Genomic DNA, 72,089 nt, shown 5'->3' with positions numbered 1-72,089 from the left:
ACCCGAACAAAATGAACGAATGCATTCCACTTGAAATGGTCACATATCCATAAATTGAGAAGCCACTTAGAATTTAGGTAGAGGAATAAATCAACAAGGTACGGAACAAGAACGAATACTCGGTAAGAAATCCCAATCTCAAACCAAATATCCATGGAAGAAGAGCTAGAGCTACAAGAATTCTCACCTATGAAACTCCCGAACCTTTCCGGTTATGCAATCAGGTGTTGGGGATACAGGGGAAGCATAATATCTCACCCAAATCTAGCAAATCCTACATCCAGCTGTATCCATCCTTCAACACATAACCGAGAAAAACTTCGGAGACCATCTACCTCAACCTTTGAAAATCATCTGTTATACAAGTTATGGCAATACTCCCGAACTCCCGCCCCAGTACTGGGTGGCGTCGAGGTTATCTCACCAACAACTGCATAAAAGAGATTTTCGATGTCGGCGAACTAAACTCAGGTATTCCAGAACTGCAACGATAAAATTGTGACGACAACACCTCGGAGCTCAACTCTCCGGGACACTGCCACAACCCCTAAATGACAGGAGGCACCAAGAACAATGTTCTTGTCACAAATCCATCGAAACGATTCCAAGATACCCGCGTGATCCTAAAAAAATTTAGTGAAATTTGAGAAGAGAAGAGTCAAAACTCTACGTCAGGATGCCTTACCAGAGCGAAGAAGGGACTGGGGAGTAAAAAGAATTCTTAAGCTCTCCGATATATAATTCCTAAATGACTCAAAACATTTTTCTATACTCAACAACGGCTGCTAAAAACGAACAAGCAGTGGGGGCTCCTAAGGTCGGGGAAGGCTCTGATTACCAACTTATAACGCCCTCGATGCGGCTATATCTCCTACGTGTCGAAGTACGACTTAGAGGCATAACCGCATTGAAAGCAATGTCGCAAGTTAGGCAATCTTCACAACATCCCATGTAATATAAATAAAAAAAGGGGAAGGAACATAGTTGGCTTACACTCGCCATGTCAAACAAAGTACATAAATAGCATTACATCATCCAATCACTCATGGCCCGACTACGGTGCCAAAATAAAAGACCAACCCAACATGCGACACGGTCCCGATCGCCCCAACTGGGCACCACTACTGATCATCAGGGAAAGACATGTAGTGTCAGCGTGAGTCCTCGTCGAACTCCCACTTGATCTCGAGCGCGTCATCTGGAACGGAGTCGGCAGGCCCTGCATCTGGTTTGGAAATAATCTGTGAGCCACAGGGACAAAGCAATCTCGCACCCTCGCGATCAAGACTATTTAAGCTTATAGGTAAGGCAAGGTAATATGTGGAGCTGGAGCAAGCGACTAGCATAAATGGTGGTTAACCTGTTCGCAAAAGAGAGCGAGAAGAGAAGGCAAAGCGCGAACGGATAACTAGAGAACAACCTGCGGCAAGCATTACTACAACACCGTGTTCACTTCCCGGACCCCGCCGAGAAGAGACCATCACGGTAACTCACACAGTTGATTCATTTTAATTAAGTTAATGTTCAAGTTATCTACAACCGGACATTAACAAATTCCAATCTGCCCATAACCGCGGGCACGGCTTTCGAAAGTTCAAATCCCTGCAGGGGAGTCCCAACTTAGCCCATGACAAGCTCTCACGGTCAACAAAGGATATACCTTCTCCCGAGACGTTCCGATCAGACTCGGTATCCCGGTTCTACAAGACACTTCGACAAGTTAAAACAAATCCAGCAACACCGCCCGAATGTGCTGACAAATCCCGATAGGAGCTGCACATATCTCGTTCTCAGGGCACACTCAGATGATACTAGCTACGAGTAAAACCAAACCTCAAGTTGCCCCGAGGTGGCCCCGCAGGCAGCTCAGTCGTACCAACACTCAGAGGAGCACTGGCCTAGGGGGGTTTAAATAGGATGACCCTCGTGCTCCGGAAACCCAAGGAAAAAAGAGGCTAGGTGGCAAATGGTAAAACCAAGGTTGGGCATTGCTGGAAGAGCTTTATTCAAGGCGAACTATCAAGGGGTTCACATTATCACCCAACCGCGTAAGCAACGCAAAATCCGGGAAATAACACCAATATGATGGAAACTAGGGCGGCAAGAATGGAACAAAACACTAGGCTAAAAGGCCGAGCCTTCCACCCTTTACCAAATATATAGATGCATTAATATAACAAGATAATATAATTATATCCCAACAAGTAAATAATGTTCCAACAAGGAACGGTCTCCAATCTTCACCTGCAACTAGCAACGCTATAAGAGGGGCTGAGCAAAGCGGTAACATAGCCAATCAACCGTTTGCTAGGCATGGTGGTTAGAGGTTTGACATGGCAATTTGGGAGGCATGATAAGCAAGTGGTAGGCATCGTAGCATAGGCATCGCAAAAGAGCGAGCATCTAGCAAAGCAAAGATAGAAGTGATTTCGAGGGTATGATCATCTTGCCTGCAAAGTTGTCAGAGTTGACTGGATTCTCGAAAGCAAACTCAACGGGCTCCTCGTTAGCGAACTCGTCTCCCGGCTCTACCCAAGCAAGACAAACAAGCAAAAGGAACGCAATCAACCACGTCCACAACTCAAACAACATGATGCAAACATGGGATGCTATGTGGGATGCGATATGTGATGCATATGCAAGATTTGACAAGGAATGAAAGAACCTGGCCTCAACATGGAAATCCAAGTGTGCCACTGGAAAGGTGAGGTGATTTCGCTTGGAAACGATATAAAGAACACCGAAATCGGAGACACGGTTTGGAAATGGCAAGCAATACAAATATGGCAACGGTCTGCGATAAACAGCAAGTAGCCATCTAAATGCAACAAGATGAACATGCTACAGCACCCAAACATGACAACAAAATACATGGTAGGGATCCATTCATGATGCTTAACAAAAGATGAACACTGAGCTACGCCCAATTCATCCATTAACAGGTTCAAACAAGCATGGCAAAAGTGCAATTGGTAAACAGATTTCAGACTTAGTGAAATTAACACTTGTCTGGAATTTCAGATCAGGTAGCGTACTTTGGAGCATGAAAACTAGATGCTACAGGAACTGAACATGGCAAAGCAAAGCATGGCATGGAGCTACTCAAATAGCTTAACAAAAGTCCCTTAGTGACCTTAAGCCAAAAGGGATTAAAAAATACAATTGCAAGCATGTGAACATGGCAAAAACATAATCAGATTACAGACTTAGTGAAAAACTGGAACATGCAAATCAGATATCAAGTAGGCATGTTTACGAGCTCGATGCACTCATTACAGAGCATATCATGAAAATCTAAGCATACACCCATCAAGAATACACATTATACGAGTTAGACATGGCAAGAACAATAACATAGCATGCACGGATCAACTACAACATCCTCGGCAAAATCGCTAACAAGTTGACAATCTGCCCAGATTCACGAAATAGCAAAAGTAGAGCTCGATTGACTCAAGCTAGGGTGCTCTATAATTGCAAACAAAGACATGGATGGATAGAGCACTACAGGATTAACAAATCATCCTTAGTGATCATCCTCAAAAGAGGCACGGATCACTAGAAAACAACATGAACATATGGCATATTGATAAAAACAGTCCAAGGACTATGGAATTGCTAAGTCTCTGAAATCAGCATTAACGAATGCACCACTTTGCAAGCTTGTGCTAGTCACCACACACATCACAAAAATACATGGATGGCACCTCTGGAAAGATGACAAAGCATATAACAAAACATATGTAGAGCTCAGGGGCATATCACGCACACAATAATCATGGCAAAAATGACAAATAGCTATTTGGAGCAGCAGATCTGACAATTAACTCAAATAGCACTCTTCCAACAGCATTTCGGGCATCAAGATGAACTCAAATGAAAATTATACAATGAGATGAAATGATGTGCTCTCTGAGATGAACATTTTGATATATAATATACCCAAAACGAATCTATGGATGCAAAGTTACGACATGATGAACATAGCAATAAAATTAGGGTTTCAGGCAATAGTCAACCGAGGGATAGTTTTAGATCTGAGATTCAGATCGCACGGAAAACGAGGCCGCCGGAGTACTGTAGCTGGAGGTCGCCGGAGATGGCCGGAGTCGTCGGGGGCGGCCGGATCCGTGGGAGTGGGAGGCGAAGGCGAGGTCGGCCGGCACCGGGGCGCTCGCCGGCGTCGAGGGGCGGCGTCCCCCGGCGGAAACGGCGTGGCCGGAGTGGAGGAGGCGATGGCCGGCGATGGTCTCGACGGTGATGAGCTCCGGCCGGCGCGGGCGTCGGCGCGGCGGAGGAAGAGGCCTCGGGCGGCGGCGCTCCCAGGCGCGCGGGCGGCGAACGGCGGGAGGAGGCGGCTGGGCCGCGGGGGCCCCGCACGGGCTTGGCGGGCCGGCGGCGGGAGGCGGTGGCTGGGGCCACGTGGCGCGCGCGGGTTGGTGCGGAGGCGGCGGCGGACGCGTCCGGCGCCGTCCGGACGTGTCCGGTGGCGGCGGAGATGATCTTTTAGGGTTTCGGACGAGGGGAACCGCGAATTTCGGAAGGGTGGTGTATTTATAGGCATAGAGGGAGCTAGGAGTGTCCAAATGAGGTGCGGTTTTCGGCCACGCGATCGTGATCGAATGCTCTAGATGATGGAGAGAGTTTTGGTGGGTTTTGGGCCAAATTGGAAGGGTGTTGGGCTGCAACACACACGAGGCCTTTTCTAGTCCTCGGTTAAACGTTGGAGCATCAAACGAAGTCCAAATGGTACGAAACTTGACAAGCGGTATACCGGTAGTAAACCAAGGCCGCTTGACAAGTCTCGGTCCAATCCAGAAATGTTAAACCCCCACACATGAAAGAAAGGTAGAAATGACCACCGGAGGAGAACGGAGCGCCGGAATGCAAAACGGACAACGGGGAAAATGCTCGGATGCATGAGATGAACACGTATACAAATGCAATGCACATGATGACATGATATGAGATGCATGATAACGATAACAACACACGGAGACAAAAACCCGAACCCGAGAAAATAAAATAACTTAACGCCGGAAACGGCAAGAGTTGGATTACATATTAGGTAAAACATATCCAGGGTGTTACAAGCCGTATGTATGTTTCTAGTCTGCTTCTCTTCTCTCTATTCTTCTCTCTCCTCCAGCTAGACACAAATTTAATGTGACATTTCTTATAGTCTGTCTACAACATTTTATTATACTTGCTCTAAGTCAGAACAGAGTAGTAGCTAATGCGGCTTCCCAGAATTTGATACATGCATGCGTGTGTACGGGTAGGCGACGATGCAAGTTGCCGTAACATATCACAGCTATCTTTATTAATTTAAAATATAGTTACATTGATGATGGTTTTCGAGATTAAACAAAAGGAATCTAAAGGATTCATCGACTCAATTACAAAAACTTCTTTGCTCGTAGAAATCTCAGGACATATGCCGTCTCATTTCTTCTTCTTCAATGTATGAATTGGACCTTTCCGATCTTCAAGCCAACTTAATAATATACTAACGATGCAAGTTACTCATGGTAGTGTATATTGAACTTAGTTTGTATTTTGAATTGTTGTTCCCTATGAAATATAGTGGAACTCGGCTCCCTTTAGAGAGGCGTGTGAAAATATATCTATGATCATACTATTATCACTTCATCACGAGTGTACCCTTTTGAGCACTTACTTTGGTATTTCAGTATAGTAAGTTCGTAGTACTACTACGTGATGAGAAACGAGAATTAGGCAACCCCCTAGCAAAGCTAGGCATGTGCATGTATGCTCTCTCAGATCCCAAGAAGATCTTGCTGCTGCTAGCTGCAATGCAAAGAGTATAACTTAATTTGCATTCGTTGTTTCAGATCCCTATGGTAGCTAGCTAGGACAATAGAATATTTTACCAATACTCCCTCCATCCGGGTTTATTATGTCCTTCCTATTTTAGGTTAAAATTTGACCTATAAATTGAATACCTACATGCCACAAAAGTTATATGTCGGAAACGTCATGGAATAGAAATCTAACGGTATATATTTTTTATAATATATACGTTATACTATTTTTTAGGGTAATATATGTTATACTACATTAGCCGTATAGATGATCACAATCTGGCTTAAAATTCAAGGGCGGGGGGGGGGGAGGGGTAATAAACCCGAGCGGAGTTTGTACTACTGATGTACTGCTATGATGTGCTTGTATCAGCACTTCTTTTCCGATTTTCCTCAAGGGACTTGCAGCACCCGTAGTAACAGTAATGGTTTGATCAAGAGAAGGCTAGAGGATTTCTTCTACGTACTCTCGCCGTCTCACGTCAAGATCCCTGGCCACGTACAGAGGTAGAGATCTGATAGATCCTCTGTGATCGGGTAGGCTAGATCAATCGATAATTTACCTTCTCCTTCTGCTCGACGAGCAGAACCAGCAGCCATGGTGTTGTTGTGGCGGCGTGATTACAGTGATATGGCGAGGTGGTGGCGGTGCTTCCCGTCAGCACTGCACTAACCCTAGATCGATAGGGGGTGTAGGTGGGGGTGTACGGCGTCGTGACGAACCTCGTGATGCGAGCCGCCGGCCCCCACCTCTTTATATAGTGCAGGTGACAGGGGGCCGTCAACCATAGTGGGTTGAGCGCCCCCGATCAGGGCGCGGATCTTAGGGCCCGGTGGGCCGTTGGGCCCACACGGTGGAGATCATCGTAACATTCTCCTCCTTGATCTTAACTTTTACTTTTGACCTTATACTTTTACTTTACTCATTTCATAACAGATCAATACATAGAACATGTTTCATCGTCACAGCTCAATTGCCGATAGAATCAGACAGCCACAACGTACCTCTCTGTTTTAAAACAAATTCTTTAACCTTGGGCCCTTTTATTGTCCTGAAATTTTAAACTATACCATAAAACCCATGTCGATTGTGTGTTATCCGAACACACTGGGCGGTAAGCCTTTAATAAGCAGATCTGCAAACACTTGTCTGTTGCTTTTATGCTTCAAGCATTCCTACATAATTCCGGACTTTTTCCTTTACAACGGATAACTCTGTGTCAGTGTGTTTTGCATCAACACTTGACTCGTTGTCATAGGAGCGGAAGACTTAAAATAGTTATCGCTGTTGTCAACCATTATCAACTTCGGGTACATGTCTTCATAACCATTTTGCCTGTCCCTCAGCCTCATATCAAGCTATAACATATCTTTGCATCACATTGATGATAATCGTTTCATTCTTTGGAGTTTTTCCATACAAAAACCTCCAAGTATGAAAGTTAGCGACAATTGTGGATTTCGCTATCCATTTCACAAGTCATGTCTTTGTACTCGCAATATTTTGAGAGCACTTATTTCTTTCAGCTTGAGGCCGATATCTTTGACTCCATTCTAGTTATCCATATATGGACTGGACATTGCCAAAACAATCCGGATATGTGAACTGTGTCAGGGTAATGTATTGAGCTTCCAACAACTGAAGCATATGGTACCATATCTGTTTTCAATCTTTTCTCATCAACTTTTGGAACACCATAGTTTCCAGTTCTATTACCCTTGACTATAAGAACAGGGGTAGGTTTTCTCGCATGCATACTTTAGAGACCTTTCTTAGCATGTCCATTCGACATCCCTAATACCCCTTTTATTATTTTCTTGGTGAATCTCGATAATTATAACGAGAGACACTCTACCGAGAACATTCTTTTGAACTTTGAGGACAAGAACTTCTTTTCTCCTCCTGCAGTAGATTGACATGACCACTAGCAAGTAGGACACCATCCACATGCACAGGATTAGGAAATGAATTTCTCATTCTATAACTTTGCATGAGTACAATTGTCCTCTCATTTTCTTTAACCCAAAACAACATTTGATTGCTTTAGTCCATAAAAGACTTCTTCAGGCAGTATCCCCTGTGTTCTTTACTTTCATCTGATGTAACTCGGATCATAATATCTTTCATCTGATGTAACTCAGATCATGATGTGCTACCAACACTCATTGTAATCTATTTAGTGCAAAACACGCAAAAACCTTTCGATTTAAGTCGTGTTTTACACCTTTAAATATTTCCTTTGGAGTCATATTGACCTTGTAGACCCTTTACAGCCTACTGTTTATACTCCATTGAAAATTACTTATGAGTCCCAAACATCATTGGGATTCACCAATTTTATTTCATCTCACAAGTCTCTTATCATTTAGATAAGCAGACACTTCTCAAAGCTCGAATGAGCACTTTAAATGAGGTGGGATCAACCTCCATTTGAATTTCACTAACATAGACTTTATAGTAATCAGAAGTATCTGATTTTTCTCATTCCTTGAGACCATCTGTGTCTCAGGTACTGGCACTTCTTTCATATGGGGTTGTTGTTGTTCTGTCATTGCCAAGAGGCAAATTAATTGTATAGTCTTTCATTTCCAAGAGGCAATGGGTTTTATAGGGACCTTTGTCACAAGATCCATGTTTACTCATTCCTCCTTTATAGGGATAACAACAGGTGTTGTATAGGTCATACAACATGCTCCCCCAGATTACTCCATCTTCACTAAAAATAGCGTATCTTTAAACTTTATTATTTTGGTTTATTCTGTTAAAACTTTCTTCCTTATGGCACTTTAAGCGTTGTCGTAGTATTCCTTAGTCTGTTTTCGGAACTGTAAAAGATCCAGGAATACAACTATTTCTTTTCTTTAGGGGTATTAATATGACCGTCGTACTCCCCCAGACGATCACATTCTTCATTAATGGATATCTCATATTTCTTTCTCCCCCTTGAAATGTGGCAAGAACTTTTCTGCCACAATTTCGAAAAACCATTCACAACTCTTGTGAATTGAGGAAACTTTGAGTATCTACTTCATTTACCTGATTACTTCATATGTAATGAAGTTATCTGTTAACTGGTATGGGAGTACTTTTTCCTTATTCCTCATTCCATTTCGGAAACTCAAAAGAGTTCTTTATCATTAGTACTTTTGCAAGTCACACTTGCATATCGTTCTTATCTTTAGGTTCGTCTGTAACTTTTATTCTCTTTGGATTTATTGAGTGCTTAATGACCATTACACATAAGGTGTACAATCGATACTAGGAAAGCATAATAGCTACTCCATACTTTTCTTCCAGAGTGGGACACATTAAACGCACATGAGTCATCATATCTTTCAAGATAAGTCCTTTGCCTACATTTCTCCTGCCATACAGGATTTTTGACATAATACTATGTCAACTTTACCCAGTTACGCAGGTATTTTTCCAGACTTTTCCTGCCATGCGGGTTTTATCATAATCCTCTTTTCCCGCTATGCGGGTAATTCCCTGTAAGGAACATAATTGCTAGAATTGGCTCTTTTGACTGCATACGCAATCATCAAATTCAGAAATAAATTCGAACGCTCTTTGACACACATGCTTAATCCGACGTTGGTTAAACATGCATGTTGCTTGTCTCATCTCAAATCATGTTGACTGAAAAAACTTCTTCATATAGAATACATGAAAGCCATTCGTCAACCAAGACTCTCAATGATTTATCTCTTTTCTTTTGAAGCCATTCTTTGGAGAGAACATATTCTCTCATGTTATGACCTTTCTTGGTCATCTTTCGGGTCACAAGTACCCAGACATTCGCTTTCACGAATGAAAGCATGGAAAACTTTTAGTCTGAGAAAACTTAGCCAATAATCAACAATAATGAGCATAAAAAATAACCCTATGTTGGTCTGGTTAAAAAAATATGCACATTAAACTTTTTAAAACTTTCTTTTTATATTCTAAATCATCGTTGTGGCAGAATTAGAATAAAACACCATCCTTCTACATTAATTCCATATCACCGTTGGGCGGAAATGAAAATAATGCATATAACTCATAAACAATGTGATGATAGTATTTCTATTAAACAACTTTGCTAAGAAATAATCATCATCATCAACTTTATTGCAACGGGAACAAGAAAAATATACATTTCTCTAGCTCAAGAGCATTTCTTGATCTTTATCTGTTCTCTGAAAATTGATTACTTTGATACAAAAATTATCAGAGATTTAAGATTTGAACATAAGACTCATAGAATTATAGTACTGTTATCATCAACGTTGGTTAGAAAATAACAATACCATATTTTAACTTCAAAACAAATATCTTTCTTTTATCATAGGGAAACTATCTGCATCTTATTTCACCCACAAGGGGAAAAACATTGCTAAGAACAATTCTTCCAATTAAATTTTCCCGTTGGTTCCAATTTAACTGGAGGATAAAACTTTTACTTTGCAGCGAAAACTTTATAATATTCTATTCAGAAACAATTCCGTACTCTTTTACTCTCTCTAAGCAATTTTAACCGGTTGGTTCAAAATGCATTAGAGAAGCAACAATTTAATCTTTTACTTTAGTTCTATTCACTTTTAAAAGAGCACTTTTATTTTCAATAATAAAACATGATCATGTTATTAGCAAAGTTGGTCATAAAAATAACATAATCATTTCATTTCAATAATTACTTTAATATGATCTTTAAATATAATTCTATCTAAACTTTTATTTTCTTTGTAAATAGCACTATTAATTATTTACGCAGCGGAAAAACATGAATAAAAATCCATGAACTCTTTATTCTTTACAGAAACTTTTCTGTTTACTTTTCGGTTCTAAACTGGACTAAAACTATTAAAACGAAATAAAACGTCAGCTCCAGCCGGCTTTGGCCTGGCGCGGGAGGCCCGCAGCGGCCCACGGCCTGCGCCCCCGCGTGCTCGCGCGAGCCGAGCCTGGCCTCGGCCTTGGTCGCTGGCCTTGGCCCAGCGCAACCTCCTCTTTTGGCCCAAAAGGCCTGCTGCCGCCCGCCCTACTCTCTCCTGGCCGTTGGATGAGATCTGACGGTCCAGCGCGCCTGTAGCCCGAGCAAAACGGTGCCCAGCGCCTGCGGGGGAAAACCTAATCCATTCTCCCCCCGCGCGCCGCTCTTCTCTTGCTCTGAGCCGTGGCGCTCGACGCCGGCCGGTCGGTCACCGCGCTGCGCCGGTCGCCGGCGACGGCAGCGAAAAGCCACCGCGCGCCACCGCGCCGCGCTTCGCCTTCCTTCCTTTCCTGCAAAAGAGAGACAGGGTCGGATTTGTGCCCTCCTCTTCTCACCTTCAAGCCCGCCTTTGTTTCTCTCTGTGATGCAGCGGGGTTGGGGCTCCGCCGGCCGCCGGCGGTGACGGCGCACCGCCGCGCTGCGCGAGCACCCTTTCCCCTTCCCCTTCTTTTCTTTCTCCTTCCACCTACAGCTCCCACACGAGAGAGACAGGCGGCTGCGCCCCCTCTCACCCCCTGTTTTTTTTTTGTGGTCGTCGGCGTCGGAGCAGCCGGTGGTTTCGCCGTTGCCATTCCCTTCGCCGGCTACGCGTTCCCCTCTGTGGTGAGCGCGCCGCCGTCGAACGGATCGGCCGCGGTACACTTTGCCCCATTCAGGGGTTGGTTCTTCGTCCCTGCACCTCGGCTTGCCGATGCGTGCGGGGATCAAGAGGAACAGGCGCGGCCGGAGTGGCGGCGCTACTTTTTCCGTTGAGGATTCATTATTTGCCCTTCTAGGGTTCTTTTGGGGAGGGATCTTTTTTCTTTCTCTGTTTATACTTTGCACCGAAAATCATAGCCTAGCATGGACTGATACCATTGATAGATCCTCTGTGATCGGGTAGGCTAGATCAATCGGTAATTTACCTTCTCCTTCTGCTCGACGAGCAGAACCAGCAGCCATGGTGTTGTTGTGGCGGCGTGATTGCAGTGATATGGCGAGGTGGTGGCGGTGCTTCCCGTCAGCACTACACTAACCCTAGATCGGTAGGGGGTGTAAGTGGGGGTGTACGGCGTCGTGACGAACCTCGTGATGCGAGCCGTCGGCCCCCACCTCTTTATATAGTGCAGGTGACAGGGGCCCGTCAACCATAGTGGGTTGAACGCCCCCGATCAGGACGCCGATCTAAGGGCCCGGTGGGCCGTTGGGCTCACACGATGGAGATCTTTATATAGTGCAGGTGATAAGGGCCCGTCAACCATAGTAGGTTGAGCGCCCCCGATCAGGACGCAGATCTAAGGGCCCGGTGGGTCGTTGGGCCCACACGGTGGAGATCATCCTAACAAGATCATCCTGCATTCATGCAGTACATAGAAGGAACTGAGGACATGTGCAGTCACTGGTGCACACTACTTGCGTGCACGTTTTGTCCCTTGAAATGAGCTCACGAGGGCTAAACTTCTCAAGTGAAGCAATCAATTAACTAATCCTGTACAAAGTTCTCAAGCGTACGTGTGATCTGTCCCGCCGCAATTAACTTCCAAGTACGTGCTGCTGGCTCTTTGTTTCAAAAGTACATGTGCACGAGCCTAATGTGTAGATCGTTCATCATGGCAATTACTGGATGACATTATACCACGAGGACAGTGTAGTTAATTCCTTCTGATATGGTTCAACTTGTTTACGGGATAGTACACAAGGGACCGACTAGTACAGTAGTTGATTCTGCAGGAAGTTGGATCTGCATCCAAGTATCCAACAATTCTTTTTACGTTAACATGAAACTGCATCCTCCCGGCAAAAAAAAAACATGAAACTGCATCCTCATATATGTTAATGATCAAAATTACACACATACATTTTGCACAAAGAGTTCATATATATTAATGATATGTTAAAAAATGCTAATGCATATTCTACTTCATTCAATGAAGTCGACTTCATTGTGAGATGAGAAAAACCAATTATGTCCTAGTTCCACTATGCCTAGTACTCCCTCCGGATGGGAATGTTTGGTCTGCCACAAGAATTTACCTAGCAAAACGTTATATAGTATGTCATGAAAAATATATGTTTATAAACTTCATTCTAGGATGATCTAAAAATATTTTTTATGACATACACCTCATTTTCCACTAATCAAACCAAGATCCATGCTTGACTTATATTCTCATCGGGAAGGAGAAGTATAGATTGAAATTTCGGTAAAGCTCGATCATCTCAAATTGCACCGTAGTCAACCTAAAAACCACACTTCATTGTAGCAGCCTCAAATTGCATAAGTATATTTTCTTTAAAAAAAAGCATACTCCGTCCGGTTATTTTTACTCCGCGTATTAGATTTACATTGCAAACTTTGAGCAAATTTATATTAAAAAACATCAACATCTACAATACCATACATATATATGTATATAGGGAAAATACATCCTACCACTAGGTGGTAGTTACCTCTGCTCCCGTTGCCGTCAGATCTAGTCTCGAAGTGGGTATTAATTAACGGGTTTGGACTGTGAAGCTAGTTGGTTGTTTTTCTTTTTTGAAATTAGATTTACTAGTCGTTCCTATTTTTTGTGGCCATCGGGTGCCGATGTAAAACTACCTCCGATATAGAGAGCCCTTCTCAAAAAGCAGTCGTCAACACCATGTTCGATAGGAGATGAGGAGACGTAGGTATTAATGTTAATTCTTGTTGTTTTTCATCCTATCCCACACGTACGCATACATGATTGATCAACCACTGATATGATCTCTCATATTGTAGGTTTGAGCCTCTGTTATGTTGCTTCTACTTGATCGATTCTCCGGCGACATGGACAAAGTACGTGGCCGTCGGCGGCCTAGATCTGAACTGCCAACACGACGCGATGACGACGTTCTACTCCAAGCTCCCTGTTCACGGTATATCGTTTAGATATTTTGCAAGATCTACATCTCTAGATTGTGCTCTGCAGCATCGGCTGGCTGTGCGTCGTCTTCATACTCTCCGACGCCACCGTAAGCTTGAGGAAGATTGGTGCCCAAAACCCTCCGTGAAATTCTCCTTTTCTTGTTGAGTGGATGAAGATCTTGCCGGTGGCTTCAATTGAATAGACACAATCCGGAGGAGGTTCTTCACGGAGATCCTTTTTTCGCGTAGATATGAATGCTAGCACGGCTATGTTCCATGGCTGAAATCATGTATGCATGCAAGATGTACCCACTAGACCGTGTAATGCCTATCAGATGCATGATCAACTGGAAGTATAACATGTACTTTATACTCGTTGGCTGCTACATACTACATACTTTATACTAGCGTTTTGTACTCGCCGGGGGCGGCACACGATCGATATACTACATACTCTCGTTTTATATATCATATAATCCATATTTTTTTACTTGCTTAATAGATACATACTCCCTCCGTTCCAAAATAGATGACCCAACTTTGTACTAAAGTTAGTATAAAGTTGAGTCATCTATTTTGGAATAGAGGGAGTACTTCATACTCCATACTACGGGAACATAGCGTGGACGCCCACGACCTATTGATTCGTCCCTGGTATGGTAGCGACATATGATCAGTAACAAGAATGGGCAACTGCTTCACTCGGCGGCGAAGGCGGTGATGAAAGGTTGTGCCTAGCCCTACGTGCAACTTCTCCGGCAAGGTGGCAGGCCCAACGATGAACAGATGCGCGTAGACGGCTGCTCCAGCACGGTGCACGCCAGGAACGAAGATGGACAGTATCAGGATGGCTGCACGCATCTGCCATCTGCTCCAACATAGCAGATAGCGGCAACAATTTTCTATACATACACCTGCTATGACTTCACGGGCAGCTTGTCATCGGCGTCCATGGGCTGCCTTCTTGCTTTCCTATAAGGCACAGGGACATCTTCTTCCTAACGGTGGACTGGTCGTCACGCTCGGGACAGAAGCTAGTGAGCTGCATGCACAAAATCATAGATCAATGTTAGCTACTCCCTATGATATGCATGTGTGACATCACATCTGCATCATGTACGTACACGTCATGTGTACTTCTTAAGTAATGATGAAATGCATCAGCTAGATGTACGTACATACAGTATTGTTAATTATGTTCACAATATTCATTGTATGTGTATACTACTCCATACTCCTTGCGTATATATATTTCATACTACTACCACTCCTTTTTTAGGATACTACCACTCCTTTTATGGAGTAGTACGAAATATATATACGCATACTATTTTTATTTATTTGAGAGGATATACTCCATACCCTATATACTACATACTCAGTTCCTTAAAAAAAATAGCGCATACTCATTTTGTAGAAACTATATACTCATACTATTTTTTTATTTGGAAGGATATACTCAATACTCTACATACTATATACTTGGTTCCCCAACAAAAAAAACATACTACATACTCATTTTCTATAAACAATATACTCATACTCTTTTCTTATTTGAGAAGATATACACCAAACTCTACATACTAAATATTCGGTTCCTAAAAAGAATACTACATACTCATTTTTTATAAACTACTCCATACTCTTATTTTATTTGAGAGGATATACTCCATACTCTGCATGCCTTTTATAGGAATGTCCCTACTCTGCATGCTCAATGTGCATGAATAATGCGTACTTGATGTATAAGCTACGAACCTATTATCCATCCAACCGGCCGGGTGATTAGGCGAAAGATTATAAGGTTGTTGACGGGAGGTGCGCTACTACCTGACTAATTAATTACTATTTTTAGGATAAGTACCTTCCCACCTAAAAAGCAGGGATTGCTTTCTTCAACTTCAAATTACTACGGCAGCTAGCGGGTTAGAGGGTTCTGCCCACAACCGATACCTGGCGCACCCGGTTGCCTTGACTTTGAACAAAACTTATATGCAAATTAAAAAGGACCAGAGGGAGTACATTTTACGGGAAGTGCAAAAACTCCATTGCTCATGTAGTAAGGGCTTACAACCAACAACCACATATTCAAATATGTTATGTACACTTCTATCCCTGCAAAAAGAAGACTCCACTTTTAGTTGGTTTTTCTCTTACAATCGTGGTCGAACGATTTTTAAGATGAGAATAACAACGAGCTGCATTTAGCAGTAACGCAAATCTAGACATGGCGCTTCATTCGTTCTCATTTTGCTATCTATAAATAGCTTGGAAGTTTGGTAGAACTCAATCATCCCAAATTACGTCTCTTTTCCCCTCCAATGATGCTCATTTTTTTTTAATTCATCTAGTATAGTTTTTCTTTACCCCAAAAAAAGTATAGTTTTTCTTTATCAGATTACAATCTACCTTAATAAATACCTCAAATTCCACACGACTCAGTAGAGTCTGGTGCAACAATTTTAGCACTAGCAAATTATGCAACTTTTTTCACATTTGCCGGCAGATTGTGCTCGTCTCCCAATGAAGAAAACCATGGACGGAGATGAGGGCGCTTGGATCTGGAATCCTGTAATATGGTTGATGTGGCCAGCCCAACAACTGTCGTCTGATCAACAGAGATTCCGGCCACGCGCATGTGCATGCATATCAGCATCCGTGTGCACGTGAAAGGTGACGTTACGTGACGACCACGCGCGCAGCCACCGCCGCTGCGGCCGGCCACCTTGTGCCAGCACCGACCGCTGCCTTCCACTGAATAGCTAGCAGGGGGGCGACTCACCTGGGCATCCTCACAAAACTACTTACATAAACCTTATTTTTTCTCGAGCATGGTGCTACGTCAAATCAAAGACTCGACTAAACAGTTGCCGGGTCATCCACGCTTTCCATATCTAAATGCACACTACTATGCAAAGAAGATTTGATTGGGATTCAGTGTTCAGTGCAGCCTGGAGTAATTAAGCATAATCTCGCGACGCTATTATATCGACTGTTGACTCTTGAGTGGTAGTTTATTTATTTATTTTTGAAACGCGGTTGCCTGATTCATTGAAAAAGGTCAAAGAGAGTTGCCCAGTTGATTAATGAAAACCGTCACAACACGCCCGCAAAAACAAGGCACACAGGGCGGTCTGACAACCCACACAAGAACACACACGCCGCCGAGGAGAAAATCGCCATCAAGGTTGCAACCCAGTGTCATCGTCATCACACCTCCGCGAGAGCGACTCCGAGTCCACCATCAACGACCACCGATGTAGCCCGCGCCGCAAACAAGCGCCGAGGCCTGCGCCGGTCGATGCCAAACAGTCCACCACACGCGCCAACGACCAGGCAGCTCCGACTCTGCCGACGAGCATTGCAGAGGAAAAGCGTTGGGCCTGCGCCGAGCCGGCATCGAGACCGACCACCCGTCCCGTATCATCATCTCCGCGGAAGCACCTCCTCTACAGCTTCGACTTCAGGAAGACAAATGAGGCCCGGCAACCCCTCGAACACGCCGGATGAGACCGACTACCAAAGCTCAGCAGCCGCCCAACTCGGCTCGAAGCCGGCCAACTCTTGAGTGGTAGTGGTGCAGTGTCATTTGGAGCTGATGAAATCCAGCAACATTTGTGGCGGCAAATTAGCTTGGCCCCATTGTTTGTTTAATTTAATTAGCTGGTCCTCATGCTCACTGCTCCAGCGACAAATCGAACGGGCCATATTAAACGAACCATGAATATATGCATGCGTTTACTCCCTGAGATTGACCAACATAAGCAAGCGGATCAAGGTGACAGTGAAAATTTTCTGTCGGTAAGCACGCAAACCATGCCGTCAGTTCATCAGGTACGTGTTTCAGCCTTTCAGGTGGGTGAGAAGTGTGGACCTTAAAGGTAGCACTCCACGAAGGTATGCATGAAACCATGGTTAGATGCATGTTTGGGATCACATGCACTCTTGCATCTTTTGGGGCTTTCTACTATTTTGTTTTGCGTGTACTTTGGATTTGGGATCATCGGGATCCGAGCACTCTCTTGTCTATGTTGACTAGATGCGCCATGGTCATTTTTTGGGGGCTGGGTGAGGTACTGCCTCCTTTCCGGTTTAGAAGGCTCAATTCAAAATTCTCACCAACCAAGATAGATGGTGAATGGTGAAATACTTTTTGTAGTTTGCAAAAGCACCCAATTAATGCTCTTGTTTTTCTCAAAAAAGTACGTTTATCAATGCATTAATTGCAATACATGCATGCATAAATTACATGCATTGGTCAATTTTCTCTTAGTACTTGCATGCAATGATTTAATGCACCTTGAAATCTGAACATGTGATGAAAAACAACCAAATTGAGCCTTATGAAATGAAAAACTAAAATTTTGAGATAAGCCCTATAAACCGAAAAAGAGGGAGTAACAGCCTAGCAGATGTGACAATGGTGTTAGTAACGAACCAGTATACAAATTTATCAGTGCAGCGATAGGCCTTGGTTTCATGATTAATTCATTTTAGTTGCATCAGTGGATAACTGGAGGAGGAGCCACTTATTATTCTGCAACCGACACAACACTCTCTCATGCATGGCAGCATGGATACGAAATTCCAGCGAAAGGCCAAAGCGGCTGGAGTAGGGCGGCAACATGTGCCATCGATGCCTAGTGCAAAGTTGTTCTGCTCCCATGTTCGATTTCAAGCGCGCGTGCATCCCAACACCATATACGTGCGTGGAGCCTCCATACTTGGTCGCTTTTGACAAAGGAAAGACAAAAAAAAGGCGACAGAGAAAAGAATTAGCCCATACATACGTGCAAAGACATATACGTATTTTACCAACTTTTTCGTGCGGCCATCGACCACTTGGTTTTGGATAGTAGTTTCTCCCTGATAAAGATACCGTCCATATTTGTACATATGGTATGCTTTTGTCATTTTGCTACACGTCGAGAGCAACGTCTACGTCTGTCCCCGCGACGTTCTTGGCTCCATCCCAAAGACGTCTGTTACGGTTTGTATATATGGGACGGCTTGTCAACTTTGCATCGTGTGGTCCGTTGTGAGCGGTCGAGACGCTGGCGTGGCCACACAACGACAGTTGAACTCGACACGCACAAGCAAAGTACGTGTGCACACAGGCATACACATACATAATCACATCATGCAATTTTAAACCTATCTCGATGCATGGGATCGTGCCGTCGCCAACCCTAGCTAGCTTTTTGCATGCATGCATGAATGATGTGTCCGTGAACCAACTGCTCATACATGCACGTCACCGCTTATAACTAGGTAGTACTCCTCCGTCCGGAAATACTTGTCCTCGAAATGGATAAAATGAATGTATTTATAATTAAAATAAGTCCAGATACAATCATTTGGAGGACAAGTATTTTCGGATGGAGGGAGTAGTACGTGATAAGCTCGCTCGTGATATTATTACTGCACCACTTAGCTAGGCACTGTACACCGTGCTGCTACGGCTATCTCGGCCTGTGACGGTAGTTTTTTTTTTTTGAGATAGCTTACCAGGCTTGCTGCCTGGTGACAGTAGTTATGCAACTCGCACGGCAGAACCATTATGTGTAGCTATATATGATTATGTAATCATGCGACTCGCACGGCAGAACCATTACGTGTAGCTATATATGTGTACATGCAATGTTGTGCAGGCAGTATATGTGGGCGTACGCACCCACGAGTTCCCGACGCAGAAGGCGACAAATCGAAGTGCACGGTTGCACCATGTGCGCTGTGGCGGAGCTATATAGGAAGAGAATTCTTGATGGCCAGTTGCGTTGCAGTACGAGGACATTGTTGCACCCAAGAAAAACACATACACGAAACATTATTTGTTGAGGGCAGCAAGTCTGGAGAGCCCGGCAAATATTTGAAAGCTCTTCGAAAAAAATTAGTTGGAATTATTGCATTTTATTCAGGGAGTGAAGTGCATCATAGGTTCTCAAACTATTTCAGAGGTGTCACATATGTCCTCAAACTATGAAAATCGCATCCAAATCCTCATAGTGCAATATGTGTGCCATCCTGGTCCTCAAACTATTTCAAAGATGTCACATAGGTCCTTAAACTATTTCAGAGGTGTCATATATATACACACTCATTACACTTCAAGAATTTTTGAGGACCTAGATGACACTTTTCTTAGTTTGAGAACCTACATAACACCTTCAAAATAGTTCGAGGACCTAGGATGCACTTCACTCTTATTCAAATCCCAGGAATCTCCCAAGCTACCACAGAGTCGAGACACTCTGGTGGAATATGGAGCAAAGTTTTACAAAGTTTCTTGGTGCAATCTTCCCTAGCCATTACATACACTGCACTATTCGCAGCAACACACCCAGCTTATCTTAAACTCATCGAGAAAAGCTCTTCTCCTCACGTCGGCGCCGCCGCCGGTCCACCCCATCTTTGATGGCCTCTAGGCCATGGAGGTGCGGAGGATCTCGGCCCCCCGCCGGCGGGAGGGGGGCCATTCTCGTTCTTGTTAGATTCGGCGTCTTGGTTGGGGCTATGTTGCGTCCGCGATGTCCCTTAGTAGAAATAATGTATCCCATGTTTTATCCCCGTCCCGATGATGTGTCTAGCATCATCGGAAGGCGTGTGGAAATTTGTCTCCGTCGGATCTCACGGGATTCGGTTGGTGCTGGTCTTTGATTGATCTGTTTGGATCCAGTCTTCGTTTGGGTGTTTACTGGTTTGATCCTTCTGATTTACGACTTTTTTCATCGTTGTTGGTTGCTACTCTGTTGCGTTGGTCCTATGGGGTCTTAGCACGACGACTTCCCGACTGTCTACTACAATAAGGTTTGCCCGGCTCCGGTAAGGGAGGGACGATGACGGCGGTGCGCCTTCGGCTCGCTCCAGTGCTTGTAGTCATCGCTAGGTGGTCCAGGAACATGATTGTAATTTTTATTACCTCTGTTGTTCTTTGTACTGTCATGATTGAAGAAGAATGGATTAGAAGTTTCTCGCAAAAAAAAAACTCATCGAGAGTTTGAAGTAGTGTTTTGATCTCCTGAACCATATGCCGGTATGTGGACAGATCCTTAGCATGATCATCTTTATTTGTTGAGAGCGGCATCACTATGACAATTCTATGCGGACCAAAAAAATAAAATCGCATTAAGCTACTACCACTAGAAAGCAGAGTTGACGAGCCATGTTTTCTACCGTGATGCAGGCATGCAGCTGGGGCACTAAGACACACTGGAGATGAGTCTTTCAGGTTTGTATGTTTCTGTTCAAGCATAAGGTTACTCGTTTCATTTCGTCTACCGAAAAAAGCTTGCTAATCAACTTGCAAAAAAAAAAAACTTGTTTTTTTAACTAAAAAAAAAGCTTGCTAGTCATTTTAGAATCAGTTAGGTATCTGGTCACATCCACTCTTCAAATATAAGTGCCAGTTTCGTGATTTTTTCCCTAGCATTGTTGGCAAAGCACTTCCAGTTTACCTGTTTATTCCACCTAACAATATGCATCTGCCGACCTCGATATCACCCATTTAAACTCCCCATGTATTGCGAGACCTCGGAAATGGCCACATTTGTATCAGTAGGTGCGGATTTTCTTCTAATACATCCAAATTGACCTATCTTCAACCACCGAAAATCTAGGTGTTCTTGCCATGGAAGCATCCCCCTTTGGTACTTTGACTTCAGTCTTCAGGAATGCCCACCAGAGACAACCAGCGTGTCCATGCTGTAAAGGAAACCTCATCATCCTTCTTTTTTTATTTTTATTTTTGTGGTGGGAGAAAACATCTTCTGCTAGTGCATGTTTCTTTCTCATTTCTCCATTTCTTGTCCAGACTATAGATACTAACATATTCAGCAAATTTGCTAGTGAATTTTGCAGTGACTTCACGAAGACTGCGTGTAGGCTGACCATACTAACGGACACGAGCGGCGATAGGCTACTGAGCTAGGAGGAAGGAAGCCCTTTTGCCACTTGTACGTATGGCTGGAAGGAGCGCAGCGCAGCAGGGTGGCGATTATCAGAGAGCATAGATAGCATGGAGTCGAACGATTGTTTGTGTAATCCATGAGCATAGATACTAGAATAGGAGCTCAGTTCAAACTCCAAAGGCGAATCGCGACGTTTTACTCCGATTGGACAGCTCCCAGAATGAGACCGATTGTTTTTGTAATCCATGTGAACAGATTTCTTTTTTTTCCGTTGTTTTGGCTACCACTCATGAATGATATGAATCCATGGCGATTCCTCGCTGCAAATCATGGGAAGAATGAATGTCTGAATCTTTTTTTCTTCTGCCAAAACATGCGTGTGGTTCGTCAGTGTCGGAACCAAACACAAAGACATAGACATATATGCTGTTGTTCTATATGTTGAGCTGGATCCACGGCGAGGGAGTGGTGGCGGACTGGTGGTGGGAGATGAGGACTTGCCACAGCCATGGGACGAGGGGAGATGGGTGCTGGCCACGGGCTGAGCGTGATGTGAGAGCGTAGTGTCCCCGTCCGTGTCTGTCTGTGTCGTGGCGATCTGGGGGGATGGCAAAGCATGCAAGCGAACAAAGGGGCCTGTGGTCGATGGATCGCGACGTTTGTTGCTACTGCTGTGCTGCTACCAGCATCGGTCCCTTTCCATTGCGACCGCGCTTTCCTAACAGAACATGTGTGTAGGCTGACCTGCGGGGCCTGGGCCTGTGCCGGGCATTGTCATATCTTGTTCCTTGGTTGCTGTCCAAAGTCATTTTTATCTTGAAAAGGGCTAGGGCGTGAAGTGTGAAACCCCTCAATTTTCACCTCTCTCGAGTCGCCTCCTCATCCGTGCATCTCTTTTTTGATCAGTGTGGTGTCGATCTTCTTTGCTCTTTTGTTCTCTGACACATCTCCATCCACCGCAACCCTTTCCCACCCTTGCCGTGTCGATTAGACCAACCATCCAAGGCCGGGGGGTGCCGGTAGCCCGGTACTACCTGTCCGACCGTCGATGAGCATTTTCAAGTTACCGACATCCAAACAGTTCCTTCCTCCCGTTTTTTCCCGACCACTCTCCCCGATTCCTCGCCCCCTTTCTATCCCCATATATAGCCATGAAGCTAAAAATATGGATGAAACCCTTGGCTTATACTAGATAATGACATTTCACATGTGCAGTATACACATCGATGTCTTCACGTAACCACTCTATAGTTACCTTTCCCAGTTTCCACCATGGGGCGGGGGGTTTCTCGCACTATAATTTGTACTACTTTTCATTTTCTATTGAATTCATGCACCAGCCAACTCATCCAAAAGTCCGAACTGATGAAGAAAAACGGACAATATATTTCAACACTCCCTCTCACGCCTAGGCTATTTTAGTCCTTAGACGTGGGATCGATGTAGGGCGCAGAATCATTTTTTTAATATTGCGTTGACAGGGTTTTGAACTCAAGACCTCTTGGCTTAGATACCATATTGAATTCATGCACCAGCCAACTCATTCAAAAGTCCGAACTGATGGAGAAAGGCGGACAATATATTTCAACATCTCCTCTCCTCAAGATCTAAGCATTAGCCCTGTTCTACCGTTCTTTTGCCAACCATCCCCTCTTGGCCTTTTAGCTTCGCGGCTCATTCACCGCTTTAGCTCCAACGGTGGTTGTGTGCTCTCGACAATATGCATCCGCTCCCTGAATCCAATGTTTCCTCCTTCGATTGTGAGACTGGGCCCGAATACGATCTCGCCGGCCTCGATCCTCTGTCTGTCTCATCGATGACTTGGGTAGCTTCAGATAGGGGCTTGTGGGTGCTCGTCTCGAATGAGGCGTCAGGTTTGGTGCTAACCACCAAAGTGGTTGACATTCTTCTTGGCCTTCTTGTCTAGCGACGTTGTGTCTGAACCACAACAAGCTAAGGACAATGGCCCCGTCGTTACTTCTCCAGCTGCATTCATGGTCTCGCCTTTCGTAGCATTTTGTTATAAAGTTTTTTTCTGCAACGCCCTCATGGTGACGATGTGCTTCGTTCTTTCATTCGTTTGTACATCTACATTTGTGCTTCTCGTGGAACATGTGTTGTGGCAAAGTAGCAGCGGAGTTTAAGGTTATAGAGCAACCTAAATTTTCTTTTCGTTTGTATTCACTTTTTTGTGGAATAGTTGTTCACATTGGTCTGGCCGCCCGGGCTGGTGGAGGAGGCCGAATAACCAATCGACAAACAACGGAGGTGCGTGCGCCTACTGCCTAGTAGGTACTCCGGCTGTAAATTAATATAAGACCGTTTAGATCACTGTAATTGTTGTACTGATGATTTAAACAATTTTATATTACTTTACAGAGGGAGTGTGTACGATCTCTGGCTGGTTGCTTGCTGCCTCAACCCGCTAGCTGGCTAGCTGCTCGCTCGGACGTATCCCTGGCTACGCGCGGACGGGTGCGTGCATGCGCCGATTGCAGTTGGCGGTTCAGCCGTTTTGTCCCGTCTCTTCCTTGGCATTGGCGACTTGCTACCCCGGGGAGAACAGGAGAGTGTCCTCACCCTGTACAGAGTCGCATTTCTCTTCGAAAAGGTAGTAGGAGTACTGCGGAGAGGTGCGTACCGGGTGTACGCTACAGGAGTATGAGGGAGGGATAGCAGCGCCAGCGCCACTTTTTCTGTCGTCCCGCCGGCTGCACTGTTGGAAGTTGGAACGCCCAGTTCGGATCACGTGATCGCCGGCGCCGTGCTCCTCTTCGTGCATGCAAAGCGCGCCATGTCAAGTACTCCCTCTGTTCCAAAATAGATGACTCAACTTTGTACTAACTTTAGTACAAAATTAGTACAAAGTTGGATCATCTATTTTGGAACGGAGGGAGTAATTCGGAAGGGAGGGAGTACATCCGTAGTGAGGTCCTCCCGGATGGGGTGGCTCGCCTTGTCCGTGCGCGCACTGTTCACGGGTCAAGCTCAAGCCGATCGCCAGCGGCGGAGGACGGCGAAAGGCCACGACGACCGAAGAAAGAAAGAGAAGGTGTGTCGGCATGGGAAGCTGTATGCCGTCGCTGTCGCGTGGGGCTGGATCGAGATGAGCCGAGTAGATGTCGTGTCGGGAGCAAAGCTTTTGGCTCTAGTTGCTTTCGTCGCGGCTGTGCGCACAGTGATCTCGCTTGGCGGTCACATAGGTACCTGCTGTTCTCCTCCGTGCAAAAGACAAGACAAAGTTAAAACGGGGTGGCGCTGTCACGCTCCAATTTATGCTGCCTAGTGTGTCCTGGAGTATATAATAATTGACTCCTCATGCATGCTACTCCGTAGTTTTTCTGTTCTTTTTTAAGGTATGTCCTGCAGTTGGTCCAGATATTATTTGCTCGAGAAGAAAGTAAGTTTGATCTTTTTAAGTCGGCAAAGATAGAGCATGGTCAATTAATACGTTTTTGCTGTTTTTCAGGCGCCTGAAATTTTATGCTGCATCAATCACTTTTTTCTTCTTCCTTCTTTCTAACCTCACCGGGGAAGAACTATCTCATTATCTATCTTAGGTGTGGGGATGTAGGGATCGCCAAAAGTGCCTTCGTTGTCATGCTCTCTCCAGAGGCCGGAGGGCATCGTTTTGAAACAGGAGCTGGCTGGAGGGGACGAGGAGGAGCGGTGTTTCATCTACCGCAAGGCTGACGAGGCGGCATGGCACTGCGGAGCTTTGGCGATGGACGCGTGTGGATGGATACGTGTGGGGTGGTGGCGGCACTGAAGATGGATTGGTAGCAGGTGGCTGTGGCGGTCTTATACCCGGCAGGTGTCTTGGTTGAGGAGTGCGTCGGACTGGTGGGTGCCCATACCCGGCATGCGTCCTAGTTGGGACCTTAGGTCTTACTCCCTCTGTTCCGAACTACTTGTCTTAGATTTGTCTAGATACGGAGGTATCTAGCACTAAAATAAGTCTAGATACATCCGTATCTAGACAAATCCAAGACAAGTAATTTGGAACGGAGGGAGTAGATGTTAGGTTTGGCTACGAGGTTTATTTGGTATTAGGCCCAGACTGTCAGCATCTCTTCATCAACTAGATAGAAGTAGCAAAAAAGAAAAAAGAAAAAACGCAAGGCAACACAGCTCCATTCCAACAGATGGACGCGGAGAAGGAAGGAAAGACGCTCGTCTAGCTGGCGTGACACGCCGCACGTGTACGCGCTCGCACGCATATGCTGTGCACTCGAACTCGATCCGGATTGCCCGCAAAAGAAAAAAAAAAGAAAAAAAGAACTCGATCCGGATGTCACGGTCTGGGGCCGGACCCCGATCGCTGGCGCGACTCCCATCACTATACTACTGGTTCGTCCGGTCAAGTATGTACGTGCAGGTGCAGCTCACGGCTGCCCATCCCGTCACGCCCCCATCCATCCATCCCTAATAGCGCCAGTAGAGAACATTTTCACCAGGCGATAGGCCTGGTTAGCAATCACATACCTTGAAATATGGAGTAGAGAACATTTTCTGTTGCTGTACTCCAGCGTCCGTGTTGATCGGCCAAGCACGTGGTACGGAGGGAGGAAGCAGTAGCATTTCACATCGGCGTCGTAGTTGGAACGGGTGGCGTGGAACGAGGTCCAGGCAAAGCAAGCGTGCAAACCTAATAAACAACAACGTATGGGGATGGGGTACTTGTGCCAGCAGTGGGAGAACTAAGAATGAGTGGACACGTTCATGAATTCGTGGCATCGTGTCCATACAATACAAGAAGCTCTCTCCTGCACTTGCTTAGCAGAGCAGCTCGGACAACGGATCAATGGCAATGGATTAAGCAAACCCGCGACGTAATGGCCGGTCAATACCTTGATCGAAACCACGGTCGCCCAGCCCATGAAAGAATCAACCAATCCACCCTCCGTTACTTCTTAACTCGAAACTAATCCGGTGCCGGCCTATCTTTCCGTGCGGCGAGGCGACCGGCCCAAAACTAATCCGGCTTCCGCAGATCCAAGACGCACCGCGCGCGGCGCGGGGTGGGACGCCGTTCTTGTCGCTGCACGCACGCACGAGCGTGTGCATTGTTTTTCTACTAGGACCCGATCCCCGGGGACGCGCGCGAGAAGAAACCGCCGAGTCTTGTGCTCCGCTGCTCCCGCCTGCGTGGGATCGGTCGCCATGGCCGGGATCCCGGAAGGAATAAGGCTGGTCATAGTGGCATGACACTAGTCTAAATTATTATTTTCATAGTGCAAAGTAACATAGTACTAGTGTTATATATGGCCTCATTTAATAACTTGTAGACTTATGTTGTCTTGGAAAGTGCTATGTTATAGTAACATATTATGTTACTACTTCTTATTAACTACTTGCCACATAAGCAAAAAATTAAGTTACTCCCACTATGACTAGCCTAATCTACTTGCTGCATGATCTCTCGATCGGGACCAGTGGCCAGACTGGGCAGCCGGATCAATGACCATGCCGCTTGTAACTCAGCAATGGCTAACGCCCTGATCTCAACACAAAGGCTCTCTCCTTCACCTTTTTTTAGGGAAAGGACCCAAAGCTGGAAGGGCCGTAAGCCCAGAGCGCGTTTGGCAATATTTGGAAAAGGGAATGCGACTTTAGAGTGGCGAGGTGTATTGTGATTAGATACGAGATAAGTCGTTTTATTATCAATCTTTTGTTTGGCGCATAACAGGATTACATGTAACATTTGAGGAGAAACTGCATTCGTTTGTTTGGTTTCTACAAACTGAAGATGGACTAGACAAGGGAAATTAACCTAAGCCCTATCTCCAACTCCCACCGTTAATTCCCTAATCCAGGGAACATTTATGGATTTGTGAACATTTATTATATTAAAGACCGTTTTTTAAATTTCATTATTGTTTTGCTATTTTACAAACATATTCTAAATTTATGAGTATACTCAAAGTTCATTACGTAACATTTTTCCAAATTCATGAGTATTTTGAGAACATGATTATTAAAAAATGGACGCTTTTGAAATTCATGAGCATTTCCCAAATTGATAACTTTTTTCAAATTCATAGATTTTTAATTGATATAAAACAGACCGAAATCAAGACGAATTAAGAAAAGAAAAAAGGCGTTCACTCGCTCGCTGGGATGCTCATTTTTTTAGGGGACGCTCAGATACTCATGGTATCGTTCGTTAGGCCGACGCAAGACAAGCTCCATATGCGATGGCCTTCTTATGGGCCAATGACTCCAGTCAATCGATATGACCGACGCAAGCATAATGCTTGCATAAAGCGGGGCGCGAATATACGCAGCACCTATTTCTCATATTCCCCTAAAAAAACCTATTTCTCATATTAAGCGGGTCGAAAAAACCCATTTTCACGCACGCAAATTGAAAAATAGGGAAGAAAAGAACATCGCCCAAGAATAGAACACTAGTCTCCACGGGGAACGCCGGCACAGCTACTCACTCCGCTAGCTTCCAGCTACTAGTTACTATTAGGATCGCGACCTACTAGAGGCGACCGGATCCGGTTTTCTCCCTTTTTCTTTGTTTTTCCGTTATCTTTACTTTTATTTCTTTTTGCATCTCTGATTTTTAATATTTTTTTTATTATTTTTTCTTTGCTTATTTTTGTTTCATTCTACATTCTTATATACATGATTAACATTTTTCTTAAATACTCGTTAAACATTTTTTAAATACTTGTTCAACATTTTTTATATACATGATCAACATTTTTTAAATACTTGTTCAACATTTTTCAAATACTTGTTCAACATATTTATATACATGCTCAATATTTTTTAAATACTTCAATATTTTCATATACATGTTAAACGTTTTTCAAATACCTGTTCAATATTCTTATATATATGATTAACATTTTTCTTAAATATTTCTTTAGAAAATTTAAAATACTTGTTCAAAAGTTTCAAATAGTTGCTCAAAAATTTTATGGATAATTATCAACATTTTTATACAAATGATCAACATTTTTATACAAATGATCAACATTTTTATGCAAATGATCACCATTTTCTTAAATACTTGTTCAACACTTTTGAAGTACTTGTTCAACTCTTTTCAAATTTTATTTTTATACGTGTTTTTTGTTGGCCTGCCCAGCTCGTGCACTCTTATGTGAGAGAAACCTCTCGTCTCTCATAACGCGAGAAATAGGCGCGACTATGTTCAGCCTCGCTTGAAGTGTGCCAGCCCAGCGCATACCACAGGCCTTGAGCGTTTTATCTTTCTTTCTTTTCCAGATTTTGCTTTGTTTTATCTTTATTTATTTATTGAAATATTCTAAATATATCTATTATAAAAATCATATTCACATACATAATTGAAAAATGTTAATCGCTCATATCAAAAAAATTAAGTTTTCTTTTTGCGGGTGTAACGAGTATATGAAAAAAATGTTTATAGAAAAATGTTTCTAATGTATAAAAAATGTACAATATGTATGGAAAAAAGAATACATCCAAACATATATCAGAAAAAAAGTACTCATGCATGAAAAATGTTAAATATTTATAATTTGTTTCCTAACATCTAAAAAATGAACAATTGTTTCTGAAAAAATGTAGACACAACAGATATTTTTTGTAAGAGAATGTCAATCATTTATTTAATATGTATTAAACATGTGTATAAAAATGTTCCTGATGTATACGAAAAATGTACAATGTGTATGCAAAAACAGACATAAAAAATATGGATTAGAAAAAGTTTATTATGTATTTGAATATTTTATATCCATCTATGAAAATTTTCCTGATGCATAAAGACATTGTAGAGTATGTATGGAAAAAATTGGCACCAGAAAATAATATGTCTAAAAATGTTAATCATGTATTTCAAAATTTTAGCATGGACACAAAAATGTATGTATTTTAATAAATGTTAATCGCGTATAATAATTGTTCATGTTCTATGCCGAAAAGAGAAAGAAAAAAATTGATGGAAACAAAAAAATAAAGAGGCCAAAAGGAAACAAAGGGAAGAAAACCCGAAGAAATCAATGCAAAAGAATGGCAAAAGAAGAAAACATAGAAGTAAAGAAAGAAACACAATGAAAACAGATGGAAACAAGATAGAAAAAAAAATGAAAACAAAGAAAAGCTAAAACCCCCAACGAAAACTAAGAAAAATGAATGAAAATCATGAGAGGAATGAATAAAACAGGTAAAAAACAAAGAAATGGAAATTGAAGAAAATCAGTGAAGAAACAGGGAAAACCAAAAAAATAAAAGAAAATAGAAAAGGAAAGAAACCAATACGTCGACCACTGGTGCGAGCTACTTGATCTCAAACAGTGCAAAACAGAAGAAAATTGGGCAGCACAATAGCTACACGTGGTGGAAAGCTGCAAGCAAGGGGAGCATATATCTCGGTTTAAACGAGATATAGCTCCCGCGCATAAAGCGATACATAGCGGTTGGATGGTTTGGAGGAAAGTGGTATTCCCAACCTACCAGGGTTCATGTCCCGGTGCTCATATTTATCTTGGATTTATTTCAGGATTTTTGGCGATACGTGTTCAGTGGGAGGCGATGTTCTGGTCGACTACGAGGCGCCTATGGTGACATCGTAAAATTTCAAGATGATATGCCGGCTCAATCTCTTGGAGGTGTTCATTGGGTAGGGTGTGCGTGTGTGCGTTTAAAGGGGTGAGTGTATGCACGTATATATGAGCACTTGCATTTATGTTGTGTTAAAAAAGTCAACACCCCCCTCCCCGGCGCTAATGTTGCGGCGCTAATTGATGCCACTACTGCATCTTGGCGGGAAGATCTTGTTCGACTGGTGTTCGTCCCTATTTTGACGTAGAAGCTATCTTGAAAATACCAAATTGCACCAGACAAGTTGATGATTTTTGGGCGTGGCATCCTGATGAGAGGGGGTTGTTTTCTGTCCGGTCATTTTATCACATGATCTTGAACATGAAGAGAGCTAGGGAGGACTGGATAGAGCATCAAGGAGGCAGTTCGTTGGGCACCCATGAGAGTTCAAGTTGGTCGGCTATTTGGCAAACTAAAGTTCCCTCTAAAGTACATGTCTTTGCCTGGAGATTAGCGCAAAACTCGATACCAAGCGGTGACGTGTACCATCACAGAAATATGACAGTCAAGGATGTCTGTGCTCTGTGTGGCACGCGTGATAGTTGGAGACATTCCTTGTTGGACTCTAGTATGTCCCGAAGCATTTGGGCATTGCCAAACGAGACGATGGTGGCACACTTGTGTGTAAACCAGGATCCCAGTGCCAAGAATTGGTTGTTCACCACGCATGAGTCTCTGCAAGCCTCTGAATTCACAACAATGATTGTAAACTATGGGCCATATCGGGATCTCGACGCAAAGCAATGCGTGAGGAAATTTTCTGAAGTCCATATGCTACTCATTGGTTTGTTAGTTCTTATTTTCAAGAAGCCAAAGCTCTAGATTAATCGAAGGAGTCAAGGGGATGCTAACATTAACGTCATTGCAGCAACGTCAAGGGCGGGAGGTTTCGGAGCAGCTGGTAACATGTCGTGACCAGCGCAGATCCTTCCTGGGTGCATCGGTGGTGGTATTTAGGAATATAATTGACCCAGCTACGTTGGAGACTTTCACAGTGAGAGGGACACTTTCCTTGGCAAATGATCTCTATGGTCAGAGAATAATAGTGGCCTCGGATTGCAAGGTGGTGATTGACATGATCGAGAGGGGGTGTGCATCTTCTTATGGTGCAGTCATACATGAATGTCGGTATGTTCTTCAGTTTTAATTTCTTACAATTTTCGTCATGAGTTTAGGACCTCGAATGTGGAGGTCCATAGTCCTGCAAAATATGCTCTAGCTTTAGGGGTTGGCCGTCATATGTGGTTAGGTCATCCCGGAAACCTTGCCTTCGTCCCGGTCACGGTGACACCTGAGTAATAAAGTTTGCATGTTTGCCTAAAAAAAGGAACCAACGTGTGCGCAAGACAAGCTATATATATCGAGAATCTACAAGCTCCATATGGGCTTCTTATGGGCCAATGACTCGAGTCAATCGACATGAGCGACGCAAGAATAATGCTCGCATAAAGCGGGGCGCTATTATGGAGAGGTTGTTGGAAATATGCCCTAGAGGCAATAATAAAAGTGTTATTATTATATTTCTTTGTTCATGATAATAGTCTTTTATTCATGCTATAACTGTATTATCCGGAAATCGTAATACACGTGTGAATACAAAGACCATAATATGTCCCTAGTGAGCCTCTAGTTGACTAGCTCGTTGTGATCAACAGATAGTCATGGTTTCCTGACTATGGACATTGGATGTCGTTGATAACGGGATCACATCATTAGGAGAATGATGTGATGGACAAGACCCAATCCTAAGCATAGCACAAAGATCGTGTAGTTCGTTTGCTAGAGCTTTGCCAATGTCAAGTATCTCTTCCTTTGACCATGAGAGCGTGTAACTCCTGGATACCGTAGGAGTGCTTTGGGTGTATCAAACGTCACAACGTAACTGGGTGACTATAAAGGTGCACTACAGGTATCTCCGAAAGTATCTATTGTTTTATGCGGATCGAGACTGGGATTTGTCACTCCGTGTAAACGGAGAGGTATCTCTGGGCCCACTCGGTAGGACATCATCATATGCGCAATGTGACCAAGGAGTTGATCACGGTATGATGTGTTACGGAACGAGTAAAGTGACTTGCCGGTAACGAGATTGAACAAGGTATTGGATACCGACGATCGAGTCTCGGGCAAGTAACATACCGATAGACAAAGGGAATTGAATACGGGATTGATTAAGTCCTTGACATCGTGGTTCATCCGATGAGATCATCGTGGAACATGTGGGATCCATCATGGGTATCCAGATCCCGCTGTTGGTTATTGACCGGAGAACGTCTCGGTCATGTCTGCATGTCTCCCGAACCCGTAGGGTCTACACACTTAAGGTTCGATGACGCTAGGATTATAAAGGAAGCTTGTATGTGGTAACCGAATATTGTTAGGAGTCCCGGATGAGATCCCGGACGTCACGAGGAGTTCCGCAATGGTCCGGAGGTAAAGATTTATATATGGGAAGTCCTGTTTTGGTCACCGGAAGAGTTTCGGGGTTTATCGGTAACGTACCGGGACCACCGGGAGGGTCCCGGGGTCCACCAAGTGGGGCCACCAACCCCGGAGGGTTGCATGGGCCAAGAGTGGTGAGGGACCAGCCCCTTAGTGGGCTGGTGCGCCTCCCACAAGGGCCCATGGCGCCTAAGAGGTGGAAAGGGGGCAAACCCTAAGGGGATATGGGCCTTAGGGCCCATATTGGTGCGCCTCCCTCTCCTCTCCCCTCTTGGCCGCCACCCCCTTGCCATCTAGGGCTGGCCGCACTCCTTGGGGGTGGGAAACCCTAAAGGGGGCGCAGCCCCCTTCTCCCCTATATAAATAGAGGCCTGGGGCTGCCCATAACACACGAGAACTTCTCCTCTTGGTGCAGCCCTACCCCTCTCCCTCCTCCTCCTCTTCCATGGTGCTTGGCGAAGCCCTGCGGGATTGCCACGCTCCTCCACCACCACCACGCCGTTGTGCTGCTGCTGGATGGAGTCTTCCTCAACCTCTCCCTCTCTCCTTGCTGGATCAAGGTGTGGGAGACGTCACCGGGCTGTACGTGTGTTGAACGCGGAGGTGCCGTGCTTTCGGCACTTGATCATCGGTGATTTGAATCACGACGAGTATGACTCCTTCAACCCCGTTCACTTGAACGCTTCCGCTTAGCGATCTACAAGGGTATGTAGATGCACTCTCCTTCCCCTCGTTGCTAGTCTCTCCATAGATTGATCTTGGTGATGCGTAGAAAATTTTGAATTTCTGCTACGTTCCCCAATAGAGGTCCTATGCGCCGCTCGTTGCGGCGAATTGTCGAGCGGACGCATAGGCGTGTCTCCAGCTGGGTTGGCCCATTTGCGCAACGCAAGTGAAAAAATCCCCAAAAAAACTCGGCTCGAGGGAGGGATCAAAACAGGGACCTCCATCTTTGTATGCACGAGCCTAGCCAACGCGAAAGCCAAGCTTTCTTGGTTTAACATGGTGCGCGAAGCTAAAGGTAATGCAGATCCGAACATTTTCTCAAATTCCTAACGCGAAAATTATTTTGAAAAAGTGTCTTTTTTAAAAGCGAACACTTTTCAAATTTTAGAAGAAAAAATAAAAAGCTTCAACAAATTCTTGATAAAGTGAACACTTTTTAAAATCCCGAACATTTTTTGAATTTAGAGAACAAAATTTTAAAATAGAGAACAAAATTTGAACATGAACATTTTTTAAAGCACGGGCATTTTTTTAATCTTGAGAAAACTTTTTGAAACGCAGAACAAATTTGGAAGCGCAGAATTTTTTTTAAAGCATGAACATTTTTTTAATCTTGAGAAAAAATTATGAAACATAGAATAAATTTGGAAGCACAAACAATTTCTTAAAGCACAAACATTTTTTGAATATTGAGAACAAATTTTGAAACGGAGAACAAATTTGGAAGTGTGAACACTTTTTCGAAACATGAACTAAAAAATGGAAGTCTAGTACATTACATTAATTTCGAAAGTTTTGAACTTTTTTGTGTAACGAGATTTTTTTGAATTTTCAGAATATTTTTAAAAAAACTGAACATTTTATGGAAAGGCAAACAAAATTTGAATATTTTGAAAAAAATATAGAAAAGGAAAAGGAAAGGAAATAAGAAACCAAAGAAAGAAAACAAACAAAAAAACAAAAGATAAAAGAAACAGAAAAGAATTTGAAAATCTGAAGAGCACAAAGGAAATAGAAAGAGAAGAAAAAGGAATTGAAAAATGAAATAAAAAAACATAAAAACAAAGAAAGAAGAAATAAAGAGAAAGAGAAAAAGAAAGAGAAAAGGAAAAAACTAGTGAAAACCGGTTCAAGAACTGTTGACCCCAGATTTTGGCATGGTCAAAAAGAAGATTAAGAAGGCTTTAAATGGAAAAGTGCTCAAATTGAGAAAGTTCCGTATCATCAAAAGGAGAAACTTTGATATTTGGGCCGTAGTCATCCGATCTAATCTCTAAGGCCGAAGTTGTGTTTGAAGTTTTGCATTCAGAACACTATTCGGCTGATTATGCCTCTAAGATGGACTCATATGAGTAATGTTTCTACACGAATTGTCTTCGTCTTGTCGAGACGATCTATTTCGATATAAAAAACTTCTAAATCGGAGTTCGTATGCAAAAGTTAGAGCCAAAACAGTGTGCTGCATAAGTTTGGCCCGGAAGTTTCGGGCAAAACTTCCGGGGAGGTTCCGGGCTAAACCGAAAGTTTGCCCGCGGTGCGCCCCGGAAACTGGAATTTTAACATTATTTGCAGATTTGCGAGGCTGATTTCGACATCAAGATGACTTCGGATGAAAAAATGATCAACTGAAGAGTTTTTCTCCATTGCAAGATCTACAACTTTGCTTTTGGGACCATCGTCATCCGAAGTAGTATGCGGCCTGCAGATTCAGTGCAAGAGGGCTACTTGATATAATTTCAGTCCGGAAGTTCCGGGCCAGACCGGAAGTTCCGGCCCTCGTAGTCCGAGTTAGGGTAACTTTTGATGATTTGGACGTGATTTGAGTCCTTTTCTTGTACGGGAAGTCCATCCGCCTCATATATATGTAAGGGGTGAAGGCCGATTGAACAACACACAATCGAACAAATCATATACCACTTTTTACCTTTACTTTCATCTCTCTCCCTCGTTCTTCTTCTTCCTCGTTCTCCGTTCGTTCTTCTAGTTGCAGGCCGACGATCCACGAGGCCCTAGGGGCGATCAGGTCGACCTAGGGCAGCCCATAGCCGCCGTGCGTCCAGACAGGGTCCCTTCCGGGCGTGTGGGGTTTCGGGTCCTCAAAAGCACCCGCCGAATTGCTTGCGTACCGCGCTTCCGGACGGGTCTCCTTCGACGTGAGCTGCGGTGCATCACCCTCGGCATTGGAGGTACATGGTGACGTGTTCGTGTGCCCAAAACCGGTCAAGAACCTTCCAGAAAGTACCCAAAACTAAATACTGTAGCGCGTGTACTATCTCATAGTTGGGCCGCCCATCTTGATCGCTAGGTCGCCAGCCTCTGTGCGTTAGCTCGACATTCTGCCGCAATGAGCGTCCGTTAGGATATTCCGCTATTATGTTCAGCCTCGCGTGAAGCAACGCCCATAATAGGCCGCCAAGCGGGGACCACAGGCCTTGAACATGTTTTTTCTTTCATTTTCTTTTCACATTATGCTTTGTATTTTTTAAAAACTTTTAAATATACCTATTATAAAAATTACTTTACATACAGAATTAGAAATGATAATCATGCATTTGAAAAATGTTACCTGTGTATATAAAAATGTTTATAATATATACAAAATATAAAATCTATATGGAAAAAGTAGACATCAAAACATACAGACGAAAATACTAATCATGTATTAAAAACGTTAAATTTTTTTATTAATTTAGAAAATACATTGTATATAAATAAAAGGTAGTTATAACAGATTGTTTTAAATAAAAATGTTTAACGTGTATATAAAAATGTTTGAGGTGTATACTAAAAATGTACAATGTGTATGCAAAATGTAGACGTAAAGTTTATGTATTATAATAAGTTAATAATGTATTTTAAATATGTTAAATTTGTGAGGAAAATATTCCTGATGCACACGAAAAATATAGACTGTGTATGATAAAAAGATAACATAAAAAATATATGTATGTAAAAATGTTAATAATTTATTTGAAAATAATTTAACATGCACACAAAAATATTTCGTGTATTCGAATAAATGTTAATTGTGTATACATTTTTTTCCTCTTCTATACGAAAAGAGAAAGAAAAGTCTGATGAAAACAAAAAATCACGAAGAAACCCCAAAAAGAAACAAAGGAAATGACAGAAAAAACCCGAACAAATCCCATGCACAAGAATGGAAAACAATGAGTACTGAGAAAAAATAAAGAAAAATGTTCAAAATTGGTAGAAAGCAAGAAAGAAACAAAACTACGAAAAAAGAAAGAAAAGGAAAAAAATAGTGTAAACAAAGAAAAATGAAGAAACGAAAAACCAATGAAAACCATGAAAAAAATGAAAAAAAACCAGTGAAAAACAAAGAAACTAAACAAAACCGATAAAGAAACAGAGAAAACCAAAAGAAAATGAAAACAAAGAAGATACGTGTACGTCGACCACCACGAGCAAATGACTTGATCACAAACTGCGAAAAACGGAAGAAAATGGGCCGTCACAACAATTACGTGTGGTGGAAAGCCTCAGACGAGGGGAGCATATATCTCGGTTTAAGAGGGATATAGCTACCGCGCATAAAGTGATACATATCAACACCATCTCTGTTTTGTGTTAAAAAACACCATCTCAGTTTTCCCCTCTCAATCAAAAGGAAAACCAACCTCTCAGCTTTTTTTTTCTTCAAGAATCACCATCCTCTCAGCTGAGAGTGTTTTGAGGCTTTGTTTTATTTTTGAGCGAAGTGTTTTGAGGCTTTGCTGTATCTGAAATGTCAGGCCCAGCATAATCTCTTTGGGCCTTCATGTAGTATCTGTCTGTTTAACAGGCCTGGCCATAAAGTAAAGGCCCGGAAGCCTTCAGCCCTCACTTGCTAAACAAGTAAGAAACTTTGCTCCAAACCCCCCGGCGGCGCCGTCTCCTCCTCCCGCACCTCCGCCGCCGTGTCTCACGGGAGCGAGAGAGGCAGCACAAGACGACGACGACGGCGACCGCGATGAGGAGGCACGCGCTCCAGCTTGTCGCGCGCGCGGTGCGCGCCTCCGCTCCCCGTCCCCATCCTCCGCGCCATCCCCATCAGGTGAGCACGAGCCCCGCCCGTCCCAAATCTGCCGTTCCGCCGTTCCTCTTCTGTCGCTAAAGCAGCGCATGGGTTTGTCTGTGCGTGTCTTCTTCGCGCGGCAGGTCGCCGCGCTGAGAGCGTCGACGGGTTTCTTCTCGACCGAAGCCGCTGCAGGCGCGTCTGCATCTGCTACTGCCGAAGCGGCGCAGGGCGGGTCGAAGTCCGCTGCGGCTGCGGCTGCGTCTTCTGGCGCGGCGCAGGCCGCTTCGAAGCCCGCGGCGGTGGCGTCGGGCTCTGACGGCGGTGGCGGAGGGGGCGGGCGGGATGGGAAGTCGCAGCAAGGGGACTCCGGGAAGTCCGTCCGAGGAGGGGTAAGCTGTGTTTCAGACGCCCTCCATTTTTTTTTACATATGTGCTTTGCTGTGTGATGCGGGTTCTGAATCGGAATTACTGAAACCTCTGTGTTACCACATCGTGGAACTGAGAGATTTAGGACAACTTCTGAAAACGAGGCGCCAGAAATGGGTCATTTCTGTCTTCTGTCATTGGAAGTGCTAGCTGCATATGCGCTTTGCTGTGTGATGCGGGTTCTGAATCAGAACTACTGAAACTTGTGCGTTGCCGAAATGTGGAACCAAGAGATTTAGGACTAGTGATCCTTTGAATACGAGGCACCAGAATTGGGCCATTTCTGCCTTATGTTATTGAAAGTGCTAGTCGAGGAGTAATTCTCAATGGTTATGTTGCTTGCTTGCAGCCCGTCTCGTGGTTGAGTTTTCTTCTGCTTCTTGTGACCGGAGGAGGAATCATAGTCTACTACGACAAGGAAAAGAAGCGTCACATTGAAGGTAGATTACTATGGTGAGTTAGTGTAGTTTTATTTTGTGTGGATCTACCATATATGGGGTTTGTAATCATGTTTCAACTCGCAGTACTGGGATATTAGTACTGCCAAGAGAAACTTTATTGCGATGCCATTTCAGATAGAAAGTTGGAATGTATAGCGGTTCCATATCTTTGGAAAAGATATATATAATCCCAGGCAGCGTAAGGCTTAAGGGGTGGACAGTCTGAGATGAATTTTACATTGATAGCAATTTAATAATTTCCTCTTTTGATTCTTGTAGTAAAGCACGATTGGACGAACTGACAGAACAATCTATTTTCGATGCCATATCTGCAGATTAATCAGTTCTGATGTTTCTGACTGTAATACTCTTTCACCCGAGAATCGGGTATTTCTAGCTGCTACCCTATCATGTGAATATGCAGAAGAGTATCTTATTTTGCTTCTTTTATTTACTAAAGCTTGAATCAACTAACTATTTTTAATGCTACATCTGCTGATTAATTAATTATAATGTCTGATTATCAATACTCTTTTGCCTGCGGAACAATAATTCTAGCACCATCCAACTCTATCATGTGATCACGCAGATAGTTACTCATACCAGTCATAAGTCCATTTAGGTCCGATATGCTGGATGTTAGTATGTTCTGCTATTTTATCTGTGCATTTTGACATGTTCCTTCACTTGAATGAGAAAAAATATATTTCGAATATGGGGGAGGCCAATGCTACCATGTCTTTACTAACGTTTTGTGGAAGTGCCATCCATGTGCAAACAATTTACTCCTTAAACTTCTATATTGTTTAATCTAGCGTGACTAATCTCTTGTCCCTTGTTTCTCAGAGCTGAAGAACAATACGAACTCAGTAAAGCCAGCACAAACAGTAGGAACTGCTGCTATTGGTGGTCCATTCAGTCTTCTAAATCATGATGGGAAAGCCGTCACTGAAAAGGATTTCTTGGGTAAATGGACGCTGCTATATTTTGGGTTCACACACTGCCCTGACATCTGTCCAGATGAACTGCAGAAGATGGCTGCTGCTATTAATAAAATCAGTAAGTCAATTGGATCTTGCTTTGACTAGAACTGTTGTGTGCCGAGTTAATCATAAAGTACACTTATCTTCTTTTGGTCAAGCTAATTTTTTTATTGGGCAATGAATCAGTTTAATTGTCAGTTCATCACTGTCTCACTGTTAACCTGCAAACACTGTTTTTATATGAAAATTATATGATGCTGCACATATGTATATTTGCAAATCTCTGTTGGCGCATGGGCATGGCAGAAGGAATTTGTGTACCGCTCATATCTTTTACATAATACTCCCTCCGTTCCTTTATGTAAGGTGTATTTTTTTGGGTGCGGTCACCAAGACACACAATTGAGAAGAATTTTGGACGAAAATAATCTTAACTATTTAGGTGGTTAGCAGCTTAATTAGCGGCAACTAATAAGCAGCGACCTAATGACACGCAGCTAAATCCTGCTGCATTGGAATAAAATCAATTCGCTGGGATGGAAGAGAGAGAAATGTGAGTGCATGCAATCAAGGAGAGAGATTCTTTTTTTACTACCTTCCAATTTGCGATCTCATACTTCTTTTTATGGAAGGCACATACTGGATGGTGGAGTTTCACAAATGGAAACTGAGGAGAGAAATACACCTTACATTGTTAGATTTTTATGAAAAATAAATACACCTTATATAAAGGAACAGAGGGAGTAGATAATACTGGTGATCGCTATAGTACATAAATGAATTGGTTGTTTTTCCCCTTGCTGAAGCCAACCCCAATAAATTTGATTACACAGAACACCTCAACTATGTTAGGTCGGATGTTACCCAGCTACCCTGTATTGTGGAAATATAACTTTAGAGCCCCAACGAACATTAGGATGTGATTGTTTTGTCTGCTTTAGACTTTCAGCTACATGTACATCTGTACTCATCTCCTGTATAACACATATTGTGCCACAGTGGAGTTTCAGGATATAGTTTGATTTGTCGTAGTCTATGTTTTTAAAGCGTCCCTAAGGCGACGCCTAGGCGTCGAAGCGCTCCCCCTCCGCTTTGGAAAATCGACCGCTTTGGGCGCCTAGGCGTCCAAAGCGCCCGCCTAGGCGCCAAAGCGCCCCCCCTCCCTAAGGCGGTAAGGCGTCGCCTTAAAAACATAGGCCGTAGTTAAAGATTCCAAAAAGGACAAAAAATGAAACAAAACAGCACTAGCAGACATAGATCTTTTTTTTTGTTTGTTCAATTTTTGGATGGTTTCCATGGATATCATCATAAAGTTTTGCTTTCATTTTCTTCAGAGGAAAAGGCAAAACTAGAAATTGTGCCAGTATTCATCTCAGTTGATCCTGAAAGAGACACTGTTGAGCAAGTCCATGACTATGTTAAAGGTACGCAATTTCTAGCAGTGGTGGGTTGCTCATTTGTATTGCTTTCAGCTGTGATGTCAAACTACTGTCACTTGTCTGTGTTGCAGAGTTCCATCAAGATCTCATAGGACTAACTGGTACCTCTGATGAGGTGAGGAAGGTTGCTCGTGCTTATCGAGTCTACTATATGAAGACAGAGGAGGAGGGTTCTGACTACCTTGTTGATCATTCAATCGTCATGTATGTCAAAAAGTTCTTAACATTTTCTATTATTTTATCACTCTCCTTTGGTTTTTGATGTTATATGTGATCTGCAGTAGATATGCACTAATCAATAGGATAGCAATTTTACTGTATACAGTAACGAAACCAAAAGTAGAAGACCTCCATTAGAGGGAAAACAATTAGGTCATTCTTGCCTTTGCCAGTTCTCGAACCAAAACGTCTGATGGGCCAACTTGCCCTGTTCAAACGGGGACTTGACCTGGCATACAACATGCTGTTGTCCTTTGTAATAAGTCCAGCTGCAACTAATTAATGTGTCTCCCAAACTGAACCATTCAAGCAAGCAATATTTGTTGGGTGCAAACCCATGTGGCACCCATTATAGATCATACTCGTACTTTGTTGTGATGAGTGATGATTATAGGCTGTCCAGGTACACCGTGGACTCTGTCGCTGTCTCCATTAGTGAGTTGTTCTTCATTTTCACTAACTTTTGTATCCATCTACTATAATGAGAGTTGATTATGGTGTCGACCGTACTTCATTTTAAGTTGTTGAGTCGGGAGATCATTAATCATGTCTAGTAAGTGTGTACCACCAAAGAGGTATTTTCAGCCTATCTATCACGAAGCTGAAATATCATGATGCAAAGAGTAGGGACTGCTGACTACTCCCTCCATTCCTAAATATTTGTCTTTCTAGATATTTTCAACAAGTGACTACATACGGAGCAAAATAAGCGAATCTATACTCTAAATTATGTCTATATTCATCCGTATGTGGTAATCCATTTGAAATGACTAGAAAGACAAATATTTCGGAACGAAGGGAGTATGTTTACCGAGAATTAGCAATTAGCAAGTTGGTTGTTGGATGTTCGTTTATGTAAAGACTAGGTACCCTTTTTTTCGCGGGATGTAGACTAGGTACCGACCTGATGTTCGTTTATGCCGTCATTTCGCGTTAGTGGTACATGTTAAATAAATGCTGACCGTATGGCCATCTACTTGTACAGGTACTTGATGAACCCGAAAATGGAGTTTGTCAAATTCTTCGGCAAGAACTATGACGAAGACACCCTGGCCGAAGGCATCATCAAAGAGGTCCGAGAGCACAAGAGGAGCTGAGCAGAAATCACGCGCACCATTTCGTCTTGTTGCCATTTAGAACTTATTATTATATCCTTAAATAAACAAATTCTGACTCCGTTGCTGCTGCTACTAGTTCACGCGTTTTCATTTTCCCTTTTTTAAATCTTGATGCCTCCTTTGTTGTGGCAGATTTTGTTGTACCGGCACTGTTTTGCTATAGTGCCTGACAACTGAAGGTGCTCTGTTGAGCGATGTGGTTGTTCAGTACTTTGACTCTTGTGTTATAGGATTGGAGTATCATCAAAGAACTAGCTATGAACAGGGATGCGTGAAAGCTTGCTATCCATGTGTCAAAGCCATGAGTTGGTCGCGAGATCTTATGACTTTCCTCTCTAATCTACCCCAACTTGTTTGATACTAAAGGCTTTGTTGTAGGACTTTCATCTCTAGTCTACTTTCCTCTCTAATCTACCCCAACTTGTTTGATACTAAAGGCTTTGTTGTAGGACTTTCATCTCTAGTCTACCGCCACGTCTGATTTTCATTAAAGAAAACCATGTAGGATTTTCATTAAAGAAAACCATGTAGTTCAGAACATTACTACCAACACTAGCCCTATTGAAGGCGGAAATCCGCTGGTGCATTCAGGAGCGCGCGCTCCTATACGTGAAAAAAATATATGTGCATGTTACGTCAAGTTTCGGAGAAAACTGATGATTTTTGTGGCTTTTGTAACAAAGACAAAAGGATGTCTTGTGAAAAAACAATTTTTAACACCTGATTTTGTCTTTTTTCACACACAACACATAAGTTGTCGGTTATTTGCGAAACAACTTTGTGAGCATGTACAATATCAAGATGTATGTACCATATTTCTGTTTAGAATTATCTGACATTTCAAAATATGTTTAAAACAGATTTTAAAAATCAGGAGCACGCGCTTCTATGTGCCAAAACGCTACTACCTCCGTCTAGGTGAATAAGTCATTTGTGCAGTTCTAGGTCATCGATTTGAGAAATTAAATATGTATTATATGTCATGAAAAATATATCACTAGATTTCTACACGAAAGTATTTTCTAAATATATATTTTTGTCACATATAATACATACTACCTCTCTCTCAGTTTACAGGGCGTGCGCGTGTCCCTAGGTCATCAATTTGACCAACCTAATACAAGCCATATATTACAAAAAATATATCAATATAAACTTCAGATGTTCTATTTTCAAACTGTATAATTTTTGTGTTATATAGTTTATATTAAGGTGATAAAATTGGCAATCTAGGTATACGCGTAGGACTTGTAAACTGAAACGGAGGTAGTACTTAGATAGTTAAATCGTCGATCTAGAACTACGCGAATGACTTATTCACCGAGACGGAGGTAGTACTCTCGACTGAAGGATCCATCACTGACTGGGTCACAGGTCGACCACGGTCAGCGCCACTACATACTACTCCCTCCGTTCGGGTTTATTAGGCTGTTCGTAATGGGAGTATCATAGGTAGTATCATGCATGCCAACTAAGCAATTTTGATGAAGTGGCGTAGAATTAAATGAAGAAAGAGAGGCTTGAGTATCATATCATGATACCGTATCATATTAAATGATGTGCTACTTTGTGTCATGCATGACAATAAATATAGTTCTCTATGATACTAACATATGATACTATGCATTAGGGATGTAGTATCATAGACTAATATCATATGCATGATACTAGTATATGATACTCCCCATTACAACCAGTCTTAGGCCTAAAGACAACTTCTCTTAGACCAAGACACATAATAATTTGCTCACATTAATTCTTCCATTCCACTCCCAATGCACTCTCTCACATGCATGCAGCCAATGAAAAAGCACACATGAAGTGTATTAAGGCCCTGTTTGGTTCATAAGTCCTAAGATTTTTTCTAGTCCCAACTAAAAAGTCCCTAGTCCCTAAAAAGTCCATCCCTGTTTGTTTTCAAAGACTAAAAAGTCTCTAGTCCTTTCCTAAAGGTTATTAAATGATCATGTTGCCCCTAGTATATAAAAAAATAACAATCAAACAACATCATGGGGGGGCGGGCCAATGGATGCATGGAGGGGCATTGTTGGAAAAGTCCCAAAAAAGACTCTCCTTGAGAGTCTTCTTCATTTAGTCCCAAATGCCTAGTTTAGTCCCTAAAAAGTCCCTCCCGTTTGGTAAAAAAGTCTCTAAGAGGGACTTTTTCTAGTTCCTACACAAAAAAGTCCCTAGAAACAAACACCCCCTAACTTTTCAGCCATGACACCAACAGCAATAGCTTTCAATACAACCAATGAAATGGTTGCATGCATGCACCTTTCCAACGCGGGTCCTTATAAAAGGGGACATGCTTGTGATGCCGAGAGGCCTAATAAACCCGGACGGAGGAAGTAACATTCAAGATTCAGCATGTACGACTGTTCAGTAAAAATAAATACTCTAGTCAAATGTCAAATGTGCCCGGTTCATATGTTGGCATGGAAAAATGGCATGAAGAAAAGCCTCTGCGCGTGGTTTGGTTTCTTCACGTGGAATCGATTGGCTGTCACGGTGGGCAGGCACGTTCCTCCGCGGCGCGTTCCCGTCGTCCGTGAGGAGCGCGCACAGATTCAGGCGGAGACTTTTTCACATGCAGAGCAGCCCCGTGTCGTGGTCTCTGCGCGGCCGGCGATCGAGACGAGACGTCTGCCACGGCTGCTCTGCCGCGCTGCGCTGTCAGGTCAGACCTCACCGCCAGTCAAGGCGGCCCACGACGAATTCGTCCGGCGAGGCTCGGCCGCAAGTTTGAACCGAACCCAACTGACCCCGAGTCGCACACACGTATTGTTCGTTTCCGGAGGAAGAAAAGGCGTGACACGGACAGGCTAAAGCTCGTGTCTTCTTCTATTCACGACCGTGATGCAGCAATCGCATAATCTTTGTGGGCTACATAAATAAATAAATGGAGTAGTATTTTTATTTTCTGTATGCTTGGTCAACATATAGAGAGGTTTGATTTAGAATTTCAACTAAAAACTTCTGGTCTGTTCATCATCTGTCTTGCAACGGCAAAAATTACATCTAAATTCATAGAGAAAGCAGCGACAACTACAAGCACCGGAGCGAGCCAGAGATGCGCCGCCGCTATCGCCCCTCACTCACCAGAGCGGGGCCAAGCTTGTTGTAGCAGACAACCAACAACTCGTCCTGCTAAGACCTCGCATGACCGGTGCATCAGAAGAAGAACCGCCGCCGGTGAAGAGAAGCGTACGTCAGAAGGATTCAAGCTGTAAACTCACGAGTAAAGACAACATCTAGCATCAACGGTGATCCGCTGAAGGCCAACACCGACTGAGTCCCATGATATCTGCCGGAGACACACCCCCTCATGCCCTCCGACAACGTCGGACGCATCGCCGGGGCAACCTTAGGTAGACAGTTTCTACGAGGGACTTGTTCCATCTTCAAGAAAACCCTAATCACCTAGATTGTCGACAAGAGGGGACGAAGGGAGACAATGGAAAAAGAAATATAGAACACCATGGATTGTATTTTTGGACTATATAAATAAATGGAGCGGTATATATTTCTGTGTATACTTGGTTAAAATATAGAGAGGTTTGATTCTAGAATTTGAATTAATTTGAAGCAGAGAGTGAGTAACAACATTGGATTCGCTACAAATTGAACGTCATACTTTCTATCTATCATGGCAAATCAATGAAAAACATTCGATTTGGCATGATAACAACATGATTTGACACAAAAACATTACCGATAACAATTGATTTTACACCATTTTTTTATAGAATCCGAGAGACACGAGTTGCTGCATTTATTTATAAACAAAGATTCTGCAGCCTTTGAATTTGAATCGCACAGAGCACCCCCGCAAAATAAAAGTAGTAGAAACAAAAATCAGACGGGGTAGGCTGCCAAGTGTCGATGGACATTTCTCGGAACCCGAAAAGTCTAAATCGGAAACCGCGAGCGAATACCGTTCGTCGCTGGATGCTGTCCTCTCTCGGAACACGCGGCGCGCTCCTCTCATAAAAGCGGCAGCAACCCAACCCAACCCAGAGCCAGAGTCCACGCTCCGGAAGAAAAAGACACCGCCTTTCTTCGCTCTTCTCCTCCCCCTCGTGACACCACTGCACAGCAGGGAGAGACAGATGGCGATGCGGGCGCCGGCGGCGGTGCTGCTTCTGGCGGTGGCGAGCGTGCTGGCGGCGGGCGCGGCGGCGCAGTCGACGGGCACGCCGGCGTGCGCGTCCAAGCTGACGGGCTGCGCCGGCTACATGAACGGCACGGACGCGCAGAAGCCGCCGGAGACCTGCTGCGGCCCGCTCCGGGACGCCGTCAAGAACGAGAAGCCCTGCCTCTGCGCGCTCTACGCCTCGCCCGAGATCTTCAAGGCCTTCAACATCAACGTCACCGACGCGCTCCGCCTCTCCAAGCGCTGCGGCGTCTCCGAGGACGTCAGCAGCTGCCCCAGTAATTCACCCGCCCCCCCTCCCTCCCCCTCCTATTTTAGGAATTTTTTTTACCGCGCGGAATGTTTGTCTGCTTCATTTCAGATGCGATTTGCTCCATCTGCTTCCACGTTTTAGGAATTTAATTGCAGAGTAATTGTAAATGCTCAAGCAATGCATGTTTGATCCGACGATGGTGGAAATTACTGTTGAATTGCGGGATCAATCTGTCTAAGCAACTAAGCAACACATGGCAGATCAAGATGAGCAGAGGGATAAAAAAAAATCCTTGATTGAACTTTTAGTTTCTGTTATCCAAGTAATGGGAAATGGGTTGATCCTGTTTTGGAGAAAACCCGGCACTTACGTTTACGCGTTTGTTACTTCGTTGCGGGTGTCGTTTCGAAGTTGGTCTTTAGCAATTCTGCTGACTGTCGCCATCAAATGGCTGTATAGCAGGAAGAGGCAAAATCTAGATGTGAAATCTTGGACCAGATGGCTTGCAATGAAGAGGGGGAAAAAAGGATGTTGAAGGCATCAAGAGTTCCTAGATGCCTTCATCTTCCCCACTCCAGATGTGGTGCTAATCTTAGTTAAATCCAGCGACTTTAGGGTGTCAGTTTGTCAGATTATGCTATGGGGACATTAGTCTAAGCCCGGTCTTGGATGCATTGTTTTATCCATTTTACTTTGCGGTGGTTAAACCGGTTCTGAAAATTATATAGTTTGACCTGTACTTGTCCAACTGCCATAATCTATTCTTTGACCATGCCAGTAGCTGGCATTTTGTTCTGATCATTTCAGTATATATTGTACTGTCATTTGCTGATCTCATTGTATTTTCAATTCGCAGGCGCCTCTCCGACCAAGTCTCCTCCAGGTAATATATGTCTCTCATGCTTTCTAAAGAGTACTACTACTAGTATACTGACTAAACTAGCCACCTGCCCTGTTATCTGAATCGTGACACTTTGCCAGCTGAAACTTGCCTGATTAAAGAATGATTTCTGATACCGCGGCGGCAAATTGATGCAAGCCACGTTAGTTAGTTTAGGATGCGTTTGGTTGAAGGTGTCATATGAATGGGTTGGGACCGTCCAATTTTTTTGGGATTGATCCATTCAATTCATGCGTTTGGCTGAATATAAGAGATGAGCTAATTATTTAGGACGGGACCACCAGTCATGCTCACATAGTCATGCATGCAAAGGGTTGCCATTTGATTCGACCGATTTGGTTGGGTGGAACGGTTCAGCACCTTCAAGGCATATTCTCTTTTTTTGACTTGAACCATTCATGTGCTTTATAACCAAACATGTCTATTTTTTGAACGATCCCAACCCATTCATGACCACCCTTGCAACCAAACGCACCTTAGTTATAGATAGAAACAACTCGTGTTGGTCGGTTATCGGATGATTGTGGCTGCTTGCAATTATATATGGGGAAAACATATTGTACTGTAGAACCAAATCACTCTATTTGCATTTAGTCATATATATGAGCATAGGACTTGGGCATGTGCTATGGCCTATGAAACATTTTTGGGAAACTAAACACTGCATGTGAGAAGAGTTAAGACATATTCAGACTTTGGAGTCAATTCATGGCGAGAGATACACAAATGTGCACCAGACGGGCTTGAATTTTCCTTTTCCGTCAGGCATGTAAGGGTAGTAGACAGAGTCCCAAGGATTGATGTGGACGACAGTGTAGCACATCCATTTGCAGATGGGGTCATTGTATCTATTCATCCATTTGGAAACATGTTCATGGCAACGCAATAAATGCATTGCATTACAAAGTAGGAATTGTAGTATTTTCCCGCTGGAATTTATTTGACGTAGATCTGCCTTGAAGGCTCACCAAACAATCGCAATCTGTACAAATTTAGGATCGTTTAGGACTTGGATGCAACTTACTGGTAGTACGCCTTGTTCCACTCACTGTGTCTGAAAATTGAAATTGAAGCTTCATATCAAGGGCCAACATGGTTGCTTCTTTATTTCTCATATAAAATCATTAACGTGAAGGTTTCCTTGAGCTGTTACCAACTTACCATAGTTGACATACTTATTCGATCTTCATAAAGGGGTTCCCTTATTTTGGTCATAAACTGAGTTTAAGAGATTAGCTGAAAACCCAACAAAAACCTGATCTCCAAGCAGGAAATCACCTTTGTCTGACCACGTTTTTGTTTCGAACAGCAAACCAAAAAAAAAAATGCATGACCTCACAAACATCTTGGTGTCGATTGCAGGTTCAAGTCCAAGTTCTCCGTCAGGTGGTGGCAAGAGCGCCGGGCACCGCACCATGTCGGCCGGCTTCGCGGGGCTGATGAGCCTGTTCCTGGTCCTGTGGTCTGCCCTGGCATAAGAAACCGGCGATTCGGCATGATGATAGACATGATCTTCTTTCGGCTTATATATCCCATGGTAGATGAGCTGCAGCTCTGGTGGTAGTTCTTGGCGGTGTCGTCGCATTTGTTTTGCCGTGTATTGGTTGGTGTTGCCAGTTCAGTAGACTTGCTGTGAATAAGGATTTCGGCACTCTCTTCAGACCTGTGATGACCAGAGAAGAGTGGGCATTGTGTGAGACGTATTTCGGCTTCACTGTTTTCTTTTCTTTTATACGGTATTTGAGAGAGATTTGTGCTAGTAAGAGGAGGCCACTCACGCCTAGAATTCGATGGGAATTTGTTGTTTTTAGGCCACCACAGATCTAGCCCAGCGACATGCCTCCATGCCGGCGAGGGGTGCTCGCGCTAGCTGCGCCCATGCTTCCCTCACCCCAACAACTTGCGCCACCAATCTGCGAGAGAATCCCAGAGATCCTGCGGCTGATTTCTCTGGTTCCGCAGGCGGTAGGGTTGGACCAAAAGCTCGTAGCTCGCGAGTTTAATGAGCGCTCGGAAGTTCAGCTCGTTAAGCTTGTAGCTCGCTTCTTAATGAACAGAGCCAATCATTGATTTTAGCTCGTTAAGCTTAACGAGCTTAACGAGCAAGCTAACGAGTTTCACGAGTAGTTCGTTAAGCTTGTTAGTAACAACACAATACATATTTTCATCTTATGTGACAAACTTTTTATAGCATCTCAGCCCATTTATTTAATTTAATCGACATATGAGGCAACAAACTACTTCATTTCTTTTTGTAGTCACCATATTTCATTTTAAATACCATACCTACACATTCATCATGTATGTCATAACACATTATAATCTGTTAACGAGCGCTCGCGAGTGCTCACGAGCTTAACGAGCTTCAGACGAGCCGAGCCGAGCAGGGTTTTCTGCTCGTTAATCTTAACGAGCTTAACGAGCCGAGCCTTAACGAGCGCGAGCTTAACGAGCCGAGCTACTCGTTAGTCCACCCCTAGCAGGCGGTACTCATGGCGACCAGAGCCAGGGGATGGACGGAGCGCGCGACCAGGATCCGGGACGCTACCTTCGAGTGGATCCGGTGCGTGCAGGATTGGAAGGCGGCGGATCGGGCGGTTGCGGAGGCGACCACACCGGAATTGAGATCTGCGGCCATGAAGGTTGCCGAAATCCAATGAAGGAGGGCGGATGTGGAACAAAGGAAGCTAGCACGGCGAATCTTCGAGGAGGCCACGCTGGAGGAGAGGGCAAGGATGCCCCCGTTTCCGTCCTCCCCGCCGGCCGAATTCGTGGTCTGGGCGAGGGCGGAAGCAAAATCGGAAGAGCCACGGCGAGCCCTCCGCTGGGAGTGCATCCTTGGCGTCATTCCGCCGAGCGCTTGAGGACTGTTGCGGGTGGGGTGGACCCGCTGCCTCGCCGCGACACGCTGGAGCCGTCGTGGTTTGGAGACCGCGGTGAGGTTCCGTCGGGCGCCCGTTCGAGATATAACAAAGGGATTTGTATCCCAAGGGGACATGTTAGTCATATGATTTCGCAACCGATGATAGTGTTGGAACCATTAGAGGTTGGGCAGAGCTTGTGCTTGAAGAATCGGGAATCATCGTCGGCGGCGAGGTCCAAACCGCCGGAGTCGGGGGATTTTTCCCTTGAGATGTGTGGGAGCACATTTGGGCGGGATAACGTGGGCCCCGTTGCCACATCCCTCCCACCAATTAGATGCGAGAGAGTGAAAATGCCTTTGGCAATTACGCTTCCTCCTCGAGACGGCGCGGAGGAAACTATTTCTAGGGTTTTCGAACAGCTCTGGTCCATTCCCTCCCCCCGCCGTCACCAGCCTCGCCCTCTTCCTCCAAGTAAAACCACCACCACACTGGGATGCTCCGAAAAGATCTAGCTCGTCCTGGGTGTTTTTCTCTCTCTGATCTCTTCCCAGTCAAACATCTCCGGCCGTTTGACCCTCCTCCGACACAGCTCAAGACCATCAGGGAGGGGATTGGGGAGGGATCCAAATCCTTTGCTCAGGCTGTCATGGCGGACAAGAATGCACCGCCGGGGGGACTGAAGCAACACGCCCCGGCCCAGCAGAAGATCTCAGGGCGTCGCCAAGCCGCAGGGAGCGCGCGAACTGCTACCGTTCCCAGTAAAGGTGCTGCCCCTCCTGCACAAGCTTCAGTGGTTGCGCCCCCGCCGCCGGTCCCTCCTCCCCCAGAGGTGCAAGTCTTCGATGAGCGATACAAGGATATGGTTTGCTTTACCTGTGGAGGCCCTGGCCACTACATTGGTAATTGTATTCAGAAGAAAACATGCTTCATCTGTGGATTGGAGGGGCACACTGTCAACAATTGTGCAGCCTGGGCGCAACCTCACCAAGTGGCCACATTCTTCGGGAGTTCTGCTTTTGGGCTGGGATTCTATCACATAGACGCTCCTGTGGGTCGAGAAGCAAATTGGATGAACTTCAGAAACTGTGGAGAAGTGTGGGTCATGAAAGGTGAAATCAACAAGTCGGATCTGGTTAAGAATATGTTTGGTATATTCTGCAAAAACAAGCAATGGACATGGCAGATCAGATCACTGTCAGAGAAGTAGTTCCTGGTCAGATTCCCACCCTGGAAAGATTTGAAGAACTAATTGAATTTCCTGCCTTCGATTTGCCCATCGATGGAGTCTCTGTGTCTGTTGAAAAGTGGACCGGTGCAATTGACCCATTCAGCGAGCTTACTGAAGCCTGGGTTGTCGTTGAGGGGCTGTCGTCTAAATGGTGCACATGGAAGGTCCTGTCTCAGATTGCTTCCTGCTTTGGAATCCTTGTGGATGTAGATTGGAATGGCCAGATGAAGAGCTTTTATGGGAAAGTGAGAGTCAAAATTGCTTGCAGGGACCCAACTAAGATCCCCTTCGAACGGATCATGGAGATGAGGAAAAAACTCTATATCTTATCCTTTACAGTGGAAGCTTTTGACCAAGTAGGGGCTGATGATCCTAATGATGACGATGGACCTACTGACATAACTTTGGACGATGACAACAAGGCAATTGACGATGAGGAGCTGGATAAGGACATCCTAGATAATGGAGAGGAACCCATTGATGACCTGGACCTTGCCAATAGGGCCCCCACAAAAACTCCAGCTGGGAAGAAAACAACTGATGATGGTGCTACATTCCATCCCCTTGCTCTGTTAGAGGCATGTATTACTCCTGCGGGAGTTAATAAGAAGAATGAAGAAGAAACTAAGGCCCAGAGCATGTGCTCTTCGATACCCTTCTCTGAGGCTATCAAAATCCTTAGTTCTACCCACAACAAGACAGGCCAGTATGCTTGCTGCATCATCAAGTGGTAAAGCTGCTGTCACTTCCCCAATGTCTGCTCAAAAAATATACTGCTCTGGCCTGTTGGAAGAACTGGAGGACTCTGCTTCTGATACTGCTAGTGAAACTGCTGAATCAGATGAGGAAATGGATACTGTTGAAGCTCCTATAGCCAGTGGTTTGAAGATAATGTGATTTATGGAGAAAATTAAGGAAAGGTCAACACCCAAAAACAAGTGGGGACCAGTTGTTGCTCCAAGGCTGAGCTCCAGGGTACACAGCAAGCAAAACATCATGGAGAAAGCTGCAGCCTACAAAATGAAGCAAAACCTGGAAATCCCCCTACCTTTAAAAGTAAGTCTTTTACTACTGATTCTGCATCTAGTTTAGAGGCTTATGCTTCTGCAGTTAACATCAAAATTGGTGATGATGAGATAGAGAAAAACCAGATTATTAATGACATTATTAGAGATGAAACTGAAAAATGCCTTTTATTTGCTTCTCAGAATCCTGAAATATCTCTGCCTGACAATTTAGACACTGGATTTAATACTGATGCTGGAGTTTATACTCCAATAAGAGACATTCCCAACACCCACACACCAGGGGGCACTGCTGGTGTGGAAGGTGGCTCTGGGAATGCTGTGAGAGGTGTTGGGGAACGTAGCATAAATTCAAAATGTTCCTACGTGTCACCAAGATCTATCTATGGAGAAACCAGCAATGAGGAAGGAGTGGATCTACATACCCTTGTAGATCGCGCGCACAAGCGTTCAAGAGAACGGGGTTGATGGAGTCGTACTCGTCGTGATCCAAATCACCGATGATCCTAGCACCGAACGGACGGCACCTCCGCGTTCAACTCACGTACGGAGCAACGACATCTCCTCCTTCTTGATCCAGCAAGGGGGGAGGAGAGGTTAAGGAAGATGGCTCCAGTAGCAGCACGACGGCGTGGTGGTGATGGAGCTGCAGTACTCCGGCAGGGCTTCGCCAAGCTCTATGGAGGAGGAGGATGTGTTGGAGAGGGAGAGGGAGGCACCAAAGGCAAAGGTGAGAAGTTCTCCATCTCCCCCACTATATATAGGGGGGCCTAGGGGAGGCGCCAGCCCTAGGAGATCCAATCTCCTAGGGGGCGGCGGCCAAGGGAGGAATCCCTCCTCCCCAAGGCACCTAGGAGGTGCCTTCCCCTCTTAGGACTCTTCCTTAGGGTTTCCCCACCCTTAGGCACATGGGCCCTAGGGGGAAGTGGCGCCCCAGCCCACTTTGGGCTGGATCCCTTCCCACTTCAGCCCATGGGGCCCTCCGGGATAGGTGGCCCCACCCGGTGGACCCCCGGGACCCTTCCGATGGTCCCGGTACAATATCGGTGACCCCGAAACTTGTCCCGGTGGCCGAAATAGCACTTCCTATATATAATTCTTTACCTCCGGACCATTCCGGAACTCCTCGTGACGTCCGGGATCTCATCCGGGACTCCGAACAACATTCGGGTTACTGCATATACATATCCCTACAACCCTAGCGTCACCGAACCTTAAGTGTGTAGACCCTACGGGTTCGGGAGACATGTAGACATGACCGAGATGACTCTCCGGTCAATAACCAACAGCGGGATCTGGATACCCATGTTGGCTCCCACATGTTCCACGATGATCTCATCGGATGAACCACGATGTCAAGGACTTAATCAATCCCGTATACAATTCCCTTTGTCTATCGGTACGATACTTGCCCGAGATTCGATCGTCGGTATCCCGATACCTTGTTCAATCTCGTTACCGGCAAGTCTCTTTACTCGTTCCGTAACACATCATCCCGTGATCAACTCCTTGATCACATTGTGCACATTATGATGATGTCCTACCGAGTGGGCCCAGAGATACCTCTCCGTCACACGGAGTGACAAATCCCAGTCTCGATTCGTGCCAACCCAACAGACACTTTCGGAGATACCCGTAGTGTACCTTTATAGCCACCCAGTTACGTTGTGACGTTTGGCACACCCAAAGTATTCCTACGGTATCCGGGAGTTGCACAATCTCATGGTCTAAGGAAATGATACTTGACATTAGAAAAGCTTTAGCATACGAACTACACGATCTTGTGCTAGGCTTAGGATTGGGTCTTGTCCATCACATCATTCTCCTAATGATGTGATCCCGTTATCAACGACATCCAATGTCCATGGTCAGGAAACCATAATCATCTATTTGATCAACGAGCTAGTCAACTAGAGGCTTACTAGGGACATGGTGTTGTCTATGTATCCACACATGTATCTGAGTTTCCTATCAATACAATTCTAGCATGGATAATAAACGATTATCATGAACAAGGAAATATAATAATAACCAATTTATTGTTGCCTCTAGGGCATATTTCCAACAGTCTCCCACTTGCACTAGAGTCAATAATCCAGTTCACATCGATATGTGATTAACACTCAAGGTCACATCCCCATGTGACCAACATCCAAAGAGTTTACTAGTGTCACTAAACTAGTTCACATCATCATGTGATTAAGACTCAATGAGTTCTGGGTTTGATCATGTTTTGCTTGTGAGAGAGGTTTTAGTCAACGGGTCTGCCATGTTCAGATCCGTATGTACTTCGCAAATTTCTTATGTCATCTTGTAGATGCAACTACTACGCTACATTCGGAGCTATTCCAAATGACTGTTCTACTATACAAATCCAGTTTACTACTTAGAATAATCTGGATTAGTGTCAAAGTTTGCATCGGCGTAACCCTTTACGACGAACTCTTTTACTACCTCCATAATCGAGAAAATTCCTTAGTCCACTAGTTACTAAGGATAACTTTGACCGCTGTCCTGTGATCCATTCTTAGATCACTCTTGTACCCCTTGACTGACTCATGGCAAGGCACATTTCAGGTGCGGTACACAGCATAGCATACTGTAGAGCCTATGTCTTAAGCATAGGGGACGACCTTCGTCCTTTCTCTCTATTCTGCCGTGGTCGAGCTTTAAGTCTTAACTTCATACCTTACAACTCAGGCAAGAACTCCTTCTTTGACTGATCCATCTTGAACACCTTCAAGATCATGTCAAGGTATGTGCTCATTTGAAAGTACCATTAAGCGTTTTGATCTATCCTTATAGATCTTGATGCTCAATGTTCAAGTAGCTTAATCCAGGCTTTCCATTGAAAAACACTTTCCAAATAACCCTATATGCTTTCCAGAAATTCTACATCATTTCTGATCAACAATATGTTAACAACATATACTCATCAGAAATTCTATAGTGCTCCCACTCACTTCTTTGGAAATACAAGTTTCTCATAAACTTTGTATAGACCCAAAATCTTTGATCATCTCATCAAAGCATACATTCCAACTCCGAGATGCTTACTCCAGTCCTTAGAAGGATTGCTGGAGCTTTGCATACTTATTAGCATCTTTCAGGATTGACAAAACCTTCCGGTTGTATCACATACAACCTTTCCTCAAGAAAATCATCGAGGAAACAATGTTTTGACATCCTATCTGCAAGATTCCATAAATAATGCAGTAATCGCTAATATAATTCCAACAGACTCTTAGCATCGCTACGAGTGAGAAAGTCTCATCGTAGTCAACTCCTTGAACTTGTCGGAAAACATCTTAACGACAAGTCGAGCTTTCTTAATGGTGATACTTACCATCATTGTCCGTCTTCCTTTTAAAATCCATATGTACCTAACAGCCTTACGACCATCAAGTAGTTCTTCCAAAGTCTACACTTTGTTTTCATACATGGATCCTCTCTCGGATTTTATGGCCTCGAGCCATTTATCGGAATCCAGGCCCACCATCGCTTCTCCATAGCTCGTAGGTTCATTGTTGTCTAGCAACATGACTTCCAAGACAGGATTACGTACCACTCTGAAGTAGTACGCATCCTTGTCATCCCACGAGGTTTGGTAGTGACTTGATCTGAAGTTTCATGATCACTATCATAAGCTTCCACTTCAATTGGTGTAGGTGCCACAGGAACAACTCCTGTGCCCTGCCACACACTAGTTGAAGAGACGGTTCAATAACCTCATCAAGTCTCCACCATCCTCCCACTCAATTCTTTCGAGAGAAACTTTTCCTCGAGAAAGGACCCGATTCTAGAAACAATCCCTTATTGCTTTCGAATCTGAGACAGGAGGTATACCCAACTGTTTTGGGTGTCCTATGAAGATGCATTTATCCGCTTTGGGTTCGAGCTTATCAGCCTGAAACTTTTTCACATAAGCGTCGCAGCCCCAAACTTTTAAGAAATGACAGCTTAGGTTTCTCTAAACCATAGTTCATATGGTGTCATCTCATCGGAATTACGTGGTGCCCTATTTAAAGTGAATGTGGTTGTCTCTAATGCCTAACCCATAAACTATCGTGGTAATTCGATAAGAGACATCATGGTATGCATCATATCCAATAGGGTGCAGTTATGATGTTCGGACACACCATCACACTATGGTGTTCCAGGCTGTATTAGTTGTGAAACAATTTCCACAATGTCTTAATTCTGTGCCAAACTCGTAATTCAGATATTCATCTCTATGATCATATCATAGATATTTTATCCTCTTGTCACGACGATCTTTCAACTTCACCCTGAAATTACTTGAACCTTTCAATAATTCAGACTCGTGATTCATCAAGTAAATATACTCAACATCTACTCAAATCATCTGTGAAGTAAGAACATAACGATATCCACTACATGCCTCAGCACTCATTGGACTGCACACATCAAAATGTATTACTTCCAACAAGTTGCTTTCTAGTTCCATTTTACTGAAAACGAGGCTTTCAGTCATCTTGCCCATGTGGTATGATTTGCATGTCTCAAGTGATTCAAAATCAAGTGAGTCCAAACGGTCCATTTGCATGGAGTTTCTTCATGCATATACACCAATAGACATGGTTCGCATGTCTCAAACTTTTCAAAAACGAGTGAGCCCAAAGATCCATCAACATGGAGCTTCTTCATGCGTTTTATACCGATATGACTTAAGTGGCAGTGCCACAAGTAGGTGGTACTATCATTACTATCTTTTGGCATGAACATGTGTATCACTACGATCGAGATTCAATAAACCATTCATTTTAGGTGTAAGACCATTGAAGGTATTATTCAAATAAACAGAGTAACCATTATTCTCCTTAAATGAATAACCGTATTGCGATAGACATAATCCAATCATGTCTATGCTCAACGCAAACACCAAATAACAATTATTTAGGTTTTAATACCAATCTCGATGGTAGAGGGAGCGTACGATATTTGATCAACCTTGGAAATACTTCCAACACATATCGTCAGCTCACCTTTAGCTAGTCTCCGTTTATTCCGTAGCTTTTATTTCGAGTTACTAACACTTAGCAACCGAACCGGTATCTAATACCCTGGTGCTACTAGGAGTACTAGTAAAGTACACATCAACACAATGTATATCCAATATACTTCTATCGACCTTGCCAGCCTTCTCATCTACCAAGTATCTAGGGTAATTCTGCTCCAGTGGCTGTTCCCCTTATTACAGAAGCACTTAGTCTCGGGTTTGGGTTCAACCTTGGGTTTCTTCACTAGAGCAGCAGCTGATTTGCCGTTTCATGAAGTATCCCTTCTTGCCCTTGCCCTTCTTGAAACTAGTGGTTTCACCAACCATCAACAATTGATGCTCCTTCTTGATTTCTACTTTTGTGGTGTCAAACATCGCGAATATCTCAAGGATCATCATATATGTCCCTGATACATTATAGTTCATCACGAAGCTCTAGCAGCTTGGTGGTAATGACTTTGGAGAACTATCACTATTTCATCTGGAAGATCAACTCCCACTTGATTCAAGCGATTGTTGTACTCAGACAATCTGAGCACAAGCTCAACAATTGAGCTTTTCTCCTTAGTCTGCAGGCTAAGAAAATCGTCGGAGGTCTTATACCTCTTGACGTGGGCACGAGCCTGAAATCCCAATTTCAGCCCTCAAAACATCTCATATGTTTCGCGACGTTTCAAGACGTCTTCGGTGCCTCAACTCTAAACCGTTTAATTGAACTATCACGTAGTTATCAAATGTGTATGTCAGATGTTCGCAACATCCATAGACGACGTTCGAGGTTCAGCACACTCAGCGGTGCATTAAGGACATAAGCCTTCTATGAAGCAATGAGGACAATCCTCAGTTTACGGACCTAGTCCGCATAATTGCTACTATCAACTTTCAACTAAATATTCTCTAGGAACATATCTAAACAGTAGAACTAAAGCGCGAGCTACGACATAATTTGCAAAAACTTTTGACTATGTTCAGGATAAATAAGTTCATCTTATGAACTCCCACTCAGATAGACATCCCTCTAGTCATCTAAGTGATTACATGATCCGAGTCAACTAGGCCGTGTCCGATCATCACGTGAGACGGACTAGTCATCATCGGTGAACATCTTCATGTTGATCGTATCTACCATACGACTCATGCTCGACCTTTCGGTCTCTTGTGTTCCGAGGCCATGTCTGTACATGCTAGGCTCGTCAAGTCAACCTAAGTGTTTTGCATGTGTTCCGAGGCCATGTCTGTACATGCTAGGCTCGTCAACACCCGTTGTATTCGAATCGTAAGAGTCTATCACACCCGATCATCACGTGGTGCTTCGAAACAACGAACTTTCGCAACGGTGCACAGTTAGGGGGAACACCTTCTTGAAATTTTAGTGAGGGATCATCTTATTTACTACCGTTATTCTAAGCAAATAAGATGTATAAACATGATAAACATCACATGCAATCAAATAGTGACATGATATGGCCAATATCATATTGCTCCTTTTGATCTCCATCTTCGGGGCTCCATGATCATTATCGTCACCGGCATGACACCATGATCTCCATCATCGTGTCTTCATGAAGTTGTCTCGCCAACTATTACTTCTACTACTACAGCTAACGGTTAGCAATAAAGTAAAGTAATTACATGACATTTATGTTGACACGCAGGTCATAAATAAATAAAGACAACTCCTATGGCTCCTGCCGGTTGTCATACTCATCGACATGCAAGTCGTGATTCCTATTACAAGAACATGATCAATCTCATACATCACATATCATTCATCACATTCTTCTTGGCCATATCACATCACATAGCATACCCTGCAAAAACAAGTTAGACGTCCTCTAATTGTTGTTTGCATGTTTTACGTGGGTGCTATGGGTTTCTAGCAAGAACGTTTCTTACCTACGCAAAGAACACAACGTGATATGCCAATTGCTATTTACCCTTCATAAGGACCCTTTTCATCGAATCCGATCCGACTAAAGTGGGAGAGACAGACACCCGCTAGCCACCTTATGCAACTAGTGCATGTCAGTCGGTGGAACCAGTCTCACGTAAGAGTACGTGTAAGGTCGGTCCGGGCCGCTTCATCCCACAATACCGCCGAATCAAGATTGGACTAGTAACGGTAAGCATATTGAACAAAATCAACACCCACAACTACTTTGTGTTCTACTCGTGCATAGTAACTACGCGTAGACCTAGCTCATGATGCCACTGTTGGGGAACGTAGCATAAATTCAAAATTTTCCTACGTGTCACCAAGATCTATCTATGGAGAAACTAGCAACGAGGGAGGAGAGGATCTACATACCCTTGTAGATCGCGCGCACAAGCGTTCAAGAGAACGGGGTTGATGGAGTCGTACTCGTCGTGATCCAAATCACCGATGATCCTAGCGCCGAACGGACGGCACCTCCGCGTTCAACTCACGTACGGAGCAGCGACGTCTCCTCCTTCTTGATCTAGCAAGGGGGGAGGAGAGGTTGAGGAAGATGGATCCAGCAGCAGCACGCCGGCGTGGTGGTGATGGAGCTGCAGTACTCCGGCAGGGCTTCGCCAAGCTCTATGGAGGAGGAGGATGTGTTGGAGAGGGAGAGGGAGGCACCAAAGGCAAAGGTGAGAAGTCCTCCATCTCCCCCACTATATATAGGGGGCCTAGGGGGGGCGCCGGCCCTAGGAGATCCAATCTCCTAGGGGGGCGGCGGCCAAGGGAGGAATCCCTCCTCCCCAAGGAACCTAGGAGGTGCCTTCCCCTCTTAGGACTCTTCCTTAGGGTTTCCCCACCCTTAGGCACATGGGCCCTAGGGGGAAGTGGCGCCCCAGCCCACTTTGGGCTGGATCCCTTCCCACTTCAGCCCATGGGGCCCTCCGGGATAGGTGGCCCCACCCGGTGGACCCCCGGGACCCTTCCGGTGGTCCCGGTACAATACCGGTGACCCCGAAACTTGTCCCGATGGCCGAAATAGCACTTCCTATATATAATTCTTTACCTCCGGACCATTCCGGAACTCCTCGTGACGTCCGGGATCTCATCCGGGACTCCGAACAACATTCGGGTTACTGCATATACATATCCCTACAACCCTAGCGTCACCGAACCTTAAGTGTGTAGACCCTACGGGTTCGGGAGACATGTAGACATGACCGAGATGACTCTCCGGTCAATAACCAACAGCGGGATCTGGATACCCATGTTGGCTCCCACATGTTCCACGATGATCTCATCGGATGAACCACGATGTCAAGGACTTAATCAATCCCGTATACAATTCCCTTTGTCTATCGGTATGATACTTGCCCGAGATTCGATCGTCGGTATCCCGATACCTTGTTCAATCTCGTTACCGGCAAGTCTCTTTACTCGTTCCGTAACACATCATCCCGTGATCAACTCCTTGATCACATTGTGCACATTATGATGATGTCCTACCGAGTGGGCCCAGAGATACCTCTCCGTCACACGGAGTGACAAATCCCAGTCTCGATTCGTGCCAACCCAACAGACACTTTCGGAGATACCTGTAGTGTACCTTTATAGCCACCTAGTTACGTTGTGACGTTTGGCACACCCAAAGTATTCCTACGGTATCCGGGAGTTGCACAATCTCATGGTCTAAGGAAATGATACTTGACATTAGAAAAGCTTTAGCATACGAACTACATGATCTTGTGCTAGGCTTAGGATTGGGTCTTGTCCATCACATCATTCTCCCAATGATGTGATCCCGTTATCAACGACATCCAATGTCCATGGTCAGGAAACCGTAACCATCTATTTGATCAACGAGCTAGTCAACTAGAGGCTTACTAGGGACATGGTGTTGTCTATGTATCCACACATGTATCTGAGTTTCCTATCAATACAATTCTAGCATGGATAATAAACGATTATCATGAACAAGGAAATATAATAATAACCAATTTATTGTTGCCTCTAGGGCATATTTCCAACAAGAGGTGGACTTTTTAGTCTGACAAATCCTTTCAAAATCCCATGATTGATATCTTTTGGAATATTAGAGGTCTGGGTCAAAAAGGAAACTACAGTGCCTGTCTGACTTAGTTAACAAGTATAAGCCTTATTTTTTGGACTTTCAGGAGATTAAGAGAGAAATTTTATCTGACTCTTTCCTCAATGCCCTAGCTGGCTCTATTGCTTATGAGTGGCATATTTTACCTGCAGTAGGTTCTGCTGGGGGTATCCTTGTGGGTACTAAGTCTAATCTTTTTGAGGTTCTTAGTGTGAGTAATAAGAAGTATTGTATTATTGTATCTTTAAAAAATAAAATTGATGTCTTTTGTCGGCACTTAATTGTGGTTTATGGAACAGCTTATGCTGTAGACAAAATTGACTTTATTGCTGAACTTCATGAAAGTATGGATGGCTTGTGCTATCCTGTTCTGTTTGGAGGTGATTTCAATCTGATTAGGGAGGCTAAGGAGAAATCCTCGGGCAATATTAATACTTCTTGGACATTTATGTTCAGTGACTGGATTAACAAATGGGGCCTTATGGAATATAAACTATCAAACATGGTCTATACCTGGAGTAACAATCAAAATAACTCCATCTTTGCCACTATTGACATAGTTTTCTCTGCCACTAGCTGGGATAGTCACTCCCCCCTCACCACCTTGTGTGCACCGCCTAGGGTGGGGAGTGATCATGCCCCAATTCTCCTTGACTCTGGGATAGGTACATGCAACCCATCCAGACCCTTTAAATTTGAGAAGTGGTGGCTGGAACAACCAGATTTTCGAGCCCTGGTAGAAAAAATTTGGGCCACACCTTCCCCTTGCATAACTGCTATTGGGACCTGGCAATTTAAAACCCAGTTATTTAGGAGAAGTGTTAAAGGATGGAGTATAAACCTAGAAGCAGCCATGAAGAAAAGAAAAAAGGACCTGCTTCAGGAATTTGATATCTTGGATGTCTTTGCTGAACAAAACAGAACTAATGTTGGGGATGTCCTCAAAATGAAACAAATCAGGAGTGAGCTTGAAGAAATTTGGAGAAAAGAGGAAACTTCCATGTGGCAGAGATCTAGAGATAGGAAGATCAAAGAGGGAGATAGAAACACAACATATTTTCATGCTGTGGCTAACCAACATAGGAGGAAAAATCAGTTGTCTATCTTGGAGGGTCCAGATGGACCTGTGTACTCCACTAAAGACATGCTAGATGTTGCTACTGACTTTTATAAAGACCTCTTTTGTTATGAGCCCAGACCCAATATCCATTTAGATGACCAGTTTTGGTCTGAGGAAGAGCTTGTGACAGAAGCAGAGAATGCCTCACTGGAAAAACCTTTTTCAAAAGAGGAAATCAAAGAAGCTATCATGAGCTCATATGCTAATGGGGCCCCTGGCCCTGATGGCCTCCCATTCTTGTTTTATCAACACTTTTGGGAGGTTATCAAAAATGATTTTATGGCCCTGGTGAGGGATTTTAAAAATGGGACCCTGGATATCCAGAGATTAAATTATTCTATTGTTACTCTTATCCCTAAAGAGCCTGATGCAAAAAATATGAGGAAATTCAAACCCATCTGTTTGAGTAACCACTCTGTAAAGATCTTTAGCAAAGCCATGACAAACAGGGTTGCCCCTGTAGGTCATAGGCTCCTATCACCATGCCAATCTGCTTTTGTTAGGGACAGATTTATTCTAGAAAGTGTTGTCACTGCCCATGAGGCCATCCATGAAGTTCATAAATCAAATGAACCTGGGGTTGTCCTCAAGTTAGATTATGAAAAAGCCTATGATCGACTGAACTGGGATTTCCTAGTAGAGATGCTAACTTCTAGGGGTTTTGGAGCTAAATGGATTAGGTGGAACCTCTCCATTTTGCAACAAAGCTCCTTCTGTGTCAAAATTAATGATGTCCTAGGGCCTTACTTTGTGTGTGTGTGTGGGGGGGAGGGCTCAAACAGGAAGACCCAAGCTTCCCCATGCTTTTCAACCTGGTAGCTGATGTGTTCTCTCGCATGCTTGCTAAAGCTGTTAACAGCAACATTATTTCTGGGATTGTTCCCCATATCATCCCACAGGGGCTGATATGTTTGCAATATGCTGATGACACGATCCTATTCCTTAATCCCAAACCTGAATATGTTAAGAATCTAAAATGGCTCCTGGCATGTTTTGAAAACCTTTCTGGGTTGAAGATTAACCATGATAAATGTGAGGTAGTGCCAATAAATATGAATGAAGATGATGCTAAGTTGTTATCCCAAATTTTCTGTTGTAAGTTGGGGGATTTCCCTCTGAAATATCTTGGAGTCCCATTACACTACGTCAAACTGAGAAGAGAAGACATTCAGTATATCATAGACAAGATTATTAGGAGAATTTGTGGCTGGAAAGGGAGATTACTTAGCTATGAGGCAAAGTTAGTCCTCCTTAAAGCCTGCATTGCTAGTATTCCTATGTATCTAATGTCTGTTATCAAATTTTCCAAGTGGGCAATCAAAGCCATCACTTCACAGATGGCTCATTTCTTCTGGGGTAACCTAGGAGATGAGCATAAATACCATCTTGCTAACTAGGGGTTAATCTCTCAGAAAAAGGAATTTGGTGGATTGGGGGTACCTAATTTAAGGGAATTTAACATGGCTCTACTAGCCTCTTGGGCAAAAAGGTATTTCATGGACAGTGATAAAAACTGGGTGAGGCTGGTAGATCATAAGTGTAGAACTGGCAAACCCAATGTGTTGTGGTCCAGACAGGGTGTGGGCTCTCCATTTTGGAAGGGAGTTACCTGGGCTTTTGAAGGGATAAGACCTTTCTACAAATGGAAGTTGGGAAATGGAGAGAAGATTAGCTTCTGGGATGACGTATGGGTAGGGGATTCTTCCCTAAAAACCCAAATTTGGGATGTCTATGAAATCTGTCAACAACAACATTGTGCAGTTTCAGAGGTGTGGGATGGTGTTAGTTTAAAACTCACCTTCAATAGATGCGTGGAGGCTGAGTTTATGGAGAGATGGCATAATTTGATCTGGGTCATATCTAACATAACCATAATAATGAGGAGGACCAACCTATTTGGCTGTTAGAATCATCAGGGGTGTATTCGGTCAAGTCCTTCTACAACATGATTAATTGGGGTGGGGTTTGTACCCCCGTGTGGAAATTTTTTGGAAGATTGTTGTGCCTCACATATATCTAGTTTTTCTGTGGTTAGCCTTCAAGAATAAAATTCTTACCAGAGATAACCTAAATAAAAGGAGGGTGGTAGAAAACTTAAAATGTTTGTATTGTGACGAAGATGAGACAGTTTATCATCTATTCTTTGAATGTGTAGTTGCCAAACAGATTTGGAGTGATGTGACTGACTCCTTTGAGTTTAATATACCTAATAATATGACTGAATTATCTTCCTTATATAATTTAAATAACAAGAGATGTGTTGTTAATATTGCTTGTGTTGCTACCATTTGGGGCATTTGGACTATGCATAATGACATGTGTTTTCAGGGCGTACCATGGACAAGCACCCGTGCAATCTTGTCAAAGATCAGCGCATCGCTACATCAATGGAAGATCCTCTGTGTGGGCGACCAATCGGTGCTGCTGAGAAAATGCCTTCAACTCCTGGATCGGCGAAGAGGCGAGCTACTCAGAATTGTGTGGGTCTGGGGCTGAGAGCATGCGTGAAGAGGTCCCGAGGCGAGGCGCTGAAGACTCATTCAGAGTGAAGGGTAAAGTGCTGCACAACACACAAAACGTTTCACTATGTATCTTTGTTGCCTCTGTTCATGGCTCAGCGCGAGGACTAGAGTTTGTCTGTTTGACAGTAGACGCTTTTCCATTTCGGCTGTTTTTGCTTTTAGTTGCCTCTGCAAACTTACAACTCTCTTAGGCCGTAAGTTCTCCTGCTTTCCTTTTGCTTTGGTTTGCCACCTCGGGTAGGCTCGATTGCTTGTAATAGTCTCTGTTGACTTGCGTTTTGCTCCGTTTTCAATAAAAACTAGTGCTTGGGGAGCCATCATGTGGCGCCGCTTGAGAGGAAGCTGTGTGCATGTTTCCATTAAAAAAATACATAGAGTCCTCGCCTTCGTCTAAAAAAATTTCCCACCTTCATCTAACAAAGAAGTAAAAAATAAAAATTTACCAAACCAGCCTATCAACAAGTGCCACTTTGCATAACCCTGCATTTAAAAAATACCAGAGGTCTCCATCTCCATCTAAAAAAGAATATATTTAAAAATAATCCACAGCTTCATCTAAAAAAATTTGCAAAAGATTTCCCACCGCGGCCAACCAGCTTGCGCCATATGGCATAGCTGGTTGGCCGCCCTTCACGCGTAGCTTAATGGTTTTAATGGGGCGGGGGGAAACCCCTTTGATAAAAAAATTGATTTTTTCTTTAGACACGATGGAAATTTGATGAATCCGTGAATAATCTCGCTACGGACTAATCTCCGTAAATCCTGGGCCTAGATTTAAGCCCGTTGGCCGGGCTGTGCTCGGGCCTAGGTTTTGTGCGTCGGGCTTTGGGTAGGCGCAGCCTGAAGCCCGGCCCGGCCCGACGGATGGCCAGGTATTATAGGTCACATCTCCGGTACGGGCTCGACCTAATCGAACCTCCTTCCATGGGGATCTCGCCGTCGCCGAGTGACCGCGCCGCCGCTCCGGCTAGGCTGCTGCCGGTGCGGTACTACGTGCGGGACGTCTGGGAGATAAAGCGGGAGGAGGACCCCGTCCACGACCCAGACTCGCCGCAGTCCCCGAGCCAGGTCGGCTATGACGTGCCGCCGCTGGTGTTCCCCAACCCCTCCCCCTCCCCCTCCTGGCTGTCCCGCCGGACGGCGTTCGAGCGCCACCTCCCCGCCACCCACGACGAGCCGCCGCCACCGCCGCCGGAAGAACCGCCCGCGCGGCGCCCGGAGGAGGAAGACCCGGATCTGTACTTCTGCCTCAAAGACCCCGACGACCCCGAGTTCGTGCGCCGGAGCCACGAGTTCCAGAGCAAGAGGTACGCCGTGCATGCGCTGCGGGGCTACAACGCCGACCCCGGCAACGGCGTCAAGTACGAGCTGGTCGAGGGCAGCGCCAGTAGCAACAACATCCTGCTCGACTGCGCCGAGATCCTCGGCCACGTCGTCTTCACCGCCAGGCCTGTCGCCGCCGGCGGCGGGCGGGATCAGACCTTCTTCGCCGAGGTTCACCCGCCGAACCATGCCCTCGCCTGCATGATTTCATTGGACGACGACGGTGACTGCTGCCGAGGGGCGGCTGCCGACGACGACGAGCTGTGCCAGTTCTGTCGACGAGATCTCAGGCACCCGGAGGTGCATCCGGAGCTAAGGAGACCACCTCGTGGGTCGTCGGCGATGGAAACAATCGTGAATTGTGATTGATTAAGACCCTGTTCAGTAATCGACAAACTCCTGGAATCTTCGGAGCGGGGAAACTGCAGCTCCGTCATTTTCAACTGCAACTCCGGGGCAGAGTTGTGGAGCGGAGCGATACCGAACAGGGTCTAAAGATTAACGCCTTACTTATTCCTCTAGGATAGATTGACCGAAACAAATACCGCACTACTTTGATTATCAATGTATGAACTGCAGGTTACGAGCAGTTTAATTTCTTCAACAAGAATTGGTGCAATATTTTGAGGCAAATCCACATAATCTTTATGCGAATTTTAGTTCTATGTGTCCTTTTGAGCAGATAAATTAAACATATAAAGGATGAACCAGTGCGCCCAACTAGCGGCCGTGGCCACGTCTCCTTTTATTCCCGAGCGCTCGCTTCCTCCCGCCGCCTCCTTCTGTTCCTCTTCCTCTCCCTCGGCGTAGCCCCTCCACCTCCCTCCTTCTTTGACGGCGCCTGGTCCAGATCGGGCTCAGGTCGTCGCGTGGTCCAGATCGGGCTCAGGTCGTCTCCATTGAGAGCAGGGGTGAACAGCTGGAAGCGGTGGGGAGAAGCGAGCGGCAGCCGGCAGGGAGAGGTGGAGAGCCACGACGGGGTGGACAGCGGGAAGCGGTGGGGAGAAGCGAGCGGCAGTCGACAAGGAGAGCCACGACGATGGCCGGCGTCAGCTACCACTTCCTCCCCTCGTCGGTGCCGCGAGGCCGCTGAGCCCGCGCCCGAGCTTCCCGTCCGTGAGCGATCGCTCCGCCCGCCGACCGTCCCCCGTCCGTGTGCTTCTTCTCGGGACGTCGACGCCACGGAGCTCGTCAAGGTGCCCTCTCGTCCCTCTTCACCTCCTCATGCGTCTATCTCTATTCGATTTGGTCCTCTGATTCAGATTTCTCACACAAGCGGATGGTTGTTGTCCTCTATTCGTGTTCGCGCTCGTGCAGCTCCCTCTCTGCTACTGCAGGAGGATTGGATTGGATTGGTTTCTACTTGCTCTATTATCTATTTGAGAATCTGAGATGCGGCCCTCCAAATCTTAGGCCCCAGAAGGAGGATTTGAGAGTGGAGAAGGATCACCTGAATGTGATTTGGAGGAAGGAGTTGTCCAGGAATCAAAATGTTATTATTTTACTATTCTGCAGGGGAGAATCTAAAGATTATTTGTTTCTTTTTATGCTTGCAGATCGTGTTTAGTGTTTGGGATTCACACCCTGCATTGATAAGGTCTGAATTTAACATCCATTTTTAACACTGGGTTCCTCAAGTGTTTCAGTTCGTACTTTGCCGACGTACAATCTATTGGCCACATTTTCTAGCACACTTATTCCAACTGAAGTCAGCTCCTGCTTGCACTTCTCCACTGAGTGAATGCTAATAGTTTTAAAAAGATAAACCACCCATAGAATTGGTTCTAATTAGATCCTCTGAAAGATGCAAGCAGCTAGAGTACCTTAGTCCATAGGAGTCCTGGAACTGGTTCAGAAGTTCTTGAGTAAACTGGATTAGTGAGAATATTAATTGAGTCACTGCTCAAGAAACAAAGTAGAATAACGACAGCGTAGCTAATACCATTTGTCCCTGCATGATGTATTTTCATCTCAAATGCATTTGAATGGCTTGATTTTTGCAGAGATCTTGTCACCTGCGCCCTTGTTTGGTCCTACATAAAACCGTCATCTTGCTTTAAATTCAAGTGGTCAGGTCTTTGATAGTACGCATGGCTGAACCCATCTTTTGTTGAATTTGGGAACCGTCTAATATAGCTATTTTTTAAGAAGGAGCTTGAACAGATCTCAGTATATGTTAATTTTGTAGAACTAAAGGAGCCTGACTGACCAGGTAATTCCCAGCGAACTGAAGCAGCTAAGCTTGTAGGCATGTGTACTATAAACAGAACCAAGTTCTGCATATATTGTATTTGCAGAAAATGTTTTTGGCCTGTACGGTTCTAACAAATTTGAGGTGATAAATTCTGAACACTAAAAGAATTAGTTTTGTAGGACCAGTTTTCTTGTATGACCTTGCACTACTGTATTGATTTTCTTGTACTTGCATGGTCGGACTAATAATCAGCACAACCTTACTAATTCAATAGGACTAATTTATTTGAACTAAAGCCTTAGTATGTATGTTCATAATACGTGCAGATCACCACATGCAGACTATTCATTCCTTGCCAAACTGCACATGCTAGCTACTGTTTGAAGATGGCGTTGTAAAAAATGCATAAGCTGGGGATGGCATGGTGATGCTGCTGGTCGAGAAGTACCATCCCAGTGCGTACTTCCTCCAGCCCATAATTTCAATTTTCTCTTGTTGAATGGGAAATTTATGCTTGGCTAGGTTCAGATTCTGGCGTTTAGTGCATCCGCACTGAACTGATTGCTGGATTTGGTAGGGGGTGATATCATTTCGTTCATGGGTGAACCTGAACACTGATGTAGCTTCCCAGATTCCTCTACGCTCCAGTCATTCAAATATTTTGTGATGCCTTAGTTCTATCTTCAGGAATAAATTTAGCATCAACACGGTGATTTGAGAATGCAAACAAGCACAATAGGATCTTCCATGTCAATTGGTATATTTATCTCTCTCCTTTTAGATTCCCTGCTAAATGAAATTTCCAATGACGCTTGATTATGGTACATGCTAAAGAATTAGTGGTGGCATTTGGTTATTTTGTACAGTACTTATGAACACTAAAAGAATTAGCTTATTCAATTTCTTTCATTGTTGTGCCCGCCACTGATGTTCTCTATGGTTCCCTTGGTTGCAGTTCCCTCCTTACCTGCCAATGCTTCCTCCTGCCTTGCCAGCCGCGTGTGTCCTCACCTTTGTTCATCAATTTGTGTGCAGGTATGGATTGGTGATGTTTTTGACGCCCATAGAGCCATTACCTCGTGCATGTGTATTTTGTGTGCCAGTTTACCAGTTAGTGAGTGATAATGTCCGTATGAATGTTTCATCGTTTAGCAAGTGATCAGCAACAGGCATCTCTTACTTTTGGATTGAAGTGCAGATCTTGCTAAAGAGTTGACCATGGAGTCATTTATGTATTCTTATGCCCCAATGCTTCATTAAGTATTCTTATTATGCAATATAAAATTATTTCTTATCGTCTTCTATTGGTTCCTCTGTTTTTCTCAGTTATTCAGAGAACACCATATGTTACATGAATTCTAGACTATTTTCCTAGAGGTAGTTGTTAGAATCATCTTCTTGAATTTGCCTACTTAGCATCTAATATTTCACACTCGCCAATTGTAATATCTCATGCTTGCCAATTTTTAGAATCAAGTTCTTGAGTTTGCTTGCTTAACCGTGTCCCTGTGCAATTGCTCACCAACCTCACCAATTGTGAGTTTGTCCCACATAGTGGAGTTTTTGTGAGTTTTTATAGTCTATAAATTCTTGGAAGTTCTCTTGTTGCTGCTATAATGTGGGTGTGTTCGGCTTCCTTCTTCATTTAAGGTGAATCCTTGCTTCCAGGTTGGCCTATGAAATGATGTAGTTTCTGCTGGAAAATAAGTTGTTATGCAATTATAGTTAGGTTGCCAATTTTTCTTCATAACTGCATTTAATGGTGGCTGTTATGCTCATTTTGCTCAAAGAAAGGTTGTCTAGCCATGCTACTTTGTGATTTAAGAAATAGGCCGACACCAAATCAGTAATCCCGGACTTCTGCTTTCTTGGCCGAAATTTACTAATTTTGTTTTTCTTGTTATCTTTAGCCATTCCAAAACATTTATCTGGTTCTGTAGAATTACAGACCATAGAATTATAGCTGGCCATATTTTTGAATGCGTGAACCTCACATAGATATCATGCTAATGTAGTTTGACGGAAGTTGTAAAACCAATGGATAGGCATCGTCTTCTGCTAAGGTTCCTTTCACCCTTCTTTAGAACCCAACAAGCATTCATCAAAAATTAAAGATCTTGGTTGGTGATTCGTTTCAATGGCCGGTATAGTAAGGCTACATCAATTATCATATTATTTTTCATTTCTTTTTGCCTGCCCTTGTTTCACAACCTAATACTGATTGATCAGGTACATTGCAATGAGTGCTTACTTATGTTTTGTCTCCTGTTATTTTTTGATTCCAGTCTTCATACTTTCAGACACCTTTGATAATATAGGAAGAAGAAAGTATTCGCTCCAGACGAAGATGTCTAGCTTGCTTGTGTGCTATAACATTAATCAGTGCATCGGGCCCAACGTTTTCTATCATTGGAACCTTGATGATTTATCTCATTTGAACATAATCTAACCCCTCTGATTTTTGTCAGTACATGATTGTACACCTCCTATGCCCGCTTAATTGTGTGTTCATTTTGTTAATCAAGAAGCATCTGATTTTATGGCTGGGTACGCTGAAAATATATAAAACCGTTCTTCTTTTGGATAATTTGTTTCCCTTTGACCAATTTTGTTACTTGCCTACACATCTGTGCATAGCGTAATGCTCCAGCATGACCGCTTCGTGTGCTGCCTCGAGTCGCGCGGCCACTACGCTCGCGCCGAGGCGGAGGCAGCTGCCACTCTCGACGCCCTCCACTGCGCGCTCTCACCGGCGGCGTTCGCAAAGCCTTGTCACCGCGCTGCAAGTGTTGCCCCCCTCCTCCCCAAGGGCAAGGTGAAGAAAGGTGCCTGTGTGGTTCTTCTGCAGCTCGCAGCGAGGATTGCTGTGTCCAACCTGCACAATAATGCCAAGAAGTCCTTCTTGGAGACGTAAGCCACGGCGCATGTTTCTGCCATGATTTCCTTCGGTTGGTTTTCGTGGATTTAGGTGTTGAAAAATTATGGGATGTGGATGCAGGATTAAGGACATGTACCTGCACTACAGCGAGAGATCTGGGCTGCTTCTTTGTGGCTTCCAAACTTGAAATTTTTGTTTGGAAGTTAGTTTAGTTTTTTGTTGTGGATTCACATCTTCTCACATGTACCATCCTCTTAGACCTTTAGATTTCCAAAAAAACTAAATGAAGATATGGTGGTATGGTCTCAATAGTACAACTTAAAGCCTTGCATGCTTTATATTTTCTCTGAAAGGTCTTGAAGAATCATGTATCTATGTTAGATCCGGTGAGAAAAGGCGGCTTCCAAGCAGAGGATGGGGGAGTGTTGGCCACATTTGGTTTTCGACTTGGGTGTCTAAATATTCTCACAATACTTGGCTCCCTCTCGGCCTTTGCGCCATTGGCGCAACGAGTCATCTAGTACCACTAAAAGATCAATTGGTTGGTAAATTTGGTCATGTTGCTTGTTGTTTGGACCGTGGCGA

At 44.1% G+C, this 72,089-nt stretch overlaps 3 protein-coding genes across 3 annotated transcripts; all 3 read left to right on the top strand.

The window, feature by feature from the left end:
- The first annotated feature begins 37,184 nt into the window (after nucleotides 1–37,184).
- Nucleotides 37,185–42,281, top strand: LOC123148921 (protein SCO1 homolog 1, mitochondrial). Its single transcript, XM_044568442.1, has 7 exons — nucleotides 37,185–37,403; nucleotides 37,508–37,756; nucleotides 38,143–38,233; nucleotides 39,080–39,292; nucleotides 40,551–40,640; nucleotides 40,727–40,859; nucleotides 41,860–42,281. The coding sequence occupies exons 1-7, from the start codon at nucleotides 37,320–37,322 to the stop codon at nucleotides 41,969–41,971; spliced, it is 972 nt and encodes a 323-aa protein (XP_044424377.1). The 5' UTR covers nucleotides 37,185–37,319; the 3' UTR covers nucleotides 41,972–42,281.
- Nucleotides 42,282–46,001: 3,720 nt separating this feature from the next.
- Nucleotides 46,002–49,495, top strand: LOC123148920 (non-specific lipid transfer protein GPI-anchored 9). Its single transcript, XM_044568441.1, has 3 exons — nucleotides 46,002–46,426; nucleotides 47,258–47,284; nucleotides 48,665–49,495. Exons 1-3 carry the CDS (start codon nucleotides 46,105–46,107, stop codon nucleotides 48,778–48,780), a joined length of 465 nt encoding a protein of 154 aa, XP_044424376.1. The 5' UTR covers nucleotides 46,002–46,104; the 3' UTR covers nucleotides 48,781–49,495.
- A 16,478-nt stretch (nucleotides 49,496–65,973) lies between these two features.
- On the top strand, nucleotides 65,974–71,827 carry LOC123153637 (uncharacterized). The gene is made up of 5 exons (XM_044572663.1): nucleotides 65,974–66,786; nucleotides 67,134–67,628; nucleotides 69,582–69,661; nucleotides 71,264–71,536; nucleotides 71,625–71,827. The coding sequence occupies exons 1-5, from the start codon at nucleotides 65,974–65,976 to the stop codon at nucleotides 71,689–71,691; spliced, it is 1,728 nt and encodes a 575-aa protein (XP_044428598.1). The 3' UTR covers nucleotides 71,692–71,827.
- The last annotated feature ends 262 nt before the right edge of the window (nucleotides 71,828–72,089 follow it).

The sequence above is a fragment of the Triticum aestivum genome, chromosome 7A (assembly GCF_018294505.1).
Source record: "Triticum aestivum cultivar Chinese Spring chromosome 7A, IWGSC CS RefSeq v2.1, whole genome shotgun sequence".
In the NCBI taxonomy this organism is placed as follows: domain Eukaryota; kingdom Viridiplantae; phylum Streptophyta; class Magnoliopsida; order Poales; family Poaceae; genus Triticum; species Triticum aestivum.
Note: the sequence above shows the minus strand (reverse complement) of the source record. Positions and strands in the feature narration are given on the sequence as shown.

Excerpts from the sequence above, each read along its gene's own strand:
- LOC123148920 (XM_044568441.1), top strand. The coding sequence starts at position 46,105 with ATGGCGATGCGGGCGCCGGCGGCGGTGCTGCTTCTGGCGGTGGCGAGC. Across the intron at positions 46,427-47,257 it reads GGACGTCAGCAGCTGCCCCA|GCGCCTCTCCGACCAAGTCT; the intron begins GTAATTCACCCG and ends TTCAATTCGCAG. Across the intron at positions 47,285-48,664 it reads TCCGACCAAGTCTCCTCCAG|GTTCAAGTCCAAGTTCTCCG; the intron begins GTAATATATGTC and ends TGTCGATTGCAG.
- LOC123153637 (XM_044572663.1), top strand. The coding sequence starts at position 65,974 with ATGGCCAGGTATTATAGGTCACATCTCCGGTACGGGCTCGACCTAATC. Across the intron at positions 66,787-67,133 it reads CGTCGGCGATGGAAACAATC|GATGAACCAGTGCGCCCAAC; the intron begins GTGAATTGTGAT and ends AAACATATAAAG. Across the intron at positions 67,629-69,581 it reads ACGCCACGGAGCTCGTCAAG|TTCCCTCCTTACCTGCCAAT; the intron begins GTGCCCTCTCGT and ends CCTTGGTTGCAG.
- LOC123148921 (XM_044568442.1), top strand. The coding sequence starts at position 37,320 with ATGAGGAGGCACGCGCTCCAGCTTGTCGCGCGCGCGGTGCGCGCCTCC. Across the intron at positions 37,757-38,142 it reads GGAAGTCCGTCCGAGGAGGG|CCCGTCTCGTGGTTGAGTTT; the intron begins GTAAGCTGTGTT and ends GCTTGCTTGCAG. Across the intron at positions 40,641-40,726 it reads AGTCCATGACTATGTTAAAG|AGTTCCATCAAGATCTCATA; the intron begins GTACGCAATTTC and ends TCTGTGTTGCAG.